This window comes from Erythrolamprus reginae, chromosome 3 (assembly GCF_031021105.1).
Source record: "Erythrolamprus reginae isolate rEryReg1 chromosome 3, rEryReg1.hap1, whole genome shotgun sequence".
Lineage (NCBI taxonomy): Eukaryota > Metazoa > Chordata > Lepidosauria > Squamata > Dipsadidae > Erythrolamprus > Erythrolamprus reginae.
In genome coordinates this window covers 7,123,375-7,195,463 of record NC_091952.1, presented here as the reverse complement: position 1 = coordinate 7,195,463, position 72,089 = coordinate 7,123,375, and the positions used below count along the sequence as shown (strand labels likewise).

General features: G+C 44.3%; 1 protein-coding gene across 1 annotated transcript; it reads right to left on the bottom strand.

Annotated features, from left to right (window-relative positions):
- Positions 1–22,735: 22,735 nt before the first annotated feature.
- On the bottom strand, positions 22,736–71,182 carry PRPF6 (pre-mRNA processing factor 6). The gene is made up of 20 exons (XM_070744442.1): positions 70,998–71,182; positions 69,402–69,522; positions 69,120–69,198; positions 67,021–67,197; positions 65,721–65,876; positions 62,330–62,424; positions 59,489–59,645; positions 57,104–57,266; positions 54,964–55,082; positions 52,103–52,321; positions 51,197–51,319; positions 48,881–49,002; positions 47,351–47,489; positions 43,992–44,111; positions 40,329–40,505; positions 37,717–37,850; positions 36,455–36,546; positions 35,021–35,135; positions 25,684–25,810; positions 22,736–24,346 (listed from the first exon to the last, which is right to left on the bottom strand). Exons 3-20 carry the CDS (start codon positions 69,159–69,161, stop codon positions 24,194–24,196), a joined length of 2,430 nt encoding a protein of 809 aa, XP_070600543.1. The 5' UTR covers positions 69,162–69,198; positions 69,402–69,522; positions 70,998–71,182; the 3' UTR covers positions 22,736–24,193.
- Between the last annotated feature and the right edge of the window lie 907 nt (positions 71,183–72,089).

Below are 72,089 nucleotides of genomic sequence, written 5' to 3'. Positions count from 1 at the left end.
CCCGATGGAATCTGCCGATAAAGCCTCCTCTGACCAAGGAAGCGTGAGTGACAGGGAAGACGGGAGTTTGGCAGACAGCCTAGGAGGAGATCAATCATCTGTATCATCCCTGGATTCTGAACAAGAATTAATGACACATCCACGCATGTGTAGAGTGAAGCATAGGAGACAACAACTGAAGGATTATTACAAGAGAAAATGAGGCCACTTGTGGTTGGGTGGGGCTGCTGTAATTAGTGCTACAGATAAAAGTGCAACCTGGTGTTTTAGCCTCATGGCAGTTTATCTGATTCATTGTTTCGTCAAGATCGTGGTTTTTGTGCTGTTCAAGGTTGTGTGTGGACTCTCTGGACTTTAGAATTGGACTCAATTTCCCAGTTATTGGGTGAGAAATTGGATTGCATTTAACCTGTGCCTTGTGTGTACCAGTAAACCCCTTTGACATTTAAAAAGGGAGCTGTTTCTGTTTTTCTGTTTATAAAAACTTTTGGGTTTTCCTTTTATCATGTGGTGTGTGTCTTCCTGGACTAATTACCCTGTAATTACAGGCGGTTGAAACACGCCGGCAGAACAGGTTTCCTACCTAGTAGAAGACCTCCAAGGTCCTTTCCAACTCTGTTGTTGTTGTTGTGGTTGTTGTTATTGTTGTTGTTTAATTTTTATTCATTTCTTTTGTCCAATACACAATAGTACACAATGAAGGTTATTGTTGTTGTTGTTGTTGTTGTTGTTGTCTCAATTTTGTATTGTGGTGACCAAAACCGGGTGTAGTCTTCTAGGTGTGGTCTAACTAAGGCTTCTCTCATCCCTAATGCCCCTTCCTCTTGCTTTGCTCCCTCCCCCACCCCCACCCCAAAGGAAACCTCCAATTCTTCTTATTTTCCAAGCCGAGGAGCGATTCCTTGGCCTTCCTTCGTCAGATTGCAGGCTGTATTTTATTCCGACAATTAACAAAACAAACTCTGGCCCGCTGGGGTCTGTTTGTGATTATTTACTGAACAATTCGCCCAGCCTTGGCGCAGGGGCGTTTTCTCTCCAGCTGGTGGGCTCCGTGCCAAGCCTTCAATCCACTTTCCAGAAGTTCTCGCCTTCTAAGAAGGAGCTCCTGGGCCGGGCGCCTCAAAGCCGAATGTGCCCCCCCTTCCTTCTCCCACCGAGGCTATAGGGCGCCACCCTGTCCTCCAACCCCCGTCCCAAAGGTGACTCACCAGCGTGAGAACAGTTTTTCGACCTCTGGATGGCAATGCTCAGAAATAGAAGCAGACCAGTGGCTGATGCTCTAATGGCCACCAGGTTTTGGCAAAAGCTCCCAAGATTTGACCACCCCCAGCAAGTATGCAAGAGTTTCTGCCCCCCCCACTTCTGCCCTCCAGCCATATTAACAGAACAGAATAGTCTTAAACACGACCTAAGCATAGCCCATAGAATCATCTGCTACAACGTCCTTCCTGTCAACCACTACTTCAGCTTCAACCGCTACAACACACGAGCACACGAACAGATACAAACTTAAAGTAAACCACTCTAAACTCGACTGTAGGAAATACGACTTTAGTAACTGAGTAGTTGATGCCTGGAACTCACGACCAGACTCTGTAGTATCATCACCAAACCCCCCAAAACTTTACCCTTAGACTATACACTGGTTCCTAAGAGGTCAGGAAGGGGCATGCATAGAGTAAGTGCACCAGTGTGCCTTCCGTCCCCTGTCCTAATGTATCGCTCTTACTAGTATCACGTATATAAACATTGTTATAGAAACATAGAAACATAGAAGACTGACGGCAGAAAAAGACCTCATGGTCCATCTAGTCTGCCCTTATACTATTTTGTGTATCTTATCTTAGGATGGATCTATGTTTATCCCAGGCATGTTTAAATTCAGTTACTGTGGATTTACCAACCACGTCTGCTGGAAGTTTGTTCCAAGGATCTACTACTCTCTCAGTAAAATAATATTTTCTCATGTTGCTTTTGATCTTTCCCCCAACTAACTTCAGATTGTGTCCCCTTGTTCTTGTGTTCACTTTCCTATTAAAAACACTTCCCTCCTGGACCTTATTTAACCCTTTAACATATTTGAATGTTTCGATCATGTCCCCCTTTTCCTTCTGTCCTCCAGACTATACAGATTGAGTTCATTAAGTCTTTCCTGATACGTTTTATGCTTTTTAAAACCTTCCACCATTCTTGTAGCCCGTCTTTGGACCCGTTCAATTTTGTCAATATCTTTTTGTAGGTGAGGTCTCCAGAACTGGACACAGTATTCCAAATGTGGTCTCACCAGCACTCTATATAGCGGGATCATAATCTCCCTCTTCCTGCTTGTTATACCTCTAGCTATGCAGCCAAGCATCCTACTTGCTTTCCCTACTGCCTGACTGCACTGTTCACCCATTTTGAGCCTGTCAGAAATCACTACCCCTAAATCCTTCTCTTCTGAAGTTTTTGCTAACACAGAACTGCCAATACAATACTCAGATTGAGGATCCCTTTTCCTCAAGTGCATTATTTTACATTTGGAAACATTAAACTGCAGTTTCCATTGCTTTGACCATTTATCTAGTAAAGCTAAATCATTTACCATATTACAGACGCCTCCAGGAATATCAACCCTATTGCACACTTTAGAGTCATCGGCAAATAGGCAAAAAGGGGTTATATCTTTCTATACAACCAATTCTTGACAAAATAAATAAAAAATAATAAATAAATAAACAGAGTTGGAAGGGACCTTGTAGGTCAGCTGGATTAGCAATAGCAATAGCATTTAGACTTGTATATCACTTCACAGTGCTTTACAGCCCTCTCTAAGCAGTTTGCAGAATAAGCATATTTGCCCCCAACAATTTAACCCATCTTGGAAGGATGGAAGGCTGAGTCAACCTTGAGCCTGGTGAGATTCGATCTGCCAAATTGCTGGCAGCCGCTGATCAGCAGAAGTAGCCTGCAGTAGTGCACTCTAACCACTGCGCCACCGTGATAGTTGGCTGGATTGTTGCACCACCCATCTTAACTATTTGGACCCTTCTTGAAGGGTTGCCTTGAAGTTCAGCCTCACCTGAGATGAATATACACTGGTCAAAAAAAATAAAGGGAATACTTAAACAACACAATATAACTCCAAGTATATCAAAAGTCATACGAGGAAAGGTTGCTGGAACTGGGCATGGATAGTCTAGTAAAAAGAAGGGCTAGGGGGGACATGATAGCTGTATACAGGTACTTACGGGGTTGCCACGGAGAGGAGGGGGACATACTGTTTTCCAGGCACTAGAGGGCCGGACAAGGAACAACGGTTGGAACTGACCAAGGAAAGATTCAACCTGGAGATAAGAAAGAATTTCCTGACAGTGAGAGCGATCAACCAGTGGAATGGCCTGCCAGCGGAGGTTGTGGACTCCCCAACTTTGGACATTTTCAAGAGGAGATTGGTCTTCGTGACGTCAAAGCTCCGCCCATGGAATTCCCTATTGGGATTCCCCACCTCCTTTCCAGCCTCCAGATCGGCCAAAAATGCCGCCGCCGATCACTAAAAATGGCGCTCCGCCGAGCGGCGGCGCCCGGCTGTAACCTTCTGAAACAGCTGGGCGCTTCTCGGCAGCCTCCGGAACCCAAACCCGAACCCAAACTTCCAGGTTTGGCGTTCAGGAGAATGCCAAGAAGCCCCCCGGCTGTTTCAGAAGGTGACAGCCGGGCGGTGACACTTCTCGGCGGCCTCCCGAACCCGAACCCGAAAATTTCGGGTTCGGGAGAACGCTGAGAAGTCCCCCGGCGGTTTTAAAATGTGACAGCTGGGCGGTGGCGGCCAGCAGAGCGCCATTTTGCGATTTTTTTTTATTTTTGCACACATTAATCGCTTTTACATTGTTTCCTATGGGAAGCAATGTTTCGTCTTATGAACTTTTCACCTTACGAACCTACTTCCAGAACCAATTAAGTTCGTAAGATGAGGTATTACTGTATTAATAAAAATCTTAGGATACAAGCAACAAGTTACAGTCAATACTGTCCTAAGTGGGGGGAAATGGGTGATAGGAATGATGAGAAAAACTAGTAGAAATAGAAGTGCAGACTTAGTAAAAAGTTTGACAGTGTTGAGGGAATTATTTGTTTAGTAGAGTGATAGAATTCTGGGGGGAAACTGTCCTTGTGTCTAGTTGTCCTGGTGTGCGGTGCTCTGTAGCGATGTTTTGAGGGTAGGAGTTGAAACAGTTTATGTCCAGATGTGAGGGGTGACGTCAAAGCTCCGCCCATGGAATTCCCTATTGGGATTCCCCACCTCCTTTCCAGCCTCCAGATCGGCCGAAAACGCTGACTATCGCAAAAACGGCGCTCCGCCGAGTGGCGGCAGCCGGCTGTAACCTTCTGAAACAGCCGGGCACTTCTTGGCGGCCTCCGGAACCCGAACCTGAACCCGAACGTGAAAGAGTAGTAGATCCTTGGAACAAACTTCCAGCAGACGTGGTAGATAAATCCACAGTAACTGAATTTAAACATGCCTGGGATAAACATATATCCATCCTAAGATAAAATACAGAAAATAGTATAAGGGCAGACTAGATGGACCATGGGGTCTTTTTCTGCCGTCAGACTTCTAACTCCGAGAAGCCCCCCGGCTGTTTCAGAAGGTGACAGCCGGGCGGCGGCACTTCTCGGCGGCCTACTGAACCTGAACCCGAAAAGTTCAGGTTCGGGTTCAGGTTCGGGAGAATGCCGAGAAGCCCCCCAGCTGTTTTAAAAGGTGACAGCCGGGCGGTGGTGCCCAGCAGAGCGCCATTTTGTGATCTGCGGGGGGTTCGTAAGCCGAAAAAAGTTTGTAAGAAGAGGCAAAAAATTTCCAAACACAGGGTTCGTATCACGAGGGGTTTGTATCACGAGGTACCACTGTATTGATTGATTCTTCGTTGCTTATTTGACCCCATGACAATCATTAAGTGTTGTACCACATGATTCTTGACAAATCTATATTTTCTTTTATGTACACTGAGAGCATATGCCCCAAAGACAAATTCCTTGTGTGTACAATCACACTTGGCCAATAAAGACATCTATCTTCTATTCTATCTATCTTAATGCCCATCCAGACTCTAACAGCCTCCAAGCACCAGCACATCAACAGAAGAGGTCGTGACAGCTGTCAGCCTGGATAGCTTCAAGGCAGGATTGGACAGATTCATGGAGGCCAAGTGTATCGATGGTTATTGAAACTGATGTCCAAGTGCCACCTCTATGTTGGTTGAGGCAGGCAGGGTTCCATTGGGTACCATTTGTTGGGGGTCGAGGGAAAGGGAGGGTCTTGCCTTCTCCTTCTGCTCAAGATACCCATGGACAATTGGTGGGCCACTGTGTGATACAGAATGCTGGACTCGATGGGCTTTGCCTGATTCAACAGGGCTCTTCTTATGTTCTTATGTTCTTATTACTTCCACTGCTTCACTGAGTGGACACGGGGTGGAGATGCAAAGCTGAGTATCTTCAGCATATTGGTGGTAACTCTCCCCGTGCCGTCGGATGATCTCACCCAACAGTTTGACCGCCACTTCGGCGACAACGGCAGGTCAAGACCCCGACTTCTAAAGATTTTTAAAAAGCCATTGGGGAAAAAAATTAAAAATAAAAGGAGAGCTAACCACAGCTGCAAAATCACTCCTTCATTCCTTCCCGAGGTCAGAGAACGAGAGCGCAGAGGATGTCGGAAGGACAAATGCTGAAGTCACCGGCCTGAATGCTATCCCACATGGCAAAGCAAAAAAGAAGGTGCACTTGTGGTCATGACTCCTAAATTGCCGTCTTTCATTTCCCGGTCTAAATATAAAAGTCTTACAAAGGTCTTTTCCAGGGCAGAGATCAGTCGATTGTGCAAAACGGTCATTGCACTTGGATTGGTTTAATTCAGCAATTCATGGCAAGGACTGAAAAGGGCTTTCCCAACGGGGTCAAAGACTGTTCGGTGCAATATCAGTTAGACTTTCATTTTAATAGAATAATGGAGTTGGAAGGTTGGACCTTGGAGGTTTCTGAGATTTATTATTAGAGTTGGAAGGAACCTTGGAGGTCATCTAGTCCAACCCCCCTTGTTCAAGCAATTTATTGATTTGATTTGATTTGATTTGATTTGATTTGATTTGATTTGATTTGATTTGATTTGAATGCCGCCCCTCTCCGTAGACTCAGGGCGGCTCACAACACAATAAAACAGTTCATGACAAATCTAATAATTTACAATTTAAAATATTTTTTAAAACCCATTTTTAAGCAGACATACATACAAACATACCATACATAAATTATATAGGCCCAGGGGAGATATCTCAGTTCCCCCATGCCTGACGACAAAGGTGGGTTTTGAAGAGTTTACGAAAGGCAAGGAGGGTAGGGGCAGTTCTAATCTCTGGGGGGAGCTGGTTCCAGAGAGTCGGGGCCACCACAGAGAAGCTCTTCCTCAGGGGCCTGCCAACCGACATTATTTAGTTGACGGGACCCGGAGAAGGCCCACTCTGTGGGACTTAATCGGTCGCTGGGATTCGTGCAGCAGAAGGCGGTCTCTATGCCTCCCTTCTCAAAGCAACTCAGGGCAGCATGCAATATTATAAATGCAAAAATATATAAAAGAAATCTTATTTATCTATCTATCTATCTATCTATTTATTCAATTTTTATAGAAGCATAGAAGATTGACGGCAGAAAAAGACCTCATGGTCCATCTAGCCTGCCCTTACACCATTTCCTGTATTTTATCTTAGGATGGATCTATGTTTATCCAGGCATGTTTCAATTCAGTTACTGTGGATTTACCAACCACGTCTGCTGGAAGTTTGTTCCAAGGATCTACTATTTCAGTAAAATAATATTTTCTCATGTCACTTCCGATCTTTCCCCCAACTAACTTCAGATTGTGTCCCCTTGTTCTTCTGTTGAAGGGGGCGTGCACAGATGTGTTGTGGTTGGCTCTGGGCCAGCTCCTGCCCCAAGGACCGTGGGGATGGATGTGGGTGAATCCTCCCAGTGTCAGAGGTCAGTTTTATTGCCGACTGCTTCGGACAGCGAAGTATCGTCGGAAGCAGGGAGTGACTGTGAAATGAGACCCTCCATCCTATGATAAAATACAGGAAATAGTATAAGGGCAGACTAGATGGACCATGAGGTCTTTTTCTGCCGTCAATCTTCTATGTTTCTATGTTTCTCATGAGACACCCAGAGCTGTGTACACAGGTCTATTTTTACTACCTGTGTGGCCTCCTCCAACATACCGGTTGGAAACCAATAGTGGCTTCGCCCCCCCTCTCCCCCAAAAAAGGTTCAAGGGACTCTTGTTTCTCTTCCTTGTTCTGTTTTCGCATACCTGCTGATCTATCTCTTTCCGCCCCATCCTGGACGGAATTCCCCTGGTCTGGAGCCACAGAAGAGACGCCGCTAGGACTGCCTGGCCTTCAAAACTGGATTTTCTGCCCAAAGATCCACTTGATTATTTTATTTTTCTGCTCCGGGCTTGCAGTGTCTATTGGGGCCGAATCAGAACTGCAGAAAAAACAATGGCTGCCCATCTGCCTTCCATTGAGGACCTGTAGACTGCACAAGTCAAAAAGAGGGCGGTGAAAATATTGACTGACCCCTTGCATCCTGGACATAAACTGTTTCAACTCCTACCTTCAAAACGTCGCCACAGAGCACTGCACACCAAGAACAACTAGACACAAGGCAGTTTTTTCCCAAACGCCATCACTCTGCTAAACAAATAATTCCCTCAACACTGTCAAACTATTTACTAAGTCTGCACTTCTATTTCTACTAGTTTTTCTCATCATTCCTATCATCCTTTTCCTCCCACTTAGGACTGTATGACTGTAACTTGTTGCTTGTATCCTGTTCTGTCGGGCTCTCTGGTAGAATCGTCCAAAAAGTCACAGGTACAAATTTCAGACACACACACGTTTGAAAATTCAAAACAATGTTTTTTATAATGAAAATTCACTTAAACCATAAGTATAGCAAAGAGCACTCGTCTCCAAACAAACTGATAATTTGTACAAGTCCTTTATCAGTTCTGTGATACTTAGCTTGCAGCTGTGAGGTAATTCACAGTTTTTCTTCTTTCACAAAGTGAAACACACTTTGCACTGGTTTAGTTTCAAAGCAGGGGAAAATCAGCATACAAAAGGTCAAAGTCAGTAAAGCAGTCACAAAACAGAAGGATCAGATAATCCTCCACAATGGCCAAACCCACAGGCTGCTATTTATAGCAGCCTCACTCATTACCACAGCCCCACCCAACCACTGGTGGCCTCATTTTCTTTGATAATAATCTCTCAGTTGTTGTTGCCTATGCATCGCTCTCCTCATGCGTGGCTGTATCATTAACTCTTGTTCCGAATCCAAGGAGGAGCTAGATTATTGATCTCCTTCTGAGCTGTCTACCACACTCTCTTCCTCCCTGTCACTCATGTCATCTTGGTCAGAGGAGCCTTCATCAGCAGATTCCACCGGGGGCAAAACAGGCCTGCAGCATGTGGATGTCTCCCCCACACCCACAGTCCTTGGAGCAGGAGCTGGGCCAGAGCTAACCACAACATATACTAAGATTTTTATTAATATTGATTGTTTCTTCATTCCTTATTTGACCCCTATGACAATTATTAAGTGTTGTACCTTATGATTCTTAACAAATCTATATTTTCTTTTATGGAAGCATCTGCACCAAGACAAATTCCTTCTGTGTCCAATTATACTTGGCCAATAAAGAATTCTATTCTATTCTATTGCAAGACCTAGGTGCTAACTGTAGCATAATACTCTACCTTGTTTTCAAGGTAGACTTCTTTGTACACCTTTAAAAGGGAAATGCTGATGTTTAATTGAAAAAAACATTCAAAACTTCACCCACAGCTTCCTGGAGTGACTGGCTGCTTCCTTCAAAATCTATGGGGCTACCTTTGAAAAGTGTTCGGAAACTTCAGATCGTGCAGAACGCAGCCGCGAGAGCCATTTTGGGGCTTCCAAGATTCACCCATGTTTCCTCAACACTCTGTGGCTTGCATTGGCTGCTGATCAGTTTCCAGTCACAATTCAAAGTGTTGGTCATGACCTTTAAAGCCCTGCATGGCTTTGGACCAGAATACCTCCGGAACCGCCTGCTACCTCACGAATCCCAGCGACCAATAAGGTCCCACAGAGTTGGCCTTCTCCGGGTCCCATCGACTAAACAATGTCGTTTGGGGGGCCCCAGGGGAAGAGCCTTCTCTATGGCGGCCCCGGCCCTCTGGAACCAACTCCCCCCGGAGATTAGAATTGCCCCCACCTTCCCTGTCTTTCTTTTTTTTTTTAATAAAGTTTTTATTGATTTTATAAAGTAGTTACATAAAACAAACATACAACAGTGCACAGTGCATGTGCCCATCACCTAACAACAAGACACCCCCCCATCACCCTCACCACCCATACAAGAGGATTCAAAGAATTTAATTTGTTTATCTATTGTTCCTTGGCTCTATCTTGCATCGAATATTACTAAAAGAGTGATTGCAGTTTATTTTTCATATTTAAACGACTCATTTATACCGCCAGGCATGGGGGAGTTGAGATATTCCTTCCCCTAGGCCATTACAAGTTATGCATGGTATGTCTGTGTGTATGTTTGGTTTTATAATAGGGGTTTTTAGTTGTTTTACTATTGGATTGTCACATGCTGTTTTTATCATTGCTGTTAGCCGCCCCGAGTCTACGGAGAGGGGCGGCATGCAAATCCAATAAATTATTATTAATTATTATTATTATTATTTCATTTGGAACTGTTGCTCTAGAGCAGTGATGGCGAACCTTTTTTTCCCTCAGGTGCTGAAAGAGTGTGGGCGCGCACCATCGCACATGTGTGAGTGCCCACACCATAATTCAATGTCTGGGGAGGGGCCAAAACAGCATTTCAGCCCCCAAAGGCCCTCTGGAGGCCAGAAAGGGCCTGTTTCCCAACTTCTGGTTGGCCCAGTATTGATTTTTTTATTTTGTTTTTATTTATTTATTTTGTCAAACAATTATAGAGTGGTATTTGTACAAATAAAACATTAGATAAGTAATGATCAAAAGAAACAAAAGAAAACAATAGGACAGGGATGGTAAGCACAGTGGTGCACTTATCCACACCCCTTACAGACCTCTTAGAAAGGGGGAGAGGTCGATTAGAAACATAGAAACATAGAAGACTGATGGCAGAAAAAGACCTCATGGTCCATCTAGTCTGCCCTTATACTATTTTCTGTATTTTATCTTACAATGGATATATGTTTATCCCAGGCATGTTTAAATTCAGTTACTGTGGATTTACCAACCACGTTTGCTGGAAGTTTGTTCCAAGGATCTACTACTCTTTCAGTGAAATAATATTTTCTCACGTTGCTTTTGATCTTTCCCCAACTAACTTCAGATTGTGTCCCCTTGTTCTTGTGTTCACTTTCCTATTAAAAACACTTCCCTCCTGGACCTTATTTAACCCTTTAACATATTTAAATGTTTCGATCATGTCCCCCCTTTTCCTTCTGTCCTCCAGACTATACAGATTGAGTTCATGAAGTCTTTCCTGATACGTTTTATGCTTAAGACCTCCCACCAATTATAGATAGTCTAAGGTTAAAGGTTTTGGGGTTAGGAGTAGAAACCACAGAATCAGGTAGGGCATTCCAGGCGTTGATTACTCTGTTGCTGAAGTTGTATTTTTTGCAGTCAAGTTTGGAGCGGTTGACATTTAGTTTAAATCGATTTTGTGCTCGTGTGTTGTTGCAGTTGAAGGTGAAGTAGTCGTTAACAGGTAGGACATTTTGGTATATTATTTTATGAACTATAATTAAGTCGGAATGGAGAGGACGGAGTTGTAAGTTGTCTGAACCAAGAATTTCAAGTCTGGCGTAGGTTCGTGTTTCGCCCTCTCCAGGATTCTAAGACTTTCCTGGAGCCAGGGGAAGATTAAAAACGCCCTCCTCCATCCCCCTGGAGGCTCTCTGGAAGCCAAAAACGCCCTCCCAGAGCTTCTGTGTGAGCCAAAAATCAGCGGGCCGGCACACACATGCATGTTGGAGCTGAGCTAGGGCAACAGCTCATGTGCCAGCAGATATGGCTCCGTGTGCCACCTGTGGCACCTTTTTTTTTTAAAATAAGTTTTTTTATTAAATTTTATCACAACAAACAAACAAAAAAACTTAAAGAAAAAGTGCCCAACACCAATAACCCCTCCACCATTTAGGGGGTTCAGTTATTTACAGTAAATTTCAATTTCTTCCACCTGTGGCACCTGTGCAATAGTTTCGCCATCACTGCTCTAGAGGTACAGTTAGTGCTTGACGGACAACCGGCATAGGAATCCAAACAAATAAATGAATAAAATAAAATAAACCACTTGTTTAGAGACCATTTTAAGCTCTAAGGCACTGAAAACAAAGTGACTTACGAATGACCATTTTTCACACTTATTATGGCCATTACAGCACCGTCGTGGTTATGTGATCAAAATTTGGATGCTCCAACAATGGAGGTTTTTAAGAACCTTCTCCAAGCTCCTTGCCAACTTCTCTTCCATTCCATTCCGTTCCGTTCCATATTTTCTCTTTTCTCTTCTCTTCTCCTCTCCTCTCCTCTCCCCTTCCCTTCCCTTCCATTCCATATTTTCTCTTCTCTTCTCTTCTCTTCTCTTCACTTCCTTTCCACTCCACTCCACTCAATTCCATTCCATGTTGTCTCTTTTCTCTCCTCTCCTTTCCTCCTCTCCTCTCCTCTCCCCTTCACTTCCCTTCCCTTCCATTCCATATTTTCTCTTCTCTTCTCTTCACTTCCCTTCCCTTCCCCTCAACTCCACTCAATTCCATTCCATATTTTCTCTTCTCTTCTCTTCTCTTCACTTCTCTTCTCTTCTCTTCTCTCCTCTACTCCTCTCCTCTCCCCTTCACTTCCCTTCCCTTCCCTTCCATATTTTCTCTTCTCTTTTCTTCACTTCCTTTCCACTCCACTCCACTCCATTCCATATTTTCTCTTCTCTTCCCTTCCCTTCCCTTCCTTTCCACTCCACTCCATTCCATTCCATATTTTCTCTTCTCTTCTCTTCTCTTCCCTTCCCTTCCCTTCCTTTCCACTCCACTCCATTCCATTCCACTCCACTCCATTCTTGCAAGCACTTCCAGGGCCTGGGTTCCAGTTCCTCCAAAAGATGATAGCTCTTTAGGAGAAAACTGCTCCTCTTCCCACCCACCCCTCCATCTGCTCCATCTCAACTCTGCAATGCAGATATGGTCATGTTGCTGCAGGATTCCAGATGTGTGTTGAACAATGCGGCAACAATGACCGTCCAGGTGTTCGTGGTGGCCTTGGAGGTTTCTTGGGCTTTCCTGAGGAAGCTTCCTTCCCAACCTGCCTTGTGTTCGGCCGTCTGTCTTGGCTGGCCGCTATTTTGGTGCCTTTGCCCCCCTCCCTCCGGTTGTTTTGTTCCTTTCCCTTCTCCATCCCTGCACTCTTTCCTCTCCTCTTTCCTTCCTTCCGTTCCTTCTTTCCATGCCGTCAGCTCTCCTCCGTGGCCGGATCGGGAAGGAGGGGGCGATTTCAGGCTTTAACCAAGAAGAAGCCATGGGAGACCCAGAAAAGCCCCCAAACTTTCCAGATATGGCTGGGTGTGTTTTTGATCTGAGGGGAGAAGGGAAGGGAAGAGAAAGAGGGGAGGAAATAGAGAAGAAAAAGAAAGGAAAGGAAAGGAAAAGAAAGGAATGGAAAGGAAAAGAATGGAAAGGAATGGAAAGGAAAGGAAGAAGAAAGGAAACAAAGAGGAAAGGAATGGAAAGGAAAGGAAGAAGAAAGGAAGAGGGAAAGGAAATGAAAGGAAGAGGAAAGAGGAAAGGAAAGGAAGAAGAAAGGAAGAGGAAAGGAAGAGGGAAAGGAAATGAAAGGAAGAGGAAAGAGGAAAGGAAGAGGAAAGAGGAAAAGAAAGGAAAGGAAGAAGAAAGGAAGAGGAAAGAAAGAGGGAAAGGAAATGAAAGGAAGAGGAAAGGAAAGGAAAAGAATGGAATGGAAAGGAGAGCAGAGGAAAGGAAAGGAAAAGAAAAGAATGGAAAGGAAAGGAAAAGAATGGAAAGGAAAGGAAGAGGAAAGAAAGAGGAAAGGAAAGGAATGGAATGGAAAGAAAATGAAAGGAAAGGAAGAAGGGAAGGGAGGGAAAGGATAAAGGAAAAGAAAGCAGAAAGCAACACCAACAAATAGAAACATTGGTAGCACAGGTTGGAAATGAGGGGCCCTTGGAGCTCTTTGAAATCCTTCCTTCTTGTTGTTGTTGGTTTTTGTTGTTGTTGTCTGATTATTATTTTTGGGGGCAGACATTTCATTACCCAACTGGGTACCATCATCAGCGCTAGCTGCAGAGTTCTGGGAGTTGGAGTCCACCAATCCTAAAGATTTGGCAGCCCTGCTCTAAACAAAAAGCTCCGTACTATTGAAAAAATTAAAGAAGGAAGCTGTCTAATCCATTTTCCCGTCACCTTGAAAATTCTGAACTCAGCACTTGTGTGTAACACACAACACTTTTCCTACCGCTACCCCAAGCACTGGGGCTTTCGGCAATTGGAGAGAGACACACAACTACAAAAATTGTCCTTTCCTGCTTTAGAAATCCACTATCGCTTAAAAGGCCGGAGTGAAACTTAGTTGGGTTCCTGTGTGGGTTTTTTTTATCTGTAGTTGAACTGACAAAAAAATTCAGCAGGCAAAACCTTTTGCCAACACTTGTGTGTCCATGCCAGGAAAAACTTCCGCTTCTAAAATAATTCCATGTTGAATCCCGATTTAAAGACACAGGGGAGAGGAAAAGATTGCGTAACCGCCTGGTTCTTTCTCCAGGTTGCCAAGATCCTTCTTAGGCTCTGCTCTTCTGCTCTGGCCCAAAGGCTGCGTTTTTAATGTCCTTGACTTACTTACTTACTTACTTACTTACTTACTTACTTACTTACTTACTTACTTACTTACTTACTTTACTTACTTACTTACTTACTTACTTACTTTACTTACTTACTTACTTTACTTACTTACTTACTTACTTTACTTACTTTACTTACTTTACTTACTTACTTACTTACTTTACTTTACTTTACTTACTTACTTACTTACTTTACTTACTTACTTACTTTACTTACTTACTTACTTTACTTACTTACTTACTTACTTACTTACTTTACTTACTTACTTACTTACTTTACTTACTTTACTTACTTACTTACTTACTTTACTTACTTACTTACTTACTTTACTTACTTACTTACTTTACTTACTTACTTACTTACTTTACTTACTTTACTTACTTTACTTACTTTACTTACTTACTTACTTACTTACTTACTTTACTTACTTACTTACTTACTTACTTACTTTACTTACTTTACTTACTTACTTACTTACTTACTTTACTTACTTACTTACTTACTTTACTTACTTACTTACTTACTTTACTTACTTACTTACTTTACTTACTTACTTACTTTACTTACTTACTTACTTTACTTACTTACTTACTTACTTACTTACTTTACTTACTTTACTTACTTTACTTACTTACTTACTTACTTACTTTACTTACTTACTTACTTACTTACTTACTTTACTTACTTTACTTACTTTACTTACTTACTTACTTACTTACTTTACTTACTTACTTACTTACTTACTTACTTTACTTACTTACTTATTTACTTTACTTACTTACTTACTTACTTTACTTACTTACTTACTTACTTACTTTACTTACTTACTTACTTAGTTTACTTACTTTACTTACTTTACTTACTTACTTACTTACTTACTTACTTACTTACTTACTTACTTACTTACTTATTGGATTTGTATGCCGCCCCTCTCCGGAGACTCGGGGTGCCTAACAGCAACAATAAAACAGTGTACAATAACAATCCAATACTAAAAATGATTAAAAACCCATTAATATAAAAACCAAACATACATACATATATACATACCATGCATAGAATTGTAAAGGCCTAGAGGGAAAGAGTATCTCAATTCCCCCATGCCTGGCGGCAGAGGTGGGTTTTAAGCAGCTTACGAAAGGCAAGGAGGGTGGGAGCAATTCTAATCTCTGGGGGGAGTTGGTTCCAGAGGGCTGGGGCCACCACAGAGAAGGCTCTTCCCCTGGGTCCTGCCAAGCGACATTGTTTAGTTGACGGGACCCAGAGAAGATCCACTCTGTGGGACCTAACTGGTCGCTGGGATTCGTGCAGCAGAAGGCGGTCCCTGAGATAATCTGGTCCGGTGCCATGAAGGGCTTTATAGGTCATAACCAACACTTTGAATTGTGATCGGAAAGTGATCGGCAACCAATGCAGACTGCGGAGTGTTGGTGTAACATGGGCATATTTAGGAAGGCCCATGATTGCTCTCGCAGCTGCATTCTGCACGATCTGAATTTTCCGAACATTTTTCAAAGGTAGCCCCATGTAGAGAGCATTACAGTAGACTTACAACAGTTAGAATAGAATAGAATAACAGAGTTGAAAGGGACTTTGGAGGTCTTCTAGTCCAACCCCCTGCTTAGGCAGGAAACCTTACAACACTTCAGGGAAATAGTTATCCAACATTTTCTTTAAAACTTCCAGTGTTGGAGCATTCACAACTTCTGGTGGCAAATAGTTCCACGGGTTAATTGTTCTGACCGTCAGGAAATTTCTCCTTAGTTCTAAGTTGCTTTTCTCCATAATTAGTTTCCACCCATTGTTTCTTGTTCTACCCTCAGGTGCTTTGGAGAATAGCTTGACTCCCTCTTCTTTGGGGCAGCCCCTGAATTCATTCAGTGACCATTTAAAGTTACAAGGAAATTGGGAAAAAACTAACCTGTGACCGTTTTCCACGCTTAACAACCGTTGCAGCATCCTTGTGGTCACATGATCAAAATTCAGCCAATTGGCAGCTGGTTTGTTTTCCCTATCGAAGTAAATGAGGTTGAATGTGTATAATTTTAGAAGAGCTGTGCGTGCAGGTGTGTAGACTTTATATAGCAGATAATGTACATTTTTGTGTGCCTGTGTGTAATATGTTTGTACACATATGGCATATATACGTAGAATTAAATAGTATACTTTGGATGTTCGGTAATAGTAAATAGAGAGGGAAATTGTGTCTCTTTGAGGCAAAAAAAATCATTACCATACTGTGGCTGTGGCTTATTTTGTGGGTGTGACTTGCCGGCTATGCGACCAGGTGGGAGTGGCTTGATGATCATGTGACTGGGAGTGGCTTAAAGGTCATGTGACTGGATTAAAGGTGGCCAACTTGATGTCACTCACGTCAAGGGTTTGAGTTAGGAAGCCTGGCCTCTCCTCACCTCAAAGAGATACAATTTCCCTCGCTATTAACTATTACTGAACATCAATAGAAATATAGAAACATAGAAGACTGACGGCAGAAAAAGACCTCAATGTCCATCTAGTCTGCCCTTATTCTATTTCCTGTGTTTTATCTCAGGATGGATCTATGTTTATCCCAGGCATGTTTAAATTCAGTTCCTGTGGATTTACCAACCACGTCTGCTGGAAGTTTGTTCCAAGCATCTACTACTCTTTCAGTAAAATCATATTTTCTCACGTTACTGCTACTCTTTCCCCCCAACTAACCTCAGATTGTGCCCCTTTGTTCTTGTGTTCACTTTCCTATTAAAAACACTTCCCTCCTGGACCTTATTTAACCCTTTAACATATTTAAATGTTTCGATCATGTCCCCCCTTTCCCTTCTGTCCTCCAGACTATACAGATTGAGTCCATGAAGTCTTTCCTGATAAGATCCAAAACACTATTTAATTCTATGTATATATGCCGTGTGTACATACATATTAAACACAAAAATATACATTATCCACTATATAAACTGTATGTGCATGTACAAACACACACACACAAACACATACACACAGCTCTTATAAAATTATACACATTCAACCTCATTTACTGCAATAGGAAAAATGTACCCAGAGCCCAGAAGGGTCTCTCTACATGGGGCTACCTTTGAAGAGTGTTCGGAAACTTCAGATCATGCAGAATGCAGCTGCGAGAGCTATCATGGGCTTTCCCAGGTATGCCCATGTTACACCAACACTCCGCAGTCTGCATTGGTTGCCGATCAGTTTCCGGTCACAATTCAAAGTGTTGGTTATGACCTATAAAGCCCTTCATGGCACCGGACCAGATTATCTCAGGGACCGCCTTCTGCTGCACGAATCCCAGCGACCAGTTAGGTCCCACAGAGTTGGCCTTCTCTGGGTCCCGTCAACTAAACAATGTCGCTTGGCGGGGCCCAGGGGAAGAGCCTTCTCTGTGGCGGCCCCGGCCCTCTGGAACCAACTCTCCCCAGAGATCAGAATTGCCCCCACCCTCCTTGCCTTTTGTAAGCTGCTTAAAACCCACCTCTGCCGCCAGGCATGGGGGAATTGAGATGCTCTTTTCCCCTAGGCGTTTACAAATTTATGCATGGTATGTCTGTATGTATGATTCGTTTTTATAGTAATGGGTTTTTAACTGTTTTTAGTATTGGATTATTGTTATATGCTGTTTTATTGTTGCTGTTAGCCGCCCCGAGTCTGCGGAGAGGGCCGGCATACAAATCCAATAAATAAATAAATAAGTAAATTTAAAAAACCCATTTTTTTCTACAGGTTGAGCCCATTACTGGTTGTAAATTGAGGACTGCCTATAAACTCCCCCGCAGGTCTTTATGGAACCAGCTTGGTTATTCCATCAAACACGGGGGTGGGAGGTGGGAAGTGGCCGGAATAAACACTTATGGGTGATTTTTTTAAAAAAAATATTGCTTTTAACTCTATTTATAGAGGTTGGGATGCAGGCAGTTCAGAGTTCTTCCCAACTGGAGGAGACCTATAACCCCAGGAGCATGAAATAAATTTAATGTTCAGAAATTTCGATTTTCTTTGGAGTCAGCAGGGAATTAAGAGATAGGCTGTTAGCGCCCCCTTGTGTCCAAGAGTGGCTCTGTTTTGTTTTGTTTTGAAATTAGGGATGGATGTAATTCAGTTTTTCAAACTTGTCCCAAAGGTGCTTTTTTCAGAAGTCAACTGGACTTTCTGGGGGGTTTTTTATTTGAAGACATTTTGCTCCTCTGAACCCTCCAGAGTACAACAGTACAACGGCAAACTGGAAGTTCCTTTTTCCATTTTGTGTCTTTTTTTTGCCTCCGGGGCTTCATAGAAACAAACCTAGAAGATTGATGGCAGAAAAAGACCTCCTGGTCCATCTAGTCTGCCCTTATACTATTTCCTATATTTTATCTTAGGATGGATTTATGTTTATCCCAGGCATGTTTAAATTCAGTCACTGTGGATTTACCAACCACGTCTGCTAGAAAGTTTGTTCCAAGCATCTACTACTCTTTCAAATATTTTCTCCCGTTGCTTCTGATCTTTCCCCCCACTAACTTCAGATTGTGCCGCCTTGTCCTTGTTTTCACTTTCCTATTAAAAACATTTCCCTCCTGAACCTTGTTTAACCCTTGAACATATTTAAATGTTTTGATCATGTCCCCCCTTTCCCTTCTGTCCTCCAGACTATACAGGTTGAGTTCATGAAGTCTTTCCTGGTAAGTTTAGCTGGGGTTTTGTAGTCAAAACAAAATGTTTTGCTGTGGGAACCAAGGACATTTTAACAGGTAGCTGGGAAGAGGAGGAGTAACAAAGCAACCAGCCAGCACCCCTATTGGACAACGTGACAACTTTCAAACTCGTTTTTTACCAGTTGTGCCAGTATGATGTATCCAATAAACCCATTCTTCGAGGAATCTACCTGTCAGGGAGTTCTGCTTTCAATGGGTGTGTTACTCGGAATACTGACAGCATGTTCCAGTCGCCCAATTTCCAGTTGCCCAGCTGCTGTGGCCTAGAAGTGGAGCTCTTGCCTCACCATCAGGAGGTTGTGAGTTTGATCCTAGGTAGAGGCTGATGTAGGCCATTGTTACCTCGAGGTCCAACTACTGCATTGCTCTCTACATGGGGCTACCTTCAAAGAGCGTTCGGAGCGGTCATGGGCCTTCCCAGGTATGCCCATGTTTCTCCCAATACTCCGCGGGCTGCATTGGCTGCCGATCGGTTTCCGGACGCAATTCAAAGTATTGGTTATGACCTATAAAGCCCTACATGGCATCGCCATGTCTTCTGCTGCATGAGTGACCAGTTAGGTCCCAAATGAGTCGGCCTTCTCCAGGTCCCGCCAACTAGACAATGTCGATTGGTGGAGCCTAGGGGAAGAGCCTTCTCTGTGGGGGGGGCCGGCTCTCTGGAATCAGCTCCCCCAAGAGATTTGCACTGCCCCCCATCCTCCTCGCCTTCTGTAAGCGTCTGAAGGCGCACTTGTGCCGAATGAATGAATGTATGTTGAGTAGAATGTATGTTGGTGGACTAGAAATGACTTGTTTTTAAATTAAATTGGGATTTTAGATTGCTTGTTTTAGTTATCATTGGATTTCAGAATTGTATTGTTTTTCATGTTGTAAGCCGCCCCGAGTCCTCGGAGAGGGGCATGATATAAATCCAATAAAATAATAATGATGATGATGATGAGCCAGGGTGGCGCAGCAGGCAGAGTGCTGTACTGCAGGCCACTGAAGCTGACTGTAGATCTGCAGGTCAGCGGTTCAAATCTCATCACCGGCTCAGGTTTGACTCAGCCTTCCATCCTTCCGAGGTGGGTAAAATGAGGACCCGGATTGTGGGGGCAATAGGCTGGCTCTGTTAAAAAGTGCTATACATGTTGTAAGCCGCCCTGAGTCTAAGAAGGGCGGCATAAAAATTGAATAAATAAATGATGCTGTGGCACAGATGATCCACTGGAACTTGTGCCAGAACTACCATCTACCAGTGGCAAAGAACTGTTGGGATCATAAACCGGAAAAGTGGTTGAAAATGAGCAAGCAAAACTACTGTGGGACGTTTGACTTCAGACTGATTGAATTTTGAAACATAACCAGTGGTGGGCTCCTACAGGAACGGTCAGGAACGCAGTTCCGGTAGCAAAATTTGGAGCTCCACCCCAGAGCACCCAATTTGAACTGAAAGATGTTGAAACAAAATGCATAAGCCACATCCACAGTGTGGTAGTAAAAATTTTGGTAGCCCATCGCTGATCATAACACCCCAGACATCCTGATTGTGGAGAAGAAGAAAGCATGGATCATTGACATTGCAATCCCAGGAGACAGCAGAATTGAGGAAAAGCAGCTAGAGAAATTAGTGAAATACGAAGATCTAAAAATCGAGCTGCAACGACTCTGGCATAAGCCCGTGAAAGTGGTCCCAGCGGTACTTGGCATGCTGGGCGCAGTGCCAAAGGATCTCAGCGGACATTTGAAAACCATCAGAATTGACAAAATCTCCATCTGTCAATTGCAAAAGGCCGCTTTACTGGGATCAACACACATAATTCACCGCTACATCACACAGTCCTAGGTGCTTCCAGCAGACGTGGTTGGTAAATCCACAGGAACTGAATTGAAACATGCCTGGGATAAACATCTATCCATCCTAAGATAAAATACAGGAAACAGTATAAGGGCAGACTAGATGGACCAGGAGGTCTTTTTCTGCTGTCAATCTTCTATGTTTCTATGCTTGGGAAGCGCCCAACTGGTGATGAAATACGAAATCCAGCATAGTGATCTTGTTTGCTGTGTTATATTGACAATAATAATAATAATAATAATAATAATAATAATAATAATAATATTATCTCCGAGTTTGCGGAGAGGGGCGGCATATAAATCCAATAAATCTAATCTAATCTAATCATAGAAACATAGAAACATAGAAGTCTGACGGCAGAAAAAGACCCCATGGTCCATCTAGTCTGCCCTTATACTATTTTCTGTATTTTATCTTAGGATGGATATATGTTTATCCCAGGCATGTTTAAATTCAGTTACTGTGGATTTATCTACCACGTCTGCTGGAAGTTTGTTCCAAGGATCTACTACTCTTTCAGTAAAATAATATTTTCTCATGTTGCTTTTGATCTTTCCCCCAACTAACCTCAGATTGTGTCCCCTTGTTCTTGTGTTCACTTTCCTATTAAAAACACTTCCCTCCTGGACCTTATTTAACCCTTTAATATATTTAAATGTTTCGATCATGTCCCCCCTTTTCCTTCTGTCCTCCAGACTATACAGATTGAGTTCATTAAGTCTTTCCTGATATGTTTTATACTTAAGACCTTCCACCATTCTTGTAGCCCGTCTTTGGACCCGTTCAATTTTGTCAATATCTTTTTGTAGGTGAGGTCTCCAGAACTGAACACAGTATTCCAAATGTGGTCTCACCAGCATTCTATATAGCGGGATCATAATCTCCCTCTTCCTGCTTGTTATACCTCTAGCTATGCAGCCAAGCATCCTACTTGCTTTCCCTACTGCCTGACTGCACTGTTCACCCATTTTGAGACTGTCAGAAATCACTACGCCTAAATCCTTCTCTTCTGAAGTTTTTGCTAACACAGAACTGCCAATACAATAGTCAGATTGAGGATTCCTTTTCCCCAAGTGCATTATTTTACATTTGGAAACATTAAACTGCAGTTTCCATTGCTTTGACCATTTATCTAGTAAAGCTAAATCATTTACCATATTGCCGACGCCTCCAGGAATATCAACCCTATTGCACACTTTAGAGTCATCGGCAAATAGGCAAACCTTCCCTACCAGACCTTCCCCTATGTCACTCACAAACATATTAAAAAGAATAGGACCCAGAACAGACCCTTGTGGCACACCGCTTGTAACCTGACTCTGCTCAGAATACTTGCCATTCACAACAACCCTCTGGTGTCTATGCTTCAGCCAGATGCAAATCCATTGAACTATCCAGGGATTAAGTCCAATCTTCACTAATTTATCTATCAGCTCTTTATGTGGAACCGTATCAAAGGCTTTGCTGAAGTCCAGGTAGGCAATATCCACGGCACCACCTTCATCCAACACCTTTGTGACATAGTCAAAGAAATCAATGAGATTAGTCTGACATGATTTGCCTTCAGTAAAGCCATGCTGATTTGGGTCCAATAAGTTATTGTTTTTTAGGTGCTGATTTATCCTCTTTTTCAGTAGAGTCTCCATCATTTTAACGACAACTGATGTCAAGCTAACTGGCCTGTAGTTACCAGTTACTGTAGTTAATCATCATCATCATCATCTCCTATTTGGGCAGAGATTTGGACTAGATGACACAGAAACATAGAAGACGGACGGCAGAAAAAGACCTCATGGTCCATCTAGTCTGCCCTTATACTATTTCCTGTATTTTATCTTACAATTGATATATGTTTATCCCAGGCATGTTTCAATTCAGTTACTGTGGATTTACCAACCACGTCTGCTGGAAATTTGTTCCAAGGATCTACAGTACTACTCTTTCAGTGAAATAATATTTTCTCACCTTGCTTTTGATCTTTCCCACAACTAACTTGACCTGCAAAGTCCCTTCCAACTTCGAATCTGTTAAATCCTTGTTACTCGTTTTACACATCTTATTAATTTTTGGGTCCTTCTTTACAGAAGAATTAAAAACAGAAAAGGATCCGAACCAAATTGATTCTGGCGCCAGATGGACATAAACCCTAACCGATCTTGTATCAAGATAGCAGCATGCCACCACTTATGTACAGGCGTTGCGGGTAAACACAACTTGCCACCCCAAAATACCCACCAAGGATGCCAGGCAAAAACTTTCTGATATCTTTTAATACACAAAAAAAAAAACAATTTTCCTGAATGGACAGGGGATCTGATCCGGAATGGGACCGCAGGAGGGAAGAGTTCAACCAGGAATGCATTTTCTTTAAAAACAAAATGTTTCAAACATACTAGATCAAAAAACTATTGCTATAAGAGGAACAATAATTTTAAATGGAGTTTGTTCAGGCGATGTTTTTATACTACTTACAGCGAGGATCCTGCTAGTAAACCCCTTCCCTTCACACCTAACAGCTTCTCCTTTTGTATAGTATTCTCTGTTTTTAGGTCTGTCTGCCATTTTAGGAAATAATCTGTTGCTTAAACACTCCCACACCCTCCCTTATTCCTTCCTGCGTTTTGGTATAATTCTTCTACAGATTTGACAGCAGGGTTGTTTAAAATTCCAAAGAGGAAACCAAAAAAAGAAAACTTCCAAAGAGAGAAAAGGGAAGGGAAGAGAGGGGGAGTCTGTTTAGAATGGTACCTTATTTCATCCCACCCCCCAAAGCATTTTGAAAAGACGGTCTGTCATAAACCAATTTCCCTGTAGCAACCTTGCCTGTTCCTCCTTCCACTTCCCATGCCAACAGACTTTTAAAATAACCTGTAGCTTTCTTAACCGGTCTGGTGGAGGTTTTTTCCGACTCCGTTCTTGCCAAAGATAAAATTTCTAGTTGAGGATTCCTATAGAAGAACGAGGTAGGGAAAGTGGCGTTTTAAACCCCTTGTGGGAGTTTCCCTCCGAAATATAAAACAGTCTTTAAATGAGGAGGAGGAGGAGGGAAGAGAAAGAGAAGAGGAAGAGGAGGAGAAGGAAGAGGAAGAAGAAAGAGGAGGAAGAGAAAAAGAAGGAGGAGGAGAAGGAGGAGGAAGAAAGAGGAGGAAGAAGAGGAGGAGGAAGAAAGAGGAGGAAGAAGAAGAGGAGGAGGAGGAAAGAGGAGGAAGAAAAAAAGGAGAAGGAGGAGGAAGAAGAGGAGGAGAAAGAAAGAGGAGGAAGAAGAAGAGGAGGAAGAAAGAGGAGGAAGAAAAAAAGGAGGAGGAAGAAAGAGGAGGAAGAGGAGGAAAAAGAAGAGGAGAAGGAAGAGGAGAAGAAGAGGAGGAGGAGGAGGGGATGAATTAAGGTAGGTAGAGCTGAATATTAGAAAACAATGGGTCCGCAGGAGGCCCCACCGGCCAGAAGCCTTTCAAAGGAATTTGGAGAAACGTCAAATCACCATCAGGAGACTCCAGGCAGCAGCGGAAACACCTGCCTGTCAGCTAGGACTGTTCTCAAGTTCCTGGCACTTCGCTCTCCAAAATGGCTAAGCTGCTGTACAAAGCATATGTCGCGCAGTTCATTTGTCCCTGTGACTTGCGTGCTCTCGCGCGCTCTCTCTCTCTCCGAGCAGGAGGGTTGAGGCAAGAAGAGTCCTCCTGGCCCAGGGCCTTGACCACAACTCTCCTCTCCTAGAACGTGTTCTTGATCTTGGCTGCCACCAGCAGCAGAATCTCGCCGATCTTGCTCTGCCAGTTGCTGATGTCCTTGGAGACCTCGCACCACAGCTCGCCGTGTCGCGGCTCGGCGTTTTCGCAGCGCTTCCTCACCTCTTCCTGCTGTTCCTGCATTGGGGAGCAAAGGAGGAGAAGGAGCAACGCTCGTTTCAGCCGTACAGAGGTTATTATTATTATTATTATTATTATTATTATTATTAATAAATAATAAATAATAATAATAATAATAATAATAATAATAATAATAATAATAATAATAATAATAATTCGATTTGTATGCCGCCCCTCTCCGTAGACTCGGGGCGGCTTACAGCAAGGATAAAAACAACATGTAATGACAAATCTAATAGTTAGAATCTAAAATAACAATAATAGATTTAAAAAGTCTAAAAAACAAAAAAACCCAATACAGTAGTACCTCTAGATACGAGCTGCTCCACATGCGAGTATTCCAAGTTACGAGCCACGACAAGAGCGAAATTTCTGTTCCACACCCGAGCTCAAATTCGGGATAGGAGCTGAGCTTCCACTAGGTGGCGCAAGAATCCTTGCTTCTGGTTATCTAAAGGCATTCGTTCGAGATCCGAGTTGATCAACATACGAGCTCGGTTCTGGAACGAATTAAACTCGTATCTAGAGGTACTACTGTATATAAAAACATACATACAGTCATATCATACACAAATAACTACATAGGCAGGGGGAGATGTTTCAGTTCCCCCACGCTTGACTGCTTTTAAGGAGTTTACAAAAGGCAAGGAGGGTGGGGGTAGTTCTAATCTCTGGAGGGAGCTGATACCAGAGGGTCGGAGCCACCAGAGAAGGCTCTTCCCCTGGGACCCACCAAGTGACATTGTTTAGTTGACGGGACCCGGAGGAGACCAACTCTGTGGGACCTAACTGGTCGCTGGGATTTGTGCGGCAATAGGCGATCTCGCAGATACCCTGGTCCAGTGCCATGAAGGGCTTTATAGATGATGACCAACACTTTGAATTGTGACCAGAAACTGATCGGCAACCAATGCAGACTGCGGAGTGTTGGAGTAACATGGGCATATTTGGGGAAGCCCATGATTGCTTACAATTGTTTTATTGTATATTTATTTTATTATTAAGAGTTGGAAGAGACCTTGCAGGTCATCTAGTCCAGGCGTAGGCCAAGTTGGCTCTTCTATGACATGTGGACTTCAACTCCCAGAATTCCTGAGCCAATCATGGTAGTTCAGGAATTCTGGGAGTTGAAGTCCACATGTCATAAAAGAGCCAACTTTGCCAATGTTGGCAATGAGCAAGGACCCAAAATACCCAGTAACCTTCGTGCCTAAGGCGGTACTATAACTCACCATCTCCTGGTGGCAGGCCTAAAGTTCACCTAGCCAAACTTTCTTCAATTAGCAACGTCTCTCCATAAAGTCCCTGTTGGAGTGACGTGACCTTTTCCTTACCTCGGTGCCATGCTGAAGCTCAAATTTATAAAAGAAGGCCCAGGCATCTCCCAGGTCCGAATCGATCTTCACGGTCCGATGGAACCATTCTCGAGCCTTGGTTATTTTGCGTTCGCTCCAGAACAGCCTGCAGAGGAGGAGGAAGGAGAAGACAAGTTAAAGAGACCACAGACATCTTTCTGGTCAAAATTTGAGGAGGACGATCATTTGGCCAGGATGCTATAGGGCCGTGATGGCAAACCTATTGCACAAGGGACGCAAGGGATTCATTCATTCATTCATTCATTCATTCATTCATTCATTCATTGAAACATGGAAGACTGACGGCAGAAAAAGACCTCATGGTCCATCTAGTCTGCCCTTATACTATTTCCTGTATTTTATCTTAGGATGGATATATGTTTATCCCAGGCATGTTTAAATTCAGTTACTGTGGATTTACCAACCATGTCTGCTGGAAGTTTGTTCCAAGGATCTACTACTCTTTCAGTGAAATAATATTTTCTCACGTTGCTTTTGATCTTTCCCCCAACTAACTTCAGATTGTGTCTCCTTGTTCTTGTGTTCACTTTCCTATTAAAAACACTTCCCTCCTGAACCTTATTTAGCCCTTTAACATATTTAAATGTTTCAATCATGTCCCCCCTTTTCCTTCTGTCCTCCAGACTATACAGATTGAGTTCATGAAGTCTTTCCTGATACGTTTTATGCTTACGACCTTCCACCATTCTTGTAGCCCGTCTTTGGACCCATTCAATTTTGTCAATATCTTTTTGTAGGTGAGGTCTCCAGAACTTCATTCATTCATTCATTAGATTTGTATGCCGCACCTCTCCGCAGACTCAGGGCGGCTAACAACAATAGTGAAACAACATATAACAAATCTAATATTTAAAATAATTTTTAAAAAACCCCATAATTTAAAAACCCAAACATACACACAAACATACCATGCACAAATTGTATAGGCCTAGGGGGAAGGGCATATCTCAGTTCCCCCATGCCTGACGACAGAGGTGGGTTTTAAGGAGCTTACGAAAGGCAAGGAAGGTGGGGGCAATTCTGATCTCTGGGGGGAGTTGGTTCCAGAGGGTCGGGGCCGCCACAGAGAAGGCTCTTCCCCTGGGTCCCACCAAGTGACAGTGTTTAGTCGACGGGACCCGGAGAAGGCCAACTCTGTGGGACCTAATCAGTTGCTGGGATTTGTGCAGCAGAAGGCGGTCCCGGAGATATTCTGGTCCGATGCCATGAAGGGCTTTATAGGTCATAACCAACACTTTGAATTGTGACCAGAAACTGATCGGCAACGAATGCAGACTGCGGAGTGTTGGTGTGACATGGGCATATCTGGGGAAGGCCATGATTGCTCTCTCAGCTGCATTCTGCACGATCTGAAGTTTCCGAACACTTTTCAAAGGTAGCCCCATGTAGAAAGCGTTACAGTAGTCGAGCCTGGAGGTGATGAGGGCATGAGTGTCTGTGAGCAGTGAGTCCCGGTCCAGATGGGGCCGCCACTGGTGCACCAGGCGAACCTGGGCAAACGCCCCCCTCGCCACAGCGGAAAGATGGTGTTCCAATGTTAGCTGTGGATCGAGGAGGACACCCAAGTTGCGGACCCTCTCTGAGGGGTTCAATGATTCCCCCCCCAGGGTAATGGACGGACAGATGGAATTGTCCTCGGGAGGCAAAACCTGAGTCAGCTCCATTAGACATGTGTGTGCTAGACAGCTGATTTTCAGCCTTAGTGAAGGTCATTTCGCCCTCTGGACGCTTCCTTCTGGTAGCTGGATATCTGCTGGATCACTCTGCATCCTCTTTAAGAGGCTGGATTCTCAAAGTCCAGCTTTCCCCGCTGATTATCCCTTCTTTAAATATTCCATTTATTTATTTGTTTGATTGATTGATTGATTGATTGATTGATTGATTGATTTCTATGTCGCCCTTCTCCTGGGACTCAGGAGAATATGTAGAAATCTATATAACACTACATGTTATTTCACCAGAAGAGCCCTTCACTCCTCCACTCGAAACAGAATATCCTACGAAAATAGACTAACAATCCTGGGCCTAGAAAGCCTAGAACTACGGCGCCTAAAACACGATTTGAGTATTGCCCACAAGATCAGATGCTGCAACGTCCTACCGGTCAATGACTACTTCAGCTTCAACCACAACAACACAAGAACACGCAACAGATTCAAACTTAATATTAACCGCTACAAACTCGACTGTAAAAAATATGACTTTAACAATCGAGTTGTCGAAGCGTGGAACTCATTACCGGACTCAATTGTGTCAACCCCTAACCCCCAACACTTCTCCCTTAGACTCTCCACGATTGACCTCTCCAGGTTCCTAAGAGGTCAGTAAGGGGCGTACATAAGTGCACCAGTGTGCCTTTCGTCCCTTGCCCAATTGTGTTTCCTTTATTATTATTATTATTATTAATTAGATTTGTATGCCGCCCCTCTCCGTAGACTTGGGGCGGCTTACAGCAATGATAAAAACAATATATAATGATAAATCTAATAGTTAGAATCTAAAATAACAATAATACATTTAAAAAGTCTAAAAAACAAGAAACCCCAATATATAAAAAACATACATACAGTCATATCATACACAGAAAACTACATAGGCAGGCATAGATGTTTTATCTCATATATCATATATATTTTCTTCCTTTCATATATCTTCTCCTCTATTTTATATTTTTATTTATATATATTACCTCATGTCTATTCTCTTCTATATGTATTGTGTACAGTGTTCCCTCGATTTTCACGGGTTCAAACTTTGCGAAAAGTCTATACCACGGTTTTTCAAAAATATTAATTAAAAAATACTTTGCGGGTTTTTTCCCTATGCCATGGTTTTTCCCGCCCGATGACATCATATGTCATCGCCAAACTTTCGTCCACCTTTAATAAATATTTTTTTTAATAAACTTTAATAAATAAACATGGTGAGTAATGATCTAAATGGTTGCTAAGGGAATGGGAAATTGCACTTTAGGGGTTTGATGTGTTAAGGGAAGGCTTCTGATACTGTTCATAGCCAAAAATAGTGTATTTAATTCCGCATCTCTACTTCGCGGAAATTCGACTATCGCAGGCAGTCTCGGAACGCATCCCCCGCGAAAATCGAGGGAACACTGTATTGGACAAAATAAATAAATAAAATAAAATAAATAAATAAATATTTAAAAAAACCACAATTAAAAGTTAACAGCACATTCGTACATCATTCATCTCACATTCATTCAATGGGTGGGGCAAGGTGTTGACAATTCAATGGCCCCAGGCCTGCTGGCAGAGGTGGGTCTTTAAAAGTTTTGAAAGGAAATCCCTCAAGAGACTCAGAGCAGCTGCCTCTGTGCCATGTTATAGGGACCGACTCTGCACAGGGGGCACAAGAGGCGCCCGTCAACACCCAAGGAGTTCCAGTTCTTGACATCTATTAAAAAGGCTGCTTGGCAGATCATGCTGTTCCACCATTTATGGTCTAGTAAGCACAACTGGGGGAACAGAAGATTTGTGCCTTCAATTTGTGCCTTGAAACCGCTGGGTGAGATCATCCTATGGCATGGGGTGAGGTATCATCAATATGCCGATGATACCCAGCTTTACATCTCCACCCTAGTCCAGTCAGCAAAGCAGTGGAAGTGATGTGCCGGTGCCTGGAGGCTGTTGGGGCCTGGATGGGTGTCAACAAACTCAACCTCAACCCAGACAAGACGGAGTGGCTGTGGGTCTTGCCTCCCAAGGACAATTCCATCTGTCCGTCAATCACCCTGGGCGGAGAATCATTGACCCCCTCAGAGAGGGTCTGCAACTTGGGCGTCCTCCTCGATCCACAGCTCACATTAGAGAATCATCTTTCAGCTGTGGCAAGGGGGGCATTTGCCCAGGTTCGCCTGGTGCACCAGTTGTGACCCTATTTGGACCGGGACTCACTGCTCACAGTCACTCATGCACTCATCACCTCGAGGTTCGACTACTGTAACGCTCTCTACATGGGGCTACCTTTGAAAAATGTTCGGAAACTTCAGATCGTGCAGAATGCAGCTGCGAGAGCAGTCATGGGCTTCCCAAGGTATGCCCATGTTACACCAACACTCCGCAGTCTGCATTAGTTGCCGATCAGTTTCCAGTCACAATTCAAAGTGTTGGTTATGACCTATAAAGCCCTTCATGGCACCGGACCAGTTTATCTCAGGGACCGCCTTCTGCTGCACGAATCCCAGCGACCAGTTAGGTCCCACAGAGTTGGCCTTCTCCGGGTCCCGTCAACTAAACAATGTCGCTTGGCGGGGCCCAGGGGAAGAGCCTTCTCTGTGGCGGCCCCGGCCCTCTCGAACCAACTCCCCCTAGAGATTAGAATTGCCCCCACCCTCCTTGCCTTTCGTAAGCTACTTAAAACCCACCTCTGCCGCCATGCATGGGGGAATTGAGATTCCCTTTCCCCCTAGGCCTTTACAATTTTATGCATGGTATGTCTGTATGTATGTTTGGTTTTTTATATTAATGGGTTTTTAATCGTTTTTAGTATTGGATTATTATTGTACGCTGTTTTATGATTGCTGTTAGCCGCCCCGAGTCTCTGGAGAGGGGCGGCATATAAATCCAATCAATCAATCAATCAATCAATTAAATAAATAAGTAAATTAAATAATTAAATAAATAATTATATAATTAAATAAATAAATAAATTGCCTAAAAGGAGGCAACTGCTACTTGCAAAGTCTGGTAGGTCTTAAAAGCAAGAGGTTGCTGAAAGCTATTGAAAAGGCATGTGCTTAACAACAGAACCAAGCAAAGCCACGTGGCCGGTGCCAAAAAAGAATCTTACTTTATTTTACTTTTATTTTGATCTCACCTTTGCTACTTTATATAGGTAACTCAAGGCAGCAAATATACCTAATACTTCCTCCTCCTCCTCCTCCTTCTCTTTTTCTTCACAATAACAATGCTGAGAGGCAGGTTGGATTGAGAGAGAATGTCTCTCGCCCGGCCAGCTTTCAAGCCTAAAGTGGGACTAGAACTCGCCACCTCCTGGTGATTGGCTCAAAGTCACCCAACCAACTTTCATGCCTAAGGTGGGACTAGAACTCACTGTCTATGCTCATTTTTGCTTGACTCTGTCAGGCAGTGCACGCAGTTTGTTTGGTTTTTTTAACATGATTTTTCCCTGACTTTTAAACATTTTAATACAGTTTGGTTTTTTCCCTGATTTATTCCATTTTCCCCCCACAAATTCCCTGATATTTCCCGAACCTCCAATTTCCCTGATAATTCCCTGTTTTCCAGGTTTGCTGGACACCCTGAGCTAACTGCTAGCTGTAGTTCAGCAGTTCAAATCTCACCACCGGCTCAAAGTTGACTCAGCCTTTCGTCCTTCCAAGGGGGGTTAAATGAAGACCCAGATTGTTGGGGGCAAGAAGCTGATTCTGTAAACCGCTTAGAGAGGGCTGGAAAAGCACCATGAAGCAGTATAGAAGTCTAAATGCTATCGCTAATGCATAGTCTATTGATGTTAATGTCTATGTGTCTGTTATAAAAAAGGACCAGCAATCAGCACCCAGATCAGCACAGATTAATTCCAAGGCTGATAACAGACCAACAATCAAATAAACAATACAGTGATCCCTCTATTATCGCGAGGGTTCCGTTCCAAGACCCCTCGCGATAATCGATTTTTCGCGATGTAGGGTTGCGGAAGTAAAAACACCATCTGCGCATGCGCGCCCTTTTTTTTCATGGCCGCGCATGCGCAGATGGTGGAGGTGGGGAGCGACAAAGTGCGGAAGCCGACAGATTGCAGCATCCGCTCGCCCGCCGTTTGCCGCTCGCCCGCCCTTCGCCCGGCCACCCGCCCTTCGCTCGCTGCTCGCCCGGCCACCCAGGTGCGGGGGGGTGCTGGGAAGCCCCCCAGGCCGGCTGCGACCTTTTAAAACAGCCGCGCCGCTTCCCAGCTGAGTCCTGAAGCCAAACGCGGAAGTGGGTTTTTTTTTAATTAATTTTTTTTTTAAAAATCGCAATATAGCGTTTCGCGAAGATCGAGATCGCGAAACTCGAGGGATCACTGTACCCCAATCAAGGAGCTGCCAAGAAAGGAAGGGAGGGAGGGAAGGAAGGAAGGGGAAGAAGGAAGGAAGGGGAAGAAAGAAGGAAGGAAGGAAGGAAGGAAAGAGGAGGAAGGAAGGGGGAAGGAAGGAAGGAAGGAAGGAAGGAAGGAAGAAAGGAAGAAAGGAAGAAAGGAAGAAAGGAAGAAAGGAAGAAAGAAAGAAAGAAAGAAAGAAAGAAAGAAAGAAAGAAAGAAAGAAAGAAAGAAAGAAAGAAAGAAAGAAAGAAAGAAAGAAAGAAAGAAAGAAAGAAAGGCTTTCAGGATAGAGATGGAAAAACGATGCTCAGTCTCCCTGGAATTTTTCCTCTAGTCAACCTGGGCCCGGGAGGGGTATCTGAGAGCACGCTGCCTGCTCCTTTGCTCATTAAAATAAGAATTCAATTAAAATCATGGGAAAGGACTGTGAGAGCTTTTCTGATGGAAGGGACAGTAACGAAGAGGGACTCCCTGGCAGTACCCCAAGGGCCCTAATGCATGTTTCCCTAATGTTTCACAGCCAAACAAAAAGGTCCACTCAGGCTTAATTGCAAAAAATAATAATTCTGCTTTGAGCCAACAGAAATACAACAAAGGTTGTCTCTAAACACAGGGCGGTGGCTTTTCTTGTTTTTCCCCCCTTGGCAAAGAACATGGAATAATAGGGTTGAAAGGGACCGAGGAGCTAGCAGTCTTCCAGTATTTGAAGGGTTGCCCCAGAGAGGAGGGGGTCAAGCTATTTTTTGAGACACTTGAAGGCCAGACAAGGAACAATGGATGGAAACTAATTAAGGAGAGATTCAACATAGAAATAAGGAGGAATAGAAACATAGAAGACTGACGGCAGAAAAAGACCTCCTGGTTCATCTAGTCTGCCCTTATACTATTTCTTGTATTATATCTTAGGATGGATCTATGTTTATCCCAGGCATGTTTCAATTCAGTTACAGTGGTCCCTCGATCATCGCGAGGGTTCCGTTCCAGGACCCCAAGCGATGATCGATTTTTCGCGAAGTAGCGGTGCGGAAGTAAAAACACCATCTGCGCATGCGCAGATGGTGTTTTTACTTCCACCGCCGCCCGCCCTTCGCCCGCCCACCCCGTTGCTCGCGCCTGGGGTTTCCCCACGCGCGTGCCGCCCGCCCGCCCACGCCGTTGCTGGGGCTGCTTCCCAGCTGGGAAGCGGAGCTGGGATGTCCCCAAGCGCGCGCGCGTTGCTGGGGCTGCTTCCCAGCTGGGAAGCGGAGCTGGGGTTTCCCCAAGCGCGCGCGCACCGCCCGCCCGCCCACCCCGTTGCTGGGGCCGCTTCCCAGCTGGGAAGCGGAGCTGGGATGTCCCCAAGCGCGCGCGCGTTGCTGGGGCCGCTGGATACACGCGCGTGCCGCCCGCCCGCCCACGCCGTTGCTCGCGCCGCCGCTGAGGTCTTACCGGGGCAAGAGGGGGAAGACCCAGGGAAGCCGCCCAGAAGCTTATCTGCCCGGCTGGAAACTCCACCATCTACGCATGCGTGGCCATAGAAAAAAGGCACGCATGCGCAGATGGTGGAGTTTACTTCCGGGTTGAAAACTAGCGATATAGCCCTTTCGCGATGCTCGAGGACGCGAAACTTGAGGGATCACTGTACTGTGGATTGACCAACCATGTCTGCTGGAAGTTTGTTCCAAGCCTCTACTCCTCTTTCAGTCAAATAATATTTTCTCACATTGCTTCTGATCTTTCCCCCAACTGACCTCAGATTGGGCCCCCTTGTTGTTGTGTTCATTTTCCTATTAAAAACACTTCTGAACCTCATTTAACCCTTTAACATGTTTAAATGTTTCAATCATGTTCCCCCCTTTTCCTTCTGTCCTCCAGACTATACAGATTGAGTTCATTAAAGTCTTTCCTGATACGTTTTATGCTTAAGACCTTCCACCATTCTTGTAGCCCGTCTTTGGACCCGTTCAATTTTATCAATCTCTTTTTGTAGGTGAGGTCTCCAGAACTGGACACAACATTCCAAATGGGGTCTCACGAGGCGCTCTATACGTCAGGATCACAATCTCCCTCTGCCTTTGGAGCCTGGAGAGGACAAAACGCGAGCCTTCTGGGCCCATCAGAAGTTGGGAAACAGGCTGTTTCTGGCCTCCAGAGGGTTTCCCGGGGGGGGGAGGGGGAGGCAAGGGAAGCTGTTTTCGCCCTCCACAGGCATTGAATTATGGGTGTAAGCACTCTCGCATGCACAATAGCTCGCATGCACGCTCTCTCAGCACCCGAGGGAAATAAGGTTCGCCATCACTGGACAAGGCCAACCAAGCTGCTTCATCAGTTCCCCCATCCCACTCCTGTTTATGTCAACTTGAAAGCTTTGCAAGTTGACACTACAGTTCAGTGACACTGGCCTAGGCTCTCAGCCTTTAGCAAATACAGTGATACCTTGTCTTACAAACTTAATTGGTTCCGGGACGAGGTTCTTAAGGAGAAAAGTTTGTAAGATGAAACAATGTTTCCCATGGGAATCAATGGAAAAGCGATTAATGTGTGCAAGCCCAAAATTCACCTTTTGCCAGCTGAAGCGCCCGTTTTTGTGCTGTTGGGATTCCCCTGAGGGGCCCCTCCATGGGAAACCCCACCTCCGGAAGTCTGTATTTTTGTGATGCTGCAGGGGAATCCCAGTATCTCAAAAACGAGTGCTTCGCTGGCAACAGAAGTCCAGAGGTGGGGTTTCCCAGCAAAGGGAGCATCAGCGAAATCGCAGCATCGCAAAAACACCGAAGTCCTCGAAACCCCACCTCTGGACCTCTGTGTTTTTGCGATGCTGCAATTTCACTGAGGCTCCCCTTGCTGGGAAACCCCACCCCCGGACCTCCCTTGCCAGCGAAGTGCCCATTTTTGCACTGCTGGGATTCCCTTGCTGCGATTCCCCTGCAGCATCACAAAAACATAGAAGTCCGGAGGTGGGGTTTCTCATGGAAGGGAGCCTCAGGGGAATCCCAGCAGTGCAAAAACGGGTGCTTCGTTGGCAACGGAAGTCCGGAGACGGGGCATCCCAACGGTGGGGGTGGGTTTGTAAGGTGAAAATAGTTTGTAAGAAGAGGTAAAAAAATCTTAAACCCCGGGTTTGTATCTCGAAAAGTTTGTATGACGAGGGGTTTGTAAGACGAGGTATCACTGTACTCCTTTTGACCTTTTTAAAAAAAAAAAAAAAAAGAGGGATCCTGGACTGTGTGTCCAGTTTAATATCTGCTTGACTTACTTGGCCACTGCCAGGAGGACGTGAGGATCGTGTTCGCATTTCTTCAGAGCGTCCACACTCTTGGTCTTGCGTTGAGGCCTGGCTTCTAAAAAGATGGCTTCCGACCACAGAATTCCTAAAAGGCAGAAGGGGCAGAAGTCAAAAACTGACCCCGGAGGGGGGCTTGGGCAATTTGCTGCAGCTGGTTAGCCGCGGTCAAGTGAATGAGAATATCTCAGCCATAACTTTTACAACGACCTATAACTGTAATCGACAGGTTCCATTGTGGTCCTTGGTTGAGAACTACCTGCACTTTAAAAAGAAAAAAGAAAAGGAAAATAAATTAAATAGGATGGGATGGGATAGAACAGAGTAGCAGAGAATAGAATAGCAGAGAAGAGTCCTTCACTCCTTCTCTCACAACAAAATATCTTACTGCCCCGAGTCTACGGAGAGGGGCGGCATATAAATCTAATTAATTAATTAATAATAAATAAATAAATAACTCCGCCAGACTTGAAATCCTTCGCTTAGACAACTTACAACTCCATCGTCTCCGTTCCAACTTATAGTTCATAAAATCATACACCAAAGTGTCCTACCTGTTAGTGACTACTGTCACGCTGAATATTGACAGCCCCAGAGACATTCAGAGTCATCCAGTAATTAAATAGTTAACTGTGTGTGTGTTTTATTAGCTCCTCCTATTATGATGTAAAATCCTGCCACGTCATTATAGCTCATATACGTCTTTATGCTTTTCTCCATTTTGATACAGTCAGTCCTGTGTTAGCAGCCATAATGTGAAGATGTATTTTTTATTTGTCTCTCATGACATTTTTAATTTTTTTACTTTTATAATAAAAAGAAACTTTGCTTTGACAACAAATGTCTGCTCTCTCAATCCATCGCCTCCAGAATGATTTAAGGTTCAAACGGACTTTAATTACCCTCATTCTGACAACTACTTCACCTTCAACTGCAACAACACACGAGCACGAAATCGATTTAAACTAAATGTCAACCGCTTCAAACTAGACTGCAAAAAATACAACTTCAGCAATAGAGTGATCAACGCCTGGAATGCACTACCGGATTCTGCAGTTTCTTCTCCAAACCCCCCAAACCTTTAACCTTGGATGAGTGTGTTCCAAGGCGCCAGAATAGAAGCTTTAGTTCCTAACACCAGGGGAAATTTGTCTTTTTCCGGGGTCTTAGGCGACCCCCGTGAAACAGACGTTCAACGCCCCAAGGGTTCCCGATCCCCAGGTTGAGAACCACTGTTCTAGAGTCTCAACATCCCTTTTTATGTCATGGCGACCAAAACTGGATGCAGTATTCCAAGCGTGGCCTTACCAAGGCATTATAAAGTGGTATTTATACTTTAATGTTAACTGCAGTGTATCATAGGGTCAGGCTGAGCAAATTGCACAACCGGAACGACGTCTTTCGCACCTGAGTTGGGACATTCCTGCAGCGCTTTGGCCATCAAAGTGTTGGCGATGTTCTTCAGCCCGGCTCTGTATTCTAAACGCACCGATTCCAGCCTACAGAAAGACAAAGCACCAGGTTTGAATTAGGAAAGGTGGAAGGGAGCTCCAGCAAGGCTTTTGCCTAACCTCCTTAAGGTTGCCTTCTTTTTTTGTTTTAGCATTTTATTTTATAGCTGGTCCTCGGCTTACAAGAGTTCATTTAGCGACTGTTCCAAGTTATTGCAATTGGGGGGAAAAAGTGACTAATGAGCATTTTGAATAATGGTTGAATAATTTGTTTATTTTTATTTATTTATTCGATTTTTCTATGCCGCTCTTCTCCTTAGACTTAGGGTGGCTTACAACATGTTAGCAATAGTACTTTTTAACAGAGCCAGCATATTGTCTGCGGAGAGGGGCGGCATACAAATTTGATAAATAAATAAATTGCCCCCACAATCCGGGTCCTCATTTGACCCACCTCGCAAGGATGGAAGGCTGAGTCAACCTTGAGCCGGTGATGAGATTTGAACCGCTGACCTGCAGATCTAACAGTCAGCTTTAGCGGCTTGCAGTACAGCACTCTACCCACTGCGCCACCTCGGCTCATCATAATGATAAATAATATTGCAGCTACCATTAGTTTCTCCCTCTTGTGAAGCAGGCTCACAATTTATCAACTTCTCTATCTAGTTAACAACCAATTTGGCCTGTCCTCTATCTACCATATGTAACAGGTAATTGAACAGTGGCTCCCCCCCCCCCCCCCCGCTCAATGTTCCCCAGGATTTTGAAAATATGAAAAATGTGCTGCGGCTCAAAAAATGTTGGGAAACACTGCTCTAACATATTTCAATGTTTCAATCATGTCCCCCACCCCTTTCCCTTCTGTCCTCCAGACTATACAGATTGAGTTCATGAAGTCTTTCCTGATACGTTTTATGCTTAAGACCTTCCACCATTCTTGTAGCCCGTCTTTGGACCCGTTCAATTTTTGTAGGTGAAGGCTCCAGAACTGAAATTGTGGGGGGGAGTGGGGGGAAGCTGATTCTACAGGACCGGAGCCGCCAAAGAGAAGGCCATTCCCCTTAGCCCCACCAATCGGCACTGCTTGGCTGTGGGCCGACCCTCTGGGATCTGACCGGCCGCTGGGATACACGAGGCAGGAGACGTTCCCGTAAGTAATCCTCTATTATTGTATTTCGCACATCTGCCACGGCTTGATTGACGAGCCTTCCTCCTTACCACAAATCTTGGTTCTTGGGATTCTTCAGACGAGATTTCTCCAAGATGGCTCTCGCTCGGGTGAGCTGACCGACTTTCTCCTCCAGCCTGGACAGCAGCAGCCAAAGGGGGATTGAGCCGGGGCATTTTTTCAGCTGTTGGGAAATTTAAAAAATGGAGAGAAAATGTTATAACAGGTAGTTCTCAAGTTACCACTGTTCGTTTAGTGATCTGATCTGAAAATAAAAAAGTAACTTATGGCCATTTTTCGTAAGTTGCAGCCGTTTCGTAAGTTGCAACATCCCTGTTAGTACAGGAGTACATGTGTGTTAGGGTTTGCCATTGTAAACCACATATTGTAAACTGTACCAAACTTGTACTGTCACTTTAAATGTTACAGTTGTTACTGTAAAACTGTACTGTCACTTAAAGGGTTAATGTGCACTCAAAGAGTTAACATTTAATTGCAGAGTAAATGTTCAAGGCTATGTTGTCATTGAAGCTATAAAAGCTCATGATGGTGCCTGGTCACTTCCTTGTTACTTTATATTTGCCAGAGACGGGGAGTTGTAAGCTCCGTGCTTATATTTAGCTTTGTGCTTTTATCTATCTTATTGTATTTTAGCTTCGTGCTTCATCTATATTATATTTTAGCTTTGTGCTTGTTATCTATATTCTGTATTGTTCTGTATTCGCTACGTGCATATTTTGGATTGTTTATATTTTGTTTATATGTAAATAATACTTATTTAACTAAGTCTGTGTCTTGGCCTTATCACACATCCACGCTGTGTTAAAATTCTCTGCTCGGTATTGTCGAAGGTTTCATAGCATAGCTATACCGGGACATACCAACAATCCCCATAAGTCAGGCGATCAAAATTCAGACACAGGTTCGAATTTATGACGGTTGCAGTCTCTTGGGATCACGGGGTCCACCTTTCGCGACCTTCTGAGGAACAGTCACTGGGGGAAGCAACTTTTGCTTACTAATCCTGTTACGAACTTCATAATTGCAGTGATTCCTCAATATAGGAGATTGCCTATTATTACCACTTTCTGGCAAATAAAACCCCCACCTGCTCATTGTGGGCAAAGTGGGTTCCCTTAATGACCATCATGTTTGTTTTATGACCGTTACATTTGCTTAAGGCCTTTCGTAAACTCTTTAAAACCCACCTCTGCCGTCAGGCATGGGGGAATTGAGACATCTCCCCCGGGACTATACAGTATGCATGGTTATGTTTGTGTATGTTTTTGCTTTTTAATAAGGGTTTTTTTAGTGACTTTTAAATTATTAGATTTGTTGTATATTGTTTTATTGTTGTTGTGAGCCGCCCCGAGTCTACAGAGAGGAGTGGCATACAAATCTAATAAATGAATGAATGAATGAATGAATGAATGAATGAATGAATGAATGAATGAACGAACGAACAAACAAACAAACAAACAAACAAACAAACAAGCAAGTCTCATTTAATGAAGGACTAGGGAAGACATGATAGCAGTTTTCCAATATTTGAGGGGCTGCCACAAAGAATAGAATAGAATAGAATTCTTTATTGGCCAAGTGTGATTGCACAACACAAGGGATTTGCCTTTGGTGCAGACGCAAGAAGAGGGAGTCAATCTATTCTCCAAAACACCTGAAGGCAGGACAAGAAGCAATGGGTGGAAATTAAACAAGCAGAGAAGCAACTTAGGAGAAATTTCCTGACAATTAGAACAATTAACCTGTGGAACAGCTTGCCTCCAGAAATTATGAATGTTCCAACACTGGAAGTTTTTAAGAAGACAACCATTTATCTGAAGTGGCATAGGGTTTCCTGCAAGGTCCCTTCCAACTGTTATTTTTAGAATAAGAGTTTCCATTGATTAATTGCTTCTTGTTCTACCCTCAGGTGCTTTGGAGAATAGCTTGACTCCTTCTTCTTTGTGGCAACCCCTGAGATACTGGAAGATTGCTATCCTGTCTCCCCTGGTCCTTCTTTTCATTAAACTAGCCATGCCCAGTTCCTGCAACCATTCTCTAAATGTTTTAGCCTCTAGTCCCCTAATCATCTTTGTTGCTCTTCTCTGCACTCTTTCTAGAGTCTCAACATCCTTTTTGCATCGTGGCGACCAAACCTGATTGCAGTATCCCAAGTGTGGCCTTACTAAGGCCTTATAAAGTGGTATGAGGACCCGGATTGTGGGGGCAATAGGCTGGCTCTGTTAAAAAGTGCTATTGTTAACATGTTGTAAACCGCCCTGAGTCTAAGGTGAAGGGCAGAATAAAAATTGAATGAATGGATGGATGGATGGATGGATGGATGGATGGATGATTGATTGATTGATTGAATGACTGAATGAATGAATGAATGAATGAATGAATGAATGAATGAATGAATGAATGAATGAATGAATGAATGAATGAATGAATAAATAAATAAGCACTTCATGTGATCTTGATTCTGGTAATGCATCTTAGAACTGTGTTGGCTTTTTTGGCAGCTGCTGGCTCAGATTTAAATGGCTGTCCACTCGGACTCCCAGATCCCTCTCACATAGAATTGTATTCTACTACCCATTCACAGAGATAAATACATTTTGGGACAGCCTGCAGACTTTTTTAGAGGACGAGAGGGGCTTACTCCTTGGTTATAAGCATCCCGGGCTTTTTCGATCAGTTCTTCCTGCTCTTCTATCTGCCCTTTCATCATCCAGAGCTTGGGGAAGTCTTCATAATGCTTCAGGGCTTCTTCGCAGAGTTCCTGGGCCGCGGCAATGTTCCCAAGCACCCACTCGAGTTTGACGGACTTCATGAAGACCTGGAAAGAAGCAGCAGAGGGCCCTTGACCTTCGACCCAAACCAGCGGCACCCCCACCTTGCAGGACTTTTTAAACCTTCCACCCAGAAGCCAAAATCTCGCAGATTTTTGGTGATTTTTGCCAATTTTTGTTTGATTCCACACATGCACAGAAACAAAAAACCAGCAGAAATCGGCGAAATGTTGCTTGTTTGTGCATCCTCGCTCAATATTTGGCTATCGGCACCTGCGCAGAAGCCGAATCTCGTGCTGAAGCGTGTGCCCACCTGATGCTACCAGGACGGCATCCTACCGAGAGGGCGTCTCCCACCATTTTGGTAGCAACCCAATACTGCTTCTACTCAACTACGCTGACTGTAAGAGCCTAGAAGCTTGTTATAAGTTGCTCCTAAGGCAGTCGCTGGCCGGGAATACTGGGAGTTGAAGTCCAGATATCTTCAAGTTGCCAAGGTTGGGAAACACTGTCCTAAGCTATCCTCAGCCTTTTAGAAAGGGAAAAAAGCCCTGCTAAGATTGGAAACTATAGATATGAATTTTATTTACTTAACAATGTTATGGGGGGGGGGGGGATGGGGAAAATTGGACTACCAACTTGTAAAATAACAAGTTAATTCTAATAGCCGCTCCGAGTCTTCAGAGAGGGACGGCATACAAGTCTAATCAATTACAGTGATCCCTCGATTATCGCGGGGGTTACGTTCCAAGACCTCCCGCGATAATCGATTTTCCGCGGTATAGCGGCGTGGAAGTAAAAACACCATCTGCGCATGCGCGCCCTTTTTCCATGGCCGCGCAAGGGCTTGCAGGTGGAGGCGGGGAGCGACGAAAGTGCGGAAGCCGACAAAGATTGCTTTGAATGTCGGCTGCCCCCGCCCCCCCAGCACCCGCTCGCCCGCCATTTGCCCAGCCACCCGCCGTTCGCTCAGCCGCTCGCTCGCCGCTCGAGAGCAAGAGGGGGAGAGATAGAGAAAGAGAGAGAAGGAAAGAAAGAGATGAGAGAGGGAGGAAGAGAGTGTGAGAGAGGAAGAAGCAAGATAGAGAAAGAGAGAGAGAAAGAAAGATGAGAAAGGAACGAAGAGAGTGAGAGAGAGGAAGAGAGAGAGAGAAGAGTGGAAGGAAGAAAGAGAGAAATGATAGAAAAAAGGGGAGAAAAAAAGAGAAATGAGAAAATGATTGAAGCAGAGAATGACAGGAAAGAAAGAGAAAGAGACAGAGAAGTGATTCTTGGTGATGACGTATGACGTCATCGGATGGGAAAAACCGTGGTATAGCAAAAAAACCGTGGAGTATTTTTTAATTAATATTTTTTGAAAACCCGTGGTATAGCGTTTCGCGAAGTTTGAAGCTGCAAAAATCGAGGGATCACTGGTGATCCCTCGATTAGCGCGGGGGTTACGTTCCAAGACCTCCCGCGTTAATCGATTTTCCGTGTTATAGTGGTGCGGAAGTAAAAACACCATCTGCGCATGCGCGCCCCTTTTTTCCCATGGCCGCACATGCGCAGATGGTGGAGTTTGCGTGTGGGCAGCGGGGAAAACACAGGGAAGGTTCCTTTGGCCGCCCAACAGCTGATCTGCTCCGCAGCACGGAAGCAGCGAGGAGCTGAAGATGGAGTTTCCCCGTTGCCCAGGCAAAGGGGAAACCCCATCTTTGGCTCCTCGCTGCTGCCGCGCTGCGGAGCAGATCAGCTGTTGGGCGGCCAAAGGAACCTTCCCTGGGTCTTCCTGCTGCCCAGGCAAAGGGGAAACCCCAAGAGAGCCAAAAGAGCACCGGGCCGGTTGGTTCCCAACCAAAAGAGTTTACCCCGATTGTCCTCGGTGGGGGAAAACAGCGTGTCGCCAGGCTCCCCATCTTCAAGAGAGGCGCGACGGCTAGCCAGGATCCACGCAGGGGAGAAAAGGTGCGCGCTCCCAGCCGCTGCGCCCCGCTTGGAGAGCAGCGGCGAGCAGAGCACAGAAGACGACGAGGCTTTCGAGGGCTCCAAGGCGGGCGGCGGCGCGTCCTTCGAGCACGCCAGCGGCGACCCCAAGCTGAAGGCGGCCACCACACACACACACGCCGCCGCCGCCATCCACCCCGCCGGGTTCCCCGCTTGCTACCTCTTCGCCTTCTCCCGCCTCCGAGGCCGACCAGCCCAAGCCGCAACAGACACACACACACATACACGCACTCCCTCTCTCGCGCTCACACAGACGCACTCAGACAGAAAAGAAAAAAAAATCCCCAAAAGAGAGGGACAAGAGGCAGGCGCAAAGCGGGGGCACAAGGGGAGCTGCCCGGCAGAGGTTGCTTTTTTTCTTCTCGTGGGCAAGTGGAGGGGGGGAGAGAGAAGGAAAGAGAGAGAAGGAAAGAAAGAGATGAGAGAGGGAGGAAGAGAGTGTGAGAGAGGAAGAAAGAGAGAGAGAAATGATAGAAAAAAGGGGAGAAAAAAAGAGAAATGAGAAAATGATTGAAGCAGAGAATGACAGGAAAGAAAGAGAAAGAGACAGAGAAGTGACTCTTGGTGATGACGTATGACGTCATCGGGTGGGAAAAACCGTGGTATAGCAAAAAAACCGTGGAGTATTTTTTAATTAATATTTTTTTAAAAACCGTGTTGTAGCGTTTCGCACTAATCGAGACCATGCTAATCGAGGGATCACTGTACTCCAAATGTGGTCTCACCAGCACTCTATATAGTATAAGGGGATCACAATCTCCCCCTTCCTGCTTGCTATACCTCTAGCTATGCAGCCAAGCATCCTACTTGCTTTTCCTACCGCCCGACCACACTGCTCACCCATTTTGAGACTGTCAGAAATCACTACCCCTAAATCCTTCTCTTCTGAAGTTTTTGCTGCTCATGCGCAGAAGCGAAGTATCACACAGAGGGGCGCAGCTGCACACGCATCCTGGAACTTCCTACCAGGACGGAGCTGCTACCCACCACTGGGTGTGGACACTCACATGTCCATAATAACACGTGCACACACGCTTTTGGCACTTGACGGAAAAAAGGTTCGCCATCCCTGGTCTAGTGGTTAAGGCCCCGGACTAGAACTTGTGAGTTCTAGTTTTGCCTTAGGTATGGAAGCCAACCAGGTGATTTTGGGCCAACCCAGGGAGACTTAGATTTCTATTCCTACTTTAGACGTGAAAGCTGGCTGGGAGACTTTGGGCCAATCACCAGGAGACTGAGAGTTCTAGTCCCACCTTAAGCATCAAAGCCAGCTGCGTGACTTTGGGCCAATCACCAGGAGGCTCCTAGTCCCACTTTAGGTATGAAAGCCAATTGAGTGACTTTGGGCCAATCCTCAGGAGTCTTTGAGTTCTAGTCCCACCTTAGACATGGCCACTGATAAGAATTCTGGGAGCTGAAGTCCATATAGTTAGAAATAGCCAAGGTGCATACAACTAACCGAGCAGAGGAACTGAAAACGCAGCTTTATGCATTAACGATTGAATTCCTTTCAACAGGTTTGCATTCTCCTAGCAGAGCGGACTTACTCTAGCCGTTGGGGCGCTGCTACGGGCCTTGGCCAACAAGCGCCTTGCTCGTTCGTATTCATTGTTTTCGGATTCCAGCTTCACGGCAGCCAGCCAAATCTCCTCGCTGTTAGGATTGGCCTGAAAATATAAGTATGTTATTTATTTATTAGTTATTTATTAATTGGATTTGTATGCCGCCCCTCTCCGTGGACTCGGGGTGGCTCACACGTCAACAATAAAACAGTATACAAAATACAACTGTAGCCAATTAATATAATTAGATTATTATTATTAATAATAATAATAATAATAATAATAATAATAATAATAATAATAATAATCAGATTTGTATGCCGCCCCGCTCCGCAGATTCAGGGCGGCTAACAGCAATAATAATACAATGTAAACAAATCTAATATTTAAGTTAATTTAAAACCCCAATTTAGAAACCAATCATACATACTGACATACCATGCATAAATTTTATAGGCCTAGGGGGAGGGAAAGTCTCAATTCCCCCATGCCTGATGACAGAGGTGGGTTTTAAGGAGCTTACGAAAGGCAAGGAGGGTGGGGGCAACTCTGACATCTGGGGGGGGGGTTGGTTCCAAAGGGTCGGGGCCGCCACAGAGAAGGCTCTTCACCTGGGTCCCGCCAAACGACATTGTTTAGTTGACGGGACCCAGAGAAGGCCAACTCTGTGGGACCTAACTGGTCGCTGGGATTCGTGCGGCAGAAGGCGGTCCCAGAGATATTCTGGCCCGGTGCCATGAAGGGCTTTATAGGTCATAACCAACACTTTGAATTGTGACCGGAAACTGATCGGCAACCAATGCAGACTGCAGAGTGTTAATGTGACATGGGTGTTTAAAACATTATAAAAGCTAAATATCAAAAATCATTCATTCAATACAACCAAGCATAATAGTTATTCAGTGGCCACAGGCTGAGATCTAATTACCCCAAGCCTGGCAGCATAAATAAGTTTTCAAACTCTTATGAAAGGCAAGGAGGTTGGGAGCAGTACAAATCTCCGGTAGTACTGTATGTCGCACGAATCCCAGCGACCGATTAGATCCCACAGAGTGGGCCTTCTACGGGTCCCGTCAACTAAACAATGTCGTTTGGCGGGACCCAGGGGAAGAGCCTTCTCTGTGGCGGCCCCAGCCCTCTGGAACCAACTCCCCCCCCAGAGGTCAGAATTGCCCCCCCCCCCCCTCCTCGCCTTTCATAAGCTCCTTAAAACCCACCTCTGCTGTCAGGCATGGGGGAACTGAGATATTCTTTCCCCCTAGGCCTCTACAATTTATGCATGTATATGTCGTATGGTTTTTAAATTGTTGGGGTTTTAGATATGTTTTATTTTTTAATATTAGATTTGTCTCACTGTTATATTGTTTTTGTATTACTGTTGTGAGCCGCCCCGAGTCTTCGGAGAGGGGTGGCATACAAATCTAATAAATAATAATAATAATAATAATAATAATAATAATAATAATAATAATAATAATAATGGTATGTCTGTATATATGTCTGGTTTTATAAGGGGTTTTTAGTTGTTTTAGTATTGGATTGTTACATGCTGTTTTTATCACTGTTGTTAGCCGCCCCGAGTCCACGGAGAGGGGCGACATGCAAATCCAATAAATAAATAAATAAATAAATACATGTATAACTAGTTGGGTTTTCCAATATATAACCTAAGCCAGCAATGTATGGTTAAAGGAATTAGCACTGCTTTAAGAGCTGGTGTTGCAATCAACTATAACAGGAAGTCAGCAGCGTCTCTCTTTCTCGGAGCCTAGAGCTTTGAAACTCTCCCTGATATCTCTCAGATTCTATGCTATATGACTATTCTATTGTAAGGACTAATATGTGTAGTAAGAACTATGTGTTCTAATATTAGTCTGTATATTGATTGCTGTATTTGTGAATGACTAGGATTGTTACTGACTACGATATTTGCCTAATGCAAATACAGTGGTACCTCGGTTCTCGAATGCCTTGGTTTATTCATTCATTCATTCAATTTTTATGCCGCCCTTCTCCTTAGACTCAGGGCGGCTTACAACATGTTAGCAATAGCACTTTTTAACAGAGCTAGGCTATTGCCCCCACAATCCAGGTCCTCGTTTTACCCACCTCGGAAGGATGGAAGGCTGAGTCAACCTTGAGCCGGTGATGAGATTTGAACCGCTGACCTTCAAATCTACAGTCAGCTTCAGTGGCCTGCAGTACAGCACTCTACCTGCTGCGCCACCCCGGCTCATTATGGTTGTCGTACATTTCGGATACCGAACAAAATTTTCAGCAAAAATTTCCTTCGGTATCCGAACAAAAATTCGGATACTGAACAGCCACAGAAAATGTTGTTAATTATCTGAAATGTTACTGCCGGGGGCAGCTGCAATCCCGGCAGCTTCTGGGGGCTCCTTTCCTCAGTGCTTCGTCGTTACCTGTAGGCAGCTGCACCAACTTTCTCCTTCCCGGCGACGGCAACGACGGCGGCTTCCCTTCGAGGAGCAACAGCGCCGGGAACGTCACGTGATGAAGGGAAGCCGCCGGAGCCATCTCAGCAGTTGCCTCCGCTCCAGCAGCTTCCCTTCATTACGTGACGTTCCCGACGCTGTTGCTACTCAAAGGGAAGCCGCCGCTGTTGCCGCCGCCGGGAAGGAGAAAGTTGGTGCACCTGCCTAAAGGTAACAAGACAAAGCACTGAGGAAAGGAGCCCCCCGAAGCTGCCGGGATTGCAGCTGCCCCCACCCTTCCTGCAGCTTGGAGCGCTTATAGAGCTCCTCAGATTTTTTATCCCATAGGAAATAAAGAAAATAGATTTAATTGGTTCCCAGCGAGTCAACAGGGGCTGGGAACCAATTAAATCCATTTCCATTATTTCCTATGGGATAAATTAATTTGGTACTCAACCAAATCGGTTCTCGACCACACTTCTGGAACGAATTGTGGTCGAGAACCGAGGTACCACTGTAATATTTATACATTTAATGTATGTGGTCTGGTTATTTGGAGTATTGCTCATATTTCTGGAATATTAGCTGGATATCCTCCACCTCCACGTTTTCCGATGTGCAGGGGTAGTATAGCTTACTCCTCAACACCTAACTAAGTCACAGAGGAAAGGAGATGAGAAAAATCCCATTTCATCAATTGTATGTATCAGGCGGAACCCTCCACTTCTTCTTTTGTGCTATTTAGTGGCACAGAAACCATCTGCACCGTGCAGGAAAGCTGGGGGATTCTGGGAGTTGAAGTCCACGCCTCTTCAAGTTGCCAAGACTGAGAAATCCTGCTAGAAAACATTTAACTCCATGTTTCAAAGCGGTCACTACAAAGGGATGAACGCCACCACGCGTACTCACCTGGAAAGCCAATGCCAGAATGCTTCTGGCCGCAGGGACATCTCCGGCCAACCATTTGGATTTTGCCCCCATCAGCCACAAGACCTCAGCCTTGGGACAGTGAGCCACAGCCCTTTGCAAAAGAGCTTCCAAAGATTCCCTGAAAGTAGACAGCAACCAAAGGAAATTAAGAATGCAAATGTCTACAAGAACAAGGGGGCACAATCGGAGGTTAGTTGGGGAAAAGATCAGAAGCAACGTGAGAAAATATTATTTGACTGAAAGAGTAGTAGATCCTTGGAACAAACTTCCAGCAGACGTGGTTGGTAAATCCACAGTAGCTGAATTTAAACATGCCTGGGATAAACATAGATCCATCCTAAGATAAAATACAGGAAATAGTATAAGGGCAGACTAGATGGACCAGGAGGTCTTTTTCTGCCGTCAGACTTCTATGTTTCTATGTCTAAGAGGTGGTAGTAAAATGATCACTTGGTCAAGGAATTTTGACTATAATATTCAATTGGTGCCAGTGGTAGATGCCAGCGCTAAAACGTTTTATACAGATTTTCTTTGTATGAGGCCAACATTGTGAATTTGTAATTTTTTTTCCTCCAGTTTTCTCGTAAAAAAACAAAAAAAGAATTGGAGAAAACAAAAATTACAAATTAACAATGTTGGCCTCATACCAAGAAAATCTGTATAAAACGTTTTAGCGCTGGCATCTACCATTGGCACCATTGGAAAAAATGGTCGGAGCCGCCAGAGAAGGCCCTTCCCTGAGGTCCCGAGGTCCCACCAACCGACATTGTTTGGCGGTTGGGAACCGGACAAGGCCAACCCTGTGGACTCTTACTGATCGCAGTGAGGTATGAGGCAGGAGGTGGTCCCACAAACATCTTGAATTGCATCCAAAGATTGAGTGGTAACCAATGCATATAACGTAAAGTTGGAGTAATACGGGCGTACCATGGTACACCCGTTATTGCGTGCGCCGCTGCATTTTATACCAGTGGACGTCTCCACTTCACTTATAAAGTGGTATTAACACTAACGCTAAATTTATTTGCACGTAAGTACAGAGCAGCGCACACAAAATTATAGTGTCCCACTATTTTTAATAATAATAATAATAATAATAATAATAATAATAATAATAATAATAATAATTTATTAGATTTGTATGCCGCCCCTCTCCGAAGACTCGGGGCGGCTCACATTATACAGACTTAAAATCCCGAGTTCATAAATTCCAACATAATTGTATGGAAAGGTTTCAGGTTCTCGCACACTTACTTAGATGTTGATTTCTCGGGATTGAGAAAATTTGATATGAAATCGTGGGTTTTTGGTTTTTTTTAATGTAAAATGGGATGGAGAGGCTGTAATTCACCAGGTGCATTTTTTGTCTTTAAAAACGGAACCAAAGGGGAAAAACCAGCCTGGATTTATTTTCCTCCAGTGGAAACAAGTGAAGCGAAAGCCAGAACCATCGCCACAACCAGGTTTACGGGAGAAATGCTTGTGAAAGGGCAGAAGGGGGAAACGTACCTCGTTCCGTGATTCTTTTCAAAATAAGCCGCTCGTAACCAGACGCTCTTCTTGCTCGGGAAGACTTGTAGGGCGTAAGCGTAAATTGCCCTGGCGCACTCCAAGGCATTGTGGGCCACACACTGTAGAAGGGAGGAACATGAGTCGAAGAAGTTGTGTTTTAGTGGCCTATCTTATAATCCAGTGATGTCGAACCTACTTTTCCTCGGGTGCCGAAAGAGCATGCGCACATGCTATCACGCATGCGCGAGGGCTCACACACATAATTCAATGCCTGGGGAGGGCAAAAACAGCTTCCCCCGCTCCCCGGAGGGCCTCTGGAGGCTGGAAATGGTCTGTTTCCCAACTTCTAGTGAGCCCAGTAGTCTCCGTTTTCTCCCTCCCCAGGCTCCCATGGAGCTGGGGAGGGTAAAAATGCCCTCCCCCATTCCCCTGGGGGCTCCCTGGAAGCCAAAAACGCCCTCCCAGAGCCTCTGTGCGAGCCAAAAATCAGCTGGCCGGCACACACATGCACGTTGGAGCTGAGCTAAGGGAATGGCTCGCGTGCCAGCAGATATGGCTTCGCGTGCCACCTGTGGCATCCGTGCCATAGATTCGCCATCACTGCCATAATCTGATCTATAGAGGCAGTCCTCGACTTCAAGAGGTTCTTTTAGTGAAAGTTTGAAGAAGTCACAACGGCACTGAAAAAAGTGACTTACGGCCATTTTTCCACCCTGTAGCATCTCCATAGTCGTGTAAACAAAATTCAAACGCTTAGCAACGGGCTCATATTTATGACCATTGCTGTGATCCAAGGTCACGTAATCCCCCTTTTGTGACCTTCTGAACAGCAAAGTCAATGGGAAACCCAGATTCACTTCAACCCAGATTAGGGGGTGGAAAATTGGGATAAAATAATCTGCCTACCAGGTATTCACCTGGCTAGTCTGTGGTCTAGTCAGCTTCAGCACTTTAGTTTGCTGGTTTTGAGCCCAAATGCTTGCTTTTTATCCCCTGGTTGGGGATAAAAAACAGTTTCTAAAACACTTCACTGATCTCTCTCTTCAGAGTGAAACAAGGAGTAAAGCGGGCAAAGAGAAGAGCCCTTTGCTAGCAAAGCACAAAATCCCTTCACTCCTTAGCACCCTGTTAGGGCTCAAACAAAGGTGGAAGATTGCTTGCTTAGAAAATGAGGAAGATCACTGTTAGTTAGGGCTGAAAAAGGGGTCAGCCATGAAAGAATCAGGCAAAAGGAAGATTGCTCAGCTAGCAAAAGATTGTTAGCACCTTGTTAGGGCTAAAAAAGAGCCTAGCAAAAACTATAAGATGCACCCAAAATTTCAGTCTCTTTTAAGGCTGTGTCTTACGTTCCAAAAATACGGTATTATAAAGCCAAGCACAGTTCAGTAATGACCTGCATAATGACCAGCACAACCTACAACAGTTATTCCAGGTACAGTTATGCATGTCAAGGCTATCTGTATGTCAGAAACCATTTTGTGCAAACGTTTCCATAAAACCTCATCCAAAAGGTGCTTTTTTCCCTACAACCTTCGAAACCCAAGGTGGATGGAGCTTCAATTCCTAGCAAGCTAAGTAGTGCTTGACTTACAACCACAATTGAGCCCAAGATTTCTGTTAAGTCGGACAATTGTTAAGTTAGTTATGCATTGGAAACCGCAAGTCCAGCTGGCCAGCTCACCCATGCCTATTTTTTGGCTGTTTTCCAGAGTGGTTTTTTGGCCTGGAAATGGCCTGGAAACGGCCTGTTTTTTGGCCATCTTCAGGTCGTTTTCCAGTGCCCTGGTGCCCACAAAGACCAGCAGCTGACGATGGCGCACATGCCCACAGAAAGGGCCCTGTGTGCCACCTCTGCAACATGTGCCATAAGTTCGTCATCGCGGGGCTACAGTGTCTCACTCAAAGAATGGCCACTACAGTTACCTCTTACCGGTGCACCCTCTGAGGCCGTCGTGGGTGTGAGCGTACCTAATGGGCAAGTTAGCGCAAGATTTGGCTTCTGCGCATGCGCAGCAAGTGAAATCTCGCGTGAGGACGTTTTGGCAAATGTCAGCAATATTTTTGCTTCCGCACATGTGCAGAAGCAAAAAACCGCCAAAAATCACAGAAATCTCACTTGCACGAGCGTCCTCACATGAGATTTCGCTTGCTGTGCATGCGCAGAAGCAAAATCTCAGAGGGGCGTATTGGGGGGGCACGCATCCCGGAATTTCCTACCGGGACGGTGCACCTGCGGGCACCAGCTGCTGCCCAGCACTGGTCCTACCTCCTGGTCCTGTCCTCAGCTTCACACCTTCAGCCTTTTTTACTTACGCTATCAGCATCTTCCATCCAGGTGTGCTTGCGATCTTCCTCTTCGATCCCAATCCCAATCACTGCTCTCATGATGGCTTGGCAGGTGGCCACACTTCCAGCTTTATCGCATTCTTCGGCATCCTAGGAAAATTAATAATAACAACAATAATAATAACAACAACAACAACAACAACAATAATAATAATAATTAATTTATAATGCCATTTTAACAAAGGGCATAACAGCATGTTAGCAATAGCACTTTTTAACAGAGCCAGCATATTGCCCCCACAATATGCTGGCTCCTCATTTGACCCACCTCGGAAGGAGGGAAGGCTGAGTCAACCTTGAGCCAGTGATGAGATTTGAAGGGAAAGAGCCTTCTCTGTGGCGGCCCCGGCCCTCTGGAACCAACTCCCCCCGGAGATTAGAACTGCCCCCACCCTCCCTGTCTTTCGTAAATTACTCAAGACTCATTTATACCGCCAGGCATGGGAGAGTTGAGATAGCTCTTCCCCCTAGGCCATTACAAGTTATGCATGGTATGTTTGGTTTTATTATAGGGGTTTTTAGTTGTTTTTTATTATTGGATTGTACATGTTATGTTTGTTATTGTTGTTAGCCGCCCCGAGTCTGCGGAGAGGGGCGGCATACAAATCCAATAAATTATTATTACTGAACTACAGCTAGCAGTGAGCTGAAGTAGCCTGCAGTACCACACTCTAACCATTGCATCACCCTGACTCTTGTCTTAAAAGTTGCCAAGATTGGAGACGCCCGATCTAAAGCAGCTTCTCTCAGCTTCGTGCCTTAGAATAATTTGGGACCCCTCATTACAAAAGGCCTGGAAGACAACACGTTAGCAAAGTCAGGCTTTCAAAGAGAGAGAGAGAGAGAGAGAGAGAGATCCTCCTCGGCAGGTACCTGGATCCACTGTTCTCGGTTGATTTCCACCCCGTTCGCCCTCAAGGAAGTTATGGCTCGGTCAATGATCTTCTCCACCATTTGAGTGTTTCCGTTGGCCTCCTCCAGCTTGGCAGCTGTAATCCAGATGTGCCGGTCGGTCGGGATGTTCTCCCGGGCTTTGTTTAAGACCTTACGAGCGTTTTCATAGGTTTCGAGCCTCGCCAGGGCAAGCCACAGCTGGAACAAAGGAAAGGGAAAGAGTTTGACATGAAGGCTACCCAGCTGCCTCGTAACACGTCTTCTCCTGATTGATAGTACAGAATGCAGGGAGCCCTTGGCTTATAACTACAGTGTTCCCTCGATTTTCGCAGGTTTGAACTTCGTGAAAAGTCTATACCACGGTTTTTCAAAAATATTAATTAAAAAAATACTTCGCGGGTTTTTTCCCTATACCACGGTTTTTCCCACCCGATGACGTCATATGTCATCGCCAAACTTTCGTCTGCCTTTAATATTTTTTTTAATAAACATCAATAAATAAACATGGTGAGTAATAATCTAAATGGTTGCTAAGGGAATGGGAAATTGCAATTTAGGGGTTTGAAGTGTTAAGGGAAGGCTTGTGATACTGTTCATAGCCAAAAATAGTGTATTTACTTCCGCATCTCTACTTCGCGGAAATTCGACTTTCGCGGGTGGTTTCGGAACACAACCCCCGCGAAAATTGAGGGAACACTGTATTCGTATATTGACCTTTCTGTCAGTGTGCACAGCCTGACTACTATTTTGAGACAACTCAGGAGCAAAATCCAGTACATGGAAGTTTGTCTTACAAACAGTGGTTTATGTACAATGGTACCTCTGCCTACAAACACCTCTACTTACGAACCTTTCTAGACAAAAGGGTGTTCAAGATTTTTTTGCCTCTTCTCAAGAACCATTTTCCACTTACAAACCCGAGCCTCCAAAACTGTAACTGGAAAAGGCGGGGAGAAGCCTCCGTGAGGCCTCTCTAGGAATCTCCTGTGAGGAAACAGGCCCGGAAAAGGCGGGGAGAAGCCTCCATGGGGCTTCTCTAGGAATCTCCTGGGAGGAAACAGGGCCGGAAAAGGCGGGGAGAAGCCTCCGTGAGGCCTCTCTAGGAATCTCCTGGGAGGAAACAGGCCCGGAAAAGGCAGGGAGAAGCCTCCATGGGGCTTCTCTAGGAATCTTCTGGGTGGAAACAGGGCCGGAAAAGGCGGGGAGAAGCCTCCGTGAGGCCTCTCTAGGAATCTCCTGGGAGGAAACAGGCCCGGAAAAGGCGGGGAGAAGCCTCCATGGGGCCTCTCTAGGAATCTCCTGGGAGGAAACAGGGCCGGAAAAGGTGGAGAGAAGCCTCCGTGGGGCCTCTCTAGGAATGTCCTGGGAGGAAACAGGGCCAGAAAAGGCGGGGAGAAGCCTCCGTGGGGCTTCTCTAGGAATCTCCTGGGAGGAAACAGGGCCGGAAAAGGTGGGGAGAAGCCTCCGTGGGGGCTCTCTAGGAATCTCCTGGGAGGAAGCAGGGCCAGAAAAGGCAGGGAGAAGCCTCTGTGGGGCTTCTCTAGGAATCTCCTGGGAGAAAACAGGGCCGGAAAAGGCAGGGAGAAGCCTCTGTGGGGCTTCTCTAGGAATCTCCTGGGAGAAAACAGGGCCGGGAAAGGTGGGGAGAAGCCTCTGTGGGGTTCTCTAGGAATCTCCTGGGAGGAAACAGGTCAAAAAAAAGGCAGGGAGAAGCCTCCATGGGACCTCACTAGGAATCTCCTGGGAGGAAACGGGGCCTCCACCCTCCCTGTGGTTTCCCTAATCGCACACATTATTTGCTTTTACATTGATTCCTATGGGGAAAATTGCTTCTTACAAATTTTTCAACTTAAGAACTTGGTCATTGAATGAATTGAGTTCGTAAGTAGAGGTACCACTGTACAAGACTTCTATATTCCATATTTTTCAGAGTAAAAGATGCACATTTCCCCCCCCCCTAAAAGAGGATGAAAATTTGGGTGTCCCTTATACGCCAAATGTAGCTTTTACTAAGCTTTTTTTTCAACCCTAACAAAATGCTAATGGATTTTCCCTCCTTTGCTAGCTAAGCGACCTTCCCTTTGCCTGCTTTCTATTGCTGCCCCCTCCGACAACCAGCTGAGCCTTTTTTCAGCCCTAACGAGGTGATAAGAAGTGAAGCGATCTTTCGTGCTACGCTAGCGAAGGGATCTTCCCTTTGTCTGATTTTCTTGAAACCCCCCCAGCAATGGAGCACCCACAAGGTCTAGACTAGAGGCCAGCAGTTCCACTGGTTAATTGTTGTAACTGCCAGTACATTTCTCCTTAGTTCTAGGTTGCTTTTATCTTTACTGATATTCTACCCGTTCCTTCTTATCCTACCCTCTGGTGCTTTGAGAAACATAGAAACACAGAAGACTGGCGGCAGAAAAAGACCTCATGGTCCATCTAGTCTGCCCTTATACTATTTCCTGTATTTCATCTTACAATGGATATATGTTTATCCCAGGCAAGTTTAAATTCAGTCACTGTGGATTTACCAACCACGTCTGCTGGAAGTTTGTTCCAAGGATCTACTACTCTTTCAGTAAAATAATATTTTCTCATATTGCTTTTTATCTTTCCCCCAACTAACTTCATATTGTGTCCCCTTGTTCTTGTGTTCACTTTCCTATTAAAAACACTTCCCTCCTGGACCTTATTTAACCCTTTAAATGTTTCGATCATGTCCCCCCTTTCCCTTCTGTCCTCCAGACTATACAGATGGAGTTCATTAAGTCTTTCCTGATACGTTTTATGCTTAAGAGAACACGTTGTGTCCTCCCGACCCTCTGTGTAACAAAACTAATCTGCCCACTTACTTCCACACTGGTGGGGCAGCATTCCACGGCCCGGCTCAGCATTATCCTGGCGTCCTCGGGTTCTTCTAATTCAACAGCTGCTTTCCATAAGCGGACTGAATTCGGAACATGCTCCAGTGCTAAGAAAGAGATGGGGGGAAATTATTACTGTACTGGGATTGATAATGGAAAATACTTTCAGTGAAAAATTAATAGAAAAATACGTTACACTATAATTATGATTTGCTAAATTAAAAATGATATATTTGTAAAATGAAAGGAATGATATAATGTTTAAGCACAGAAAGAAGATAATATAGAAACATAGAAACATAGAAGTCTGACAGCAGAAAAAGACCTCATGGTCCATCTAGTCTGCCCTTATACTATTTTCTGTATTTTATCTTAGGATGGGTATATGTTTATCCCAGGCAGGTTTAAATTCAGTTACTGTGGATTTACCAACCACGTCTGCTGGAAGTTTGTTCCAAGGATCTACTACTCTTTCAGTAAAATAATATTTTCTCACGTTGCTTCTGATCTTTCCCCCAACTAACTTCAGATTGTGTCCCCTTGTTCTTGTGTTCACTTTCCTATTAAAAACACTTCCCTCCTGGACCTTATTTAACCCTTTGACATATTTAAATGTTTCGATCATGTCCCCCCTTTTCCTTCTGTCTTCCAGACTATACAGATTGAGTTCATTAAGTCTTTCCTGATTGTTTTTATTAGTGTTGTGAGCCGCCCCGAGTCTTCAGAGAGGGGCGGTATACAAATCTAATAAATAATAATAATAATAATAATAATAATAATAATAATAATAATAATAATAATAATACGCAGTCCATCAGCCTGCAAAGCTACTCTAAACTAAGTGGGTGTGTAGGAAGGGACTTTGGTCATTTCTTTCTTTCTTCTTCCCAGCAACCAGTTAGGTCCCACAGAGTCTGCCTTCTACAGGTCCAGTCAATTAGATAATGCCACTTGGCGGGGTCTAGGGGAAGAGCCTTCTCTGTGGGGGGGCCGGTCCTCTGGAATCAGCTCCCCCCGGAGATTCACACTGCCCCCATCCTCCTCGCCTTCTGTAAAAGCTTAAAGACCTATTTATGCCGCCAGGCCTGGGACCATTAGATCCTTGCCCCCTGGCTGATGAATGTAGTATGTTTGCCTCTGTACAAACCGATGGTGAGACCACACTTGGAGTACTGTGTACAGTTCTGGTCACCGCACCTCAAGAAGGATAGAATGGAAATGGAAAAGGTGCAAAAAAGGGCAACAAGAATTATCAAGGAAATGGAGCCCCTCCCTTATGAAACCAGGTTGCAACGCCTTGGTCTCTTCAGCCTTGAAAGACGGCGTTTAAGGGCTGACTTGATCAAAGTGTATAAAATCATGCACAGGATAGAAAAGGTGGATGGAGAAAAATTCTTTTCTCTATCACACAATACTAGGACGAGGGGGCCCTCCCTAAAACTTATAAGGAAGTGAGGACAAATAAAGGGGAATATTTCTTCACCCAGAGGGTCCTTGGTTTCTGGATTTCACTCCCAGAAGAGGTCGTGACAGCTGTCAGCCTGGATAGCTTCAAGGCAGGATTAGACAGATTCATGGATGCCAAATGTATCAGTGGTTATTGAAACGGATGTCCATGTGCCGCCTCTATGTTGGTTGAGGCAGGCAGGGTTCCCTCGGGTCCCATTTGTTGGGGGTCAAGGGAAAGGGAGGGTTTTGCCTTCTCCTTCTGCTCAAGGTCCCCATGGACACTTGGTGGGCCACTGTGTGACACAGAATGCTGGACTCTATGGGCTTTGACCTGATTCAGCCTGGCTCTTCTTATGTTACCTGGAACCTTGACAGAAGGCCAAGAACTATTAAACAAGAGATGTCTATGGAGATTCTCAGTCATCCAGGTCTACCTGTATACACCTGGTCCTCTGGGTATTACTGAACTACATCTCCCATCATCCCTTCCTACCAGCTGTGCTCATTAGAGCTTCTGGGACCTGGCTTTTCAACATCCACCAAGCTTTGTTTCTCAACCTCGGCCACTTCTAAGATGAGTGGACTTCAACTCCCAGAATTCCCCACTCCCTCTCCCAGGTAACCAACCAGATGCCCCCTTTTAAACCCCCTGAGGTTCTCTTCTATGGACCAGTCTCACCTTTCCGAAGGACTCTCTTCTTGGCTCGGATATCAGTCTCCAACTCGGCGGCTCTGATATAAATCCGGACCGATTGGGGCAGGTGACGGACGGCCTGAGCTACCACGGCCTTGGCGGTATCTCCAGGCTGCAAACGGGCAGCCTCCAGCCACACGTCTTCACTCTAGAGAAAGGGAGCGAATAAAGGAAGTTGGTGGCTTATTGGTTAAGTCAGTCCTTCTCAAATAGTGGGGCGCCCCCCCCCCCCCTTGGGGGAGGGCTTGGTGTGTTGCCAGTGGGGACACATGCTTTTTAATTTTTGCTGCAGGGAGTACGGGTGTTCTGTCAGGCTCTCTGGTAGAATCCTCTCAAAAATTCACAGGTACAAATTTCAGACACACACACATTTGAAAATTCAAAACAATGTTGTTTATAATGAAAAGTCACTTAAACTAAGCTCTCTTTTGGTATAGCAAAGAGCACTCGTCTCCAAACAAACTGGTAATTTGTACAAGTCCCTTATCAGTTCTGTGATACTTAGCTTGCAGCTGTGAGACAATTCACAGTCCTTCTTCTTTCACAAAGTGAAACACACTTTGCTCTGGTTTAGGTTCAAAGCGGGGGAAAATCAGCACACAAAGGTCAAAGTCAGCAAAGCAGTCACGAAACACAACGATCAGATAATCCTCCACAATGGCCAAACCCACAGGCTGCTCTTTATAGCAGCCTCACTAATGACCACAGCCCCACCCAACCACAGGTGGCCTCATTTTCTTTGATAATAATCTCTCAGTTGTTGTTGCCTATGCATCACTCTCCGCATGCGTGGCTGTATCATTAACTCTCGTTCTGAATCCAAGGAGGAGCTAGATAATTGATCTCCTTCTGAGCTGTCTGCCCCACTCTCCTCCTCCCTGTCACTCATGTCTTCTTGGTCAGAGGAGCCTTCATCAGCAGATTCCACCGGGGGGGCACAAAACAGGCCTGAAGCATGTGGATGTCTTCCCCACATCCACAGTCCTTGGGGCAGGAGCAGGGCAGGAGCTAACCACAACAACGGGGTTTTTGCACCTAACAATAGCACACAGCACAGAGCAGGAGATAGGATATGCAGAAAACAAACGCTTAAGAGACACCATGGAAAAATACCTCTCAATGACCAATAAGGGCCCACAGAGCTGGACTTCTCCAGGTCCCGTCCGCCAAACACTGTTAATAGGCGGGGCCGTGGGGAAGGGCCTTCTTTGTGGTGGCTCCAACCCTTTGGAATCAACTGTCTCCAGAGATCCGTACTGCCCCCCACTCTCCCTGCCTTCCATAGAGCTCTAAAGACCCACCTCTACCAGCAGGCTTGGGCCCATTGAAACTTTGATATCTTGCCCCGCCCAATGAATGAATGTAGGATGTATGAGGTAGGAATCTGTTTGTCTAATTTTTAAGTCCGGGGATTTTTAGGATGTAATTTTATTTAGATTTCTAACATGCTGTAAGCAGGGTGTCTAGGGGGGAAAGCATTTTGAAATTCCCTGATATTTCCCTGTAACTTGCAATCTAGTTAAGGCACGGTCGTAGATGACGTCATACCAAACTGCTAAACCGTGGAGAAATATCACTAGCTGAGAAAGCAAAGTTTTTGCACAGTTATGCTCATTTTTGCTTGACTCTGCCAGGCAGTGCAATCCGTGTTTTTTTAACTTGATTTTTCTTTGACTTTTAAACATTTTAATACAGTTTGTTTTTCCCCCCTGATTTATTCTGTTTTTTTCACGAATTCCCTGATAATTCCCTGACATTTACTGAACCGCCAATTTCCCTGATAATTCCCTTATTTGCAGGTTTGCTGGACACCCTGTGTAAACCACCCTGAGTCTCAGGAGAATGGCAGCATAGAAATTGAATAAGTAAGTTAGTTAGTTGTTATTATTATTATTAATTAGATTTGTATGCCGCCCCTCTCCGAGGACCTGGAGCGGCTCACAACAATAGGTACAATAAAATCCAAATCCAATATGAATTATATTAAAAAAAACCATTATTATAAAAAACTAACAATTCTAAAACAATCATACCAATCTCAAACATTGAGTCAGGAAAAATAAGGGGAGAACTCAATCCCCCCCATGCTTAGCGATATAGGTGGGTCTTCAACATCTTACGGAAGGCAAGGAGGGTAGGGGTAATTCGAATCTCAGGGGGGGAGTTGATTCCCAAGGGCCGGGGCCGCCACAGAGAAGGCTCTTCCCCTAGGTCCCGCCAGACGACATTGCTTAGTCGACGGGACCCAGAGAAGGCCGACTCGAGTTAACAAAGTTAACAAACAAACAAATCACCAAATGGTCCTAGGTTGAGGACTATCTGTGCCTTAAGGATGCATAAAATGAAAACATCTGCAAAACCAGACCTCACCTTGGGACACATTTCAGTTCCTTTCATGATGAGGTTTCGAGCCACCTGCAGCTTCCCTGTCACCTCTTCCAGGCGGGCCGAAGCGATCCAGGCCGGTGGGTGATGAGGGTTGGTCTCTCGCACTGATTTCAGAAGTAAACGGGCTTTCTTGATGTCACTAGGGAAAGAGGGGAAAAAAACAGTCAGAAAGCAAAAGCTTCATGCCCTACAGTGCCAGCCCTTCTGTCCTCCAGACGATACAGATGGAGTTCATACAAACATAGAAACATAGAAGTCTGACGGCAGAAAAAGACCTCATGGTCCATCTAGTCTGCCCTTATACTATTTCCTGTATTTTATCTTAGGATGGATCTATGTTTATCCCAGGCATGTTTAAATTCAGTTACTGTGGATTTACCAACCACGTCTGCTGGAAGTTTGTTCCAAGGATCTACTACTCTTTCAGTAAAATAATATTTTCTCATGTTGCCTTTGATCTTTCCCCCAACTAACTTCAGATTGTGTCCCCTTGTTCTTGTGGTCACTTTCCTATTAAAAACACATCCCTCCTGGACATTTAAATGTTTCGGTCATGTCCCCCCTTTTCCTTCTGTCCTCCAGACTATACAGATTGAGTCCATGAAGTCTTTCCTGAAACGTTTTATGCTTAAGACCTTCCACCATTCTTGTAGCCCGTCTTTGGACCCATTGAATTGTAACAACTAGGTAAAATGCCCAACTAGGTAACTAGGTAAAGTTATTATTTATCATTATTACTGATTTTATTATGTATTTCTGATTGCATTTTAATATTATTGTATTTATCACATTTGTTAGCCGCTCTGAGTCCGCTTTGAAATGAGTGGCATATAAATACAATAAATAAATAAATAAATAAATAAATAAATAAATAAATAAAAATATGATATATATCACTATCATCATTATCATTATACAGTAGTAATAATAATAATAATTATTATTATTATTATTATTATTAATTAGATTTGTATGCTGCCCTCTCCGAAGACTCGGGGCAGCTCACAACAATAATAAAAAACAATATTATAGCAAAACAAATCTAATACAGTGGTACCTCATCATACGAACTTAATTGGTTCTAGGAGGAGGTTCGTAAGGTGAAAAGTTCGTAAGATGAAACAATGTTTCCCATAGGAATCAATGTAAAAGCAAATAATGCGTGCAAATCCTTCAGGAAAACCCTAAACTTTAGAAGGGAGGCGAACAGAGGGCAGGGAGGAGCAGCTAAAGGGGGCGGGTGGAAGAAGCAAGGCTAGGCTAAAGGGTGAGTGGGAAGGAAGAAAGGCAAGGGGGGCGCCCCTTTCTTTTCTTTCTTAAAAAGACACCTTTTCAGTGCCTTTGCAAGCATGCAAAATCTTTACTCCTCCAAGCTGCCCCTCCCTTTTCTTTCTTCAAAAAAGGGGAAAAAAAGAAACCCCTTCATCCCAGCAGCAGCTGCTTGGGTTCGTAAGGTGAAAATAGTTCGGAAGAAGAGGCAAAAAAATCTTAAACACCAGGGTCGTATCTTCAAAAGTTCGTTAGAAGAGGAGTTCGTAAGATGAGGTACCACTGTATTAAAAAAGAAGCTTATAAAAACACTATCATATTTAAAACCAAACAACACATACATACTAAACATAAAATATAAAAAGCCTGCGGGAAAGGTGTCTCAACTCCCCCATGCCTGGCGGTATAAGTGAGTCTTGAGTAGTTTACGAAAGACAGGGAGGGTGGGGGCAGTTCTAATCTCTAGGGGGAGTTGATTCCAGAGGGCCAGGGCCACCACAGAGAAGGCTCTTCCCCTGGGGCCCGCCAAATGACATTGTTTAGTTGACAGGACCCGGAGAAGGCCAACTCTGTGGGACCTTATCGTCCGCTGGGATTCGTGCGGTAGCAGGAGGTGCCGGATGTACTCTTGTCCAGTGCCATGTAGGGCTTTAAAGGTCATAACCAACACTTTGAATTGTGACCGGAAACTGATCGGCAGCCAATGCAGGCCACAGAGCGTTGTAGAAATGTGGCGAATCTGGGAAGCCCCACGATGGCTCTCGCGGCCGTGTTCTGTACGATCTGAAGTTTCTGAACACTTTTCAAAGGTAGCCCCATGTAGAGAGCGTTGCAGTAATCGAACCTCGAGGTGATGAGGGCATGAGTGACTGTGAGCAGTGAGTCCCTGTCCAGATAGGGCCGCCACTGGTGCACCAGGCAAACCTGGGCAAACGCCCTCCTCGCCACAGCCGAAAGATGATGTTCCAAAGTCAGCTGATACCTTGTCTTACGAACTTAATTGGTTCCAGGACGAGGTTCATAAGGTGAAAAGTTTGTAAGACCAAACAATGTTTCCCATAGGAATCAATGGAAAAGCGATTAATGCGTGCAAGCCCAAAACTCACCCCTTTTGCCAGCCGAAGCGCCCGTTTTTGCGCTGCTGGGGTTCCCCTGAGGCTCCCCTCCATGGGAAACCCCACCTCCGGACTTCCGTGTTTTTATGATGCTGTAGGGGAATCCCAGCAGGGGAATTCCAGCAGCGCAAAAACGGGCGCTTCGCTGGCAACGAAAGTCCAGAGGTGGAGTTTTCCAACGAGGGGAGCCTTTGGCTGGCAATGGAAGTCTGGAGGCGGGGCATCCCAGTGGCGGCTGCTTGGGTTCGTAAGGTGAAAATAGTTCGGAAGAAGAGGCAAAAAAATCTTAAACCCCGGGTTCGTATCTAGAAAAGTTTGTATGACAAGGGGTTCGTAAGACAAGATATCACTGTATATGTCTATACATTCACGCATCCTTTTCAACCCAGAGATTTCTATTCTTTCTATAATTATACAAGTACAACACCCATGGTCTTACTTGATGTCTCCGCCATGTGTTGGAATCATGGAATTTAAATCCGTGAGGTATCCTTTGGGATCCACCACTGTCTGGCCGCTCACCGAATCGGATACCTGAGGGTTAACCAAAGCCTCGTTAAGGTGACAAAACAAGCAAACCAATGTAAAATCCCAATGAGCATATACGTTTTCCCATAAAGTACTAAACGGGTTAAACAATGTTATGCCCATCACTAAACACAGGTAGTCCTCCACTTACAACAGTTTGTTTAGTGACCGTTCAAAGTTACAAAGGCATTGAAAATAGTGACTTAGGTATCATTTCTGACACTTATGACCGTTGTAGCATCCCCATGGCCACACGATTTTCATTCGGATACTTGACAACTGACTCATATTGTTAGAACTCTGTCCATAATTGTTGGGTTGGCAATATTTTGGCTGCAGGTGTTGTAGACTGACACAAGAGGGAGCTAGAGTTTATAGCATATTTCTATAAGTCACCCTCTCTGTTTTCTTTGTGTGGCTATTTACTGTTAATGGCTACTCACTGTATGTTCTGCAACTCTCTGCAATCTCTCTGTATTGTAGTCATGTATTATAGCTAAAATGTGTTTAGGCTTGATATCTTTGATGATTAAACTGGACACAAACTGCTTTAACTCCTACCCTCAAAACGTCGCTACAGAGCACTGCACACCAAGACAACTACACCCAAGAACAGTTTTTTCCCGAACGCCATCACTACTAAACAAATAATTCCCTCAACATTGTCAGACTTTTTGCTAAATCTGCACTTCTATTCTACTAATTTTTCTCATCATTCGTATCATCCTTTTCCTCCCACTTAAGACTGTATGACTGTAACTTGTTGCTTGTATCCTAAGATTTTTATTAATATTGATTGTTTCTTCATTGCTTATTTGACCCCTATGACAATCATTAAGTGTTGTACCCCATGATTCTTGACAAATGTATCTTTTTCTTTTATGTACACTGAGAGCATATGCACCAAGACAAATTCCTTGTATGTCCAATCACTCTTGGCCAATAAAATTCTATTCTATTCTACTCTATTAAAGACAAAGACAACTGGTAAGAAAGACTTTGTACTTAATACTATTTGGATTGTTATTCTGATTATTATTATTCATTCATTCATTCATTCTATTTTTTATGCCGCCCTTCTCCTTAGACTCAGGATGGCTTACAACATGTTAGCAATGGCAGTTTTTAACAGAGCTAGGCTATTTCCCCCACAATCCAGGTCCTCATTTTACCCACCTCGGAAGGATAGAAGGCTGAGTCAACCTTGAGCCGGTGGTGAGATTTGAACCACTGACCTGCAGATCTAGCAGTCAGCTTTAGTGGCCTGCAGTACTGCACTCTACCCACTGCGCCACCTCGACAAGGATTACTCTGCTCATACATTAACAAATATTTACAACAGTTGCAGGGTTCAGCGAGTCACGTGATCCCCTTTTGCGACTGTATGACAAGCAAAGTCAATGGAGAAACCAGCTTCACTTTAACAGCTCCGGCAGGAAAAGTCGTCACAAAGTCAGCAAAACCCTCTTAGCAAATTTCTCATGAATTTTGGCCTCAATTGGGGTTGTAAGTTGAGGGCTACCTGTTATTTGTAATTTTATACTGTTGTAAGCCGCCATGAGTCCTTCGGGATTGGGCAGCATAGAAGTCAAATTAATTAATTAAATAAATAAATAATTAAATTAATAAATTCAATTTCAATTCAATTCAATTTATTAGATTTGTATGCCGCCCCTCTCCGAAGACTCGGGGTGGCTCACAACAATAAAAACAATATTCCAGCAAAAACAAATCTAATATTAAAAAGCACATAAAACCCTATCATATTTTTAAAAAGCAAACAACATATACTGTACATACCAAAACATAAATATAAAAAAGCCTGGGGGAAAGGTGTCTCAACTGCCCCATGCCTGGCGGAATAAATGGGTCTTGAGTAATTTACGAAAGACAAGGATGGTGGGGGCAGTTCTAATCTCGGGGGGGGAGTTGATTCCAGAGGGCCGGGGCTGCCACAGAGAAGGCTTTGGAATAGATTATCATCCCCATATATTGATTTATTTAATGTGCACGCTGCCCAGAGGTGGGTTCCTTTTGGTTTGCACCGGTTCTATAGGTCTGGTAGCAAATCCCTGGTGATGTCACAGTGACATCACGGAACCAGTTCTGTCGGTGCTGATCCGTGGACGCAGCCATCTTTTATTTGGATTTTTTTTTAATTGCTATTTTTTTCTTCTCCTGCGCATGCGCAGAAGCTGAGTTTCTGGCACGGTGCATGCGTCGCCATCTTGTTTTCACCTTTTTGGGGGGGGGGGGAATTTTTGGCCCTGCGCATATGCAGCCACATGGCATGGGAGGAAGCGAACTGGCGGCAAGGTAACCTGCCCGACTGTCCAGAGCACTGGGAGACACACAACACAATCATACAAGGCAGGTGTGTCTAAGCTTGGCAACGTTAAGACTTGTGGACTTCAATTCCCAGAATTTCTCAGACACCATGGCTGGCTGAGGAATCCTGGGAATTGAAGTCCAGAAGTCTTAAAATTGCTTCGTTTGGAACCTTGAGGCTCGACTACTGTAACGCTCTCTACATGGGGCTACCTTTGAAAAGTGTTCGGAAACTTCAGATCGTGCAGAATGCAGCTGCGAGAGCAATCATGGGCTTTCCCAAATATGCCCATGTCACACCAACACTCCGCAGTCTGCATTGGTTGCCGATCAGTTTCCGGTCACAATTCAAAGTGTTGGTTATGACCTATAAAGCCCTTCATGGCATCGGACCAGAATATCTCCGGGAACCGCCTTCTGCCACACGAATCCCAGCGACCGGTTAGGTCCCACAGAGTTGGTCTTCTCCGGGTCCCGTCGACTAAACAATGTCATTTGGTGGGCCCCAGGAGAAGAGCCTTCTCTGTGGCGGCCCCGACCCTCTGGAACCAGCTCCCCCCAGATATCAGAGTTGCCCCCACCCTCCTTGCCTTTCGCAAGCTCCTTAAAACCTACCTCTGTCATCAGGCATGGGGGAATAGAAATTTTTTCCCCTTCCCCCTAGACTTATAGAATTTATACATGGTATGCTTGTTTGTATGATTGGTCTCTTAAATTGGAGGTTTTTAGATTATTTTTTAATATTAGATTTCTTACATTGTTTTCTTTACTGTTGGTAGCCGCCCCAAGTCTTCGGAGAGGGGCAGCATACAAATCTAATAAATAAATAAATAAATAAATAAAATAAATAAACTCCTGATATTAAAGAAAAGAGAAGACCTTTAAAATTAGGTAGATGTCAACCTTGAAGTGGGATGCACATAATTTAGCTACAAGTTCACGCAGCAGCACTAAAAATGTGAGCGCGTCCTTACCTGGCTGAGACGCATATCCATCAAGGTGTTTCTAGCCTGTCCAATCTTCCTCATGTCCAGCTCCCCTGTGCCAGGAGTCATCAATCCCGGGGTCATTCCACCTGGATAAGGCGTGTTTAAGCCCCCTGGGTAAGGGGTATTCAGACCACCAAATTGCTGCAAGATAAACCGATGGGAGGAGAGAGGTGTTAAGGAATTTCAAATACTATTAATAAAATAGAAACACAGAAGATTGACGGCAGGAAAAAAACCTCACGGTCCATCATTCCTATCATCCTTTTCCTCCCACTTAGGACTGTATGACTGTAACTTGTTGCTTGTATCCTAAGATTTTTATTAATATTGATTGTTTCTTCATTGCGTATTTGACCCCTATGACAATCATTAAGTATTGAACCCCATGATTCTTGACAAATGTATCTGAGAGCATCTGCACCAAGACAAATTCCTTGTGTGTCCAATCACACTTGGCCAATAAAATTCTATTCTATTCTATTCTATCCAGTCTGCCCTTATATTATTTCCGGTATTTTATCTTAGATTTGATATATGTTTATCACAGGCATGCTTAAATTCAGTTCCTGTGGATTTACCAACCATGTCTGCTAGAAGTTTGTTCCAAGCGTCTACTTCTCTTTCAGTCAAATATTTTCTCACATTGCTTCTGATCTTTCCCCCAACTAACTTCAGATTGTGTGCCCCCCTGTTCTTGTGTTCACTTTCCTATTAAAAACACTTCCCTCCTGAACCTTATTTAACCCTTTCACATATTTAAATGTTTCGATCATGTCCCCTCTTTCCCTTCTGTCCTCCAGACTCTACAGATTGAGTTCATTAATAGATGGAATCAATCAATCAATCAGCATAAAGCTGGGAGGGACCTTGGAGGACTTTTAGTCCAAACCCCCACTAAAGCGGGGGACCCTATACCCATGTCGAACCTGTAGCACATGGAGCGATATCTTATTTTTTTTGGGGGGGGGGGGGGGTGTTATAAATTTATTTTTTTCTCCAATAGAAAATGAGGGAGACTGGGAGAACGATGGGTGGAACACGACTTTGCCACTAACAACAACGTCTTTCAATCTTTTTAAAATTAGAGAGCAGCACAGTGGCCAAGAGGTGAAGATGCTCGCCTCATATTCGGGAGGCTGAGAGTTCAATCCTAGGCAGCGACAGATGTTTCTCTATCAGAGGAAAACATCTGCCCATGAAATAGGTATCAACTGGAAGTCCCTTGCCAAGCCGTTGTTTCGGAAAAACCCATTGAAACCAGGAAATCTCAGCTGGACTTTCTCACCGTCTGCCGAGGATCCACCGATGTGTGATTCTCTCCCGACTGCAAGTGCTTCGCAAAGAAACTGTCTGGGACAGGTGTCAGTTTTTCATAACGTGGATTCCTCTGGCGCTTGTTCCTGGCATCACCAACTTCTGGGATACTTAGCCATTCCTCTTCGGTAACTTCAGCCAGTTTTCTCTACCAAAACAACAATCACAATCTGTCATTGAAATCACTACACGGCATTTAAATTAGTCCTTTCTTCTCCTTTCCTATCTTTTGGCATTTAATTAGCAAATTCTGGTCTTTTTTCCGCAAAAAACTAGTGCAGGCTTTTCTGGATCTTTATACAGTGGTACCTCTACCTACGAAGGCCTCTACTTACGAACTTTTCTAGATAAGAACCGGGTGTTCTAGATTTTTTTGACTCTTCTCAAGAACCATTTCCCACTTACAAACTCAAGCCTCCGAAACTGTAACCGGAAAAGGCAGGGAGAAGCCTCCGTGGGGCCTCTCCAAGAATCTCCTGGGAGGAAACAGGGCTGGAAAAGGTGGGAGAACCGTCAGTGAGGCCTCTCTAGGAATTCTCCTGGGAGAAAACAGGGCTGGGAAAGGTGGGGAGAAGCCTCAGTGGGACCTCTCTAGGAATCTCCTAGGAGGAAACAAGGCTGGAAAAGGTGGGGAGAAGCCTCAGTGGGACCTCTCTAGGAATCTCCTGGGAGGAAACAGGGCTGGAAAAGGTGGGGAGAACCGTCAGTGAGGCCTCTCTAGGAATCTCCTGGGAGAAAACAGGGCTGGGAAAGGTGGGGAGAAGCCTCAGTGGGACCTCTCTAGGAATCTCCTGGGAGGAAACAAGGCTGGAAAAGGTGGGGAGAAGCCTCAGTGGGACCTCTCTAGGAATCTCCTGGGAGGAAACAGGGCTGGAAAAGGTGGGGAGAAACCTCCATGGGGCCTCTCTAGGAATCTCCTGGAGGAAACAGGGCCTCCACCCTCCCTGTGGTTTCCCCCAATTGCATGCATTATTTGCTTTTACATTGATTCCTATGGGAAAAATTGCTTCTTCTTACAAACTTTTCCACTTAAGGACTGGTCACGGAACGAATTAAGTTTGTAAGTAGAGGGACCACTGTACAGGTATTCTTTGACCGGCAAACTATTTGTTTACTGATCATTCAAAGTTACAATGGTAACGAAACCCATTCCAGAGGCCATCCAGACACCAGAACATCTTTTCCCAACTTGCAAAGAAATAGATCTATTTCAAAATAGATCTATAGTAGTCTCCCTTTATTTCTTTATCAGTTCTTTGCAAGTTTGGAAAATGTGATTTGGTGAGTGGGTGGCCCTGGAGTGGGGCTGGAAGGCAAAAGGAAGCAGTATGCTCCCTCTCATATTTGGGTATACCCATGCCCATGTTACAACAACACTCCGCGGTCTGCATTGGTTGCCGATCAATTTCCGGTCACAATTCAAAGTGTTGGTTATAACCTTTAAAGCCCTTCATGGCATCGGACCAGAATATCTCCGAGACCGCCTTCTGCCACATGAATCCCAGCGACCGATTAGGTCCCACAGAGTGGGCCTTCTCCGGTCCCGTCAACTAAACAATGTCGGTTGGCGGCCCCAGGGGAAGAGCCTTCTCTTTGGCGGCCCCAACTCTCTGGAACCAGCTCCCCCCAGAGATTAGAACTGCCTCCTACCCTCCTCGCCTTCGCAAACTCCTTAAAACCCACCTTTGTCGTCAGGCATGGGGGAACTGAGATATCTCCCCCAGGCCTATACAATTTATGTATGGTATGCTTGTGTGTATGTCTGTTTAATAATATGGTTTTTAAATATTTTATATTGTAAATTATTAGATTTGTTATAAACTGTTTTTATTGTGTTGTGAGCCGCCCCGAGTCTACGGAAAGGGGCGGCATTCAAATCTAATAAATATATAAAATAAATAAATAAATACCAGGTGACCTAAGAAAAAAACATGTAATCTTTCCCTGGCTCAGCGATAAAAGGGAAGAGAGCCTGTGGCTTAGGGGTAAAAACACTGCCTACATGGCAAAAGCAGCCCAGGTTCGAATCCTAGAAGGGCATGGGTAGTGATGCATATGCTGTCTCCTTACTTTCAGATCCGAGAACTGCTGCTGAATTTTTGGTCGTTCCATTCGGTACTTTTCAATCTCCTCTTTCTCACGCTGTTCTCTAGAAAATAAATGGTACAGCCAATACTTCAGCCCATCCAACATTTATCCCAGTTATCTTTGAAATATTTAAATATTTGAGAGACCCAAAAGTAAATCATGGACCAGAAATTTAAAATTTGCAGCTGACATTTGATCACATGGGTTTCAAATCGAAGTACATAGGCAACCTCTCTCGTGCTTTAAGGGGAAAAAAAACCCTACCTTCTCTCTTTTCTTCTTTCTCATCCATCCTTTTATCCAAAGCAGCATAAATGGCATCTGCTTCTTCATCGTCTTTTTCATAAGGTCCACTGGAGAACAGACTTCCAGCGTATCCATTGAACTGCACAGGTCAAAAAAGTCATGTCAACTCATGTTATCCCCTTAATAAAACCACCAAAAACAAAACACAAAATGTCCAGTTTTATAGTCTTTTAGCTAAAGATGACAGACAGACAGATAGGAGATTAGATAGATTGTAGGTAAGTAGATAGGTAAGTAGATAGATGATAAGAGAAGAAGAGAGGAAGAGAGGAAGGTAGATAGATAGATAGATAGATAGATAGATAGATAGATAGATAGATAGATAGATAGATAGATAGATAAAATTAGATAGATGATAGGTAGGTAGGTAGGCAGGTAGGTAGATTAGACAGATGAAAAATAGGCAAAGAGAGAGGTAGATAGGTAGATGAAAGAGATATACAGATAGATATAGATTAGATAGATGGTTGGTAGGTAGACAGGGAGAGAGAGAGAGCGAGAGAAAGAAAGAAAGAAAGAAAGAGAATGAGAGAGGGGGAGATTAGATTAGATATATGATAGATAAGTAGATAGGAGAGATAAAGAAAGAAGGAGAGAGAGATTAGATATCTAAGTAGGAAGATAGGAGAGATAAGGAAGGAAGGAAGGAAGGAAGGAAGGAAGGAAGGAAGGAAGGAAGGAAGGAAGGAAGGAAGGAAGGAAGGAAGGAAGGAAGCTAGATAAATATAGATAGAAAGATTAGATAGATGATAGGTAGGCAGCAGAGCGAGATAAAGATAGATAGATAGATAGATAGATAGATAGATAGATAGATAGATAGATAGGTAGGTAGGTAGGTTTGGTTTTTATATTAATGGGTTTTTTAATCATTTTTAGTATTTATTGGATTATTATTGTACATTGTTTTATTACTGTTGTTAGCCGCCCCGAGCCAATAAATAAATAAATAAATAAAATAAATGGGTAGGTAGATAGGTATGGATGGATGAACGGAGGCTAGACAGCCTTAAGCAAGAGGGGGCAAGGCAAGTGATATTAACAATATAGAGAAAAAAAGAACAGGTTCAAATCTATAGCATTCCACACCAAAGACATGTTACAATCTTTGGGGGGGGGGGGGAGAAACCCACTGATTAAATCCTTGAGCAAGTTGTGGAAACTGAACAAAAACATGGTGATATTGGAAATGCCAATCAGTCAATCCTAAAGGCAATCAATCTTGATTGTTCTCTGGAAGAACAGCTACTGAAGCGGAAGCTGAAATACTTTGTCCAGCTAAAGAGAAGCGAAGACTCCTTGGGAAAGATACTGGGAAAGGTAAACATTTGTTACTGCTCTCTAACTACTGCCCCACTGAGGCTCCTTGATTATCACTAAGTGTTGTATCTTTTTTATTCTCGATGAATGTCTTTTATTCTCCTTGTGTAGACCGAGTGCACACGGACCAAAGACAAATTCCTTGTATGTCCAATCACACTTGGCCAATAAAGAATTCTGTTCAATTCTAACTCAGCTTCATCGGCAGCATGGGCCGGTGTGACAAAATGACATCACCTCGTCATAATTTGTATCGTTCAGATCTTCATCGTCGTCATCCGCTTGATTTTTCTTCATCTGATCCCCGACGGTTCTCTTCCCTGGGGGAGCATGGCGATCATCCACGGGGTCGTTAGCATCCGGGCGGGACCGATATCTGAACGGGTGGTAAAGCCAGTGGCTCTGCAGAAGAAGAACAAAAACCACGATAGATTCAGAGAAAAAATCAGGCATCGCTGGACAAGTTGTTTTTTTTTGTTTGTTAGTTAGTTTTTAAATCTAAACTTCTTCCTAAGCCCAGATTTGCAGTGATCATTATGGCCTATCGAGCAACAAAAGTTTGCAACATTAAGAATTGAGCCCTCTTCCCTATATCAGCATGAACAACAACAGCAACAACAACAACAAGAGTGTGAGTAATTGGAAAGCCAAATTCACATAACAACCTGTTTCTACTACTACTACTACCCTGTTTCCCCCCAATATAAGATCTCCCTGATAATAATTTGTATGCCGCCCCGAGTCTGCGGAGAGGGGCGGCATACAAATCTAATTAATAATAATAATAATAATAATAATAATAATAATAATAATAATAATAATACTGACATAATAATAATAAATGCAAACAGGTTTTGAGTACATTGCAATAAGGCCAAGCGCTTATTTCAGGGTACAAAATATATATATAGTATATAAGACAGGATCTTATTTTCAGGGAGGGAGGGAGGGAGGAAGGAAGGAAGCAAGCAAGCAAGCAAGGAAGGAAGCAAGCAAGCAGGGAAGGAAGGAGATACTGTAGATGGATAGGTGGATTGAGATAGAAAGAAAGATACATAGATAACAGATATAGACAATACTGTACTCTGTTTTCCCAAAAATAAGCCATCCCCTGATAATAAGCCCAATCGGGCTTTTGAGTGCATGCAATAAGGCCAAATGCTTACTTCAGGGTTCAAAAAATATAAGACAGGGTCTTATTTTGGGGGAGGGAAGGAAAGAAGGGAGGAGGGAGGGAGAGGAGATGTAGATAAATGAATAGGTGGATGGAGATAGACAGACAGCAGATAGAATAAGACATCCCCTGATAATAAGGACAGTAGGGCTTTT

Excerpts from the sequence above, each read along its gene's own strand:
- PRPF6 (XM_070744442.1), bottom strand. The coding sequence starts at position 69,161 with ATGGAACGACCAAAAATTCAGCAGCAGTTCTCGGATCTGAAA. Across the intron at positions 37,851-40,328 it reads GGGATGCTTATAACCAAGGA|CTGAAAAAATGCCCCGGCTC; the intron begins GTAAGCCCCTCT and ends ATTTCCCAACAG. Across the intron at positions 35,136-36,454 it reads GCAGGAATGTCCCAACTCAG|GAATTCTGTGGTCGGAAGCC; the intron begins GTGCGAAAGACG and ends TCTGCCTTTTAG.